This window comes from Arachis stenosperma, chromosome 4 (genome assembly GCF_014773155.1).
Source record: "Arachis stenosperma cultivar V10309 chromosome 4, arast.V10309.gnm1.PFL2, whole genome shotgun sequence".
In the NCBI taxonomy this organism is placed as follows: Eukaryota; Viridiplantae; Streptophyta; class Magnoliopsida; order Fabales; family Fabaceae; genus Arachis; species Arachis stenosperma.
Genome location: NC_080380.1, coordinates 23,340,343 through 23,412,431, shown reverse-complemented (window position 1 = coordinate 23,412,431; position 72,089 = coordinate 23,340,343). Strand labels below are relative to the sequence as shown.

Genomic DNA, 72,089 nt, shown 5'->3' with positions numbered 1-72,089 from the left:
CCAGCCCCCAAAACGTGATCAATGGCCTCCTAAGATGAAGAATAAAACAAAACTGAGACCAAAGATGAAACGTGGTCAAAAGACAACTAATACACTAGTAAAAAGTCTTATTTATACTAGACTAGCTACTAGGGTTTACAGAGGTAAGTAATTGATGCATAAATTCACTTCCGGGGCCCACTTGGTGTGTGTTTGGGCTGAGCTTGATCTATCTACGAGCTGAGGCTTCCTTTGGAGTTGAACACCGAGTTATAACGTGTTTCTGGCGTTCAACTCCGGGTCGTGACGTGTTTCTGGCGTTTGACTCCAGACAGCAGCATGTACTTGGCGTTGAGCGCCACTTTACGTCGTCAATTCCCAAATAAAGTATAAACTATTATATATTTCTGGAAAGCTCTGGATGTCTACTTTCCAACGCCGTTGAGAGCGCACCATTTGGAGTTCTGTAGCTCCAGAAAATCCATTTTGAGTGCAGAGAGGTCAGATTCCAACAGCATCAGCAGTCCTTTTGTCAGCCTTTTTCAGAGTTTTGCTCAAATCCCTCAATTTCAGCCAGAAATTACCTGAAATCATAGAAAAACACACAAACTCATAGTAAAGTCCAGAAATATGAATTTAACATAAAAACTAATGAAAACATCCCTAAAAGTAGCTTGACTTACTAAAAACTACCTAAAAACAATGCCAAAAAGCGTATAAATTATCCGCTCATCACTTGGCAATCCACACCTTTCTGTAGGATGGTTTGAAGTGATAGCTTGCTTGGACCGCACCTTGCAAAACCGAAATACTTACAGAGGGGTTGGACTAAATCAACGGCAAGATGACCCTGCAGATCAGACTGCTGTCTAACTGATGATAGTCTTGAGACATGGTGGATGCTAGACAACTGTGCACTCCACCTACCCTTCGAACCTCCCTGAACACAACAACACAGTATTGCTTTAACCATGTCGTACACCTACTTAATATATCAACAGAAATACTGAACAACGCAAGTAAATTTAAAACTTACCAGTATCCGAGGTTCTGTCAAAGAGCCACACGGAGGCTCCATTGACACCCATTCTCAGCTTGACGGCACTGCACATGGTGCTTTAACCGGTCCGATTCGATTACTCGATACTCGACACTCCTCCGAATACTATAGTTCTTCATACCCTGAAGCACTGCCTCTCGGCTTCTAAACTTGTGGCCGATCCAAAACTCTACATCGCCCTCTAGGTTGTAATCCTCTTCACCCGTGTCAGGAAATAGAGTCCTCTCATGCATGGCATCTAGATCCAGACTGTGATAGTGAGATGGCACTGCCAATAGTGCTGGAATTGGGTGAGGTGGAGGCAGAACATGGCACGCCACAGTCTGAATAGGTGTCTCCAAAACACAATCATCCTCATCCCCACTATCGGACAAGTCACTGTCTGCACTGTCCGCCACGTAATCCTCGTCCGGCTCCTCCACGACCTCCTCTGCCTCATCCACTGGAATGGCGACATGAATGGGCGATGGTGCGAGGGGTCGGTCGTCCTGTACATAGTCGAGTGTACGAAACTCCCACCACCACTGTGTCCCACCTCTGCGGAAAGCTCCATTACCTGCTTCACCATGATCCTCCCATGGATGTCGAACATCAGTCGCACATGCTCATCCCCTAGAAGTTGGAATAGTCAAAATCGGAAGACTCTGTTACTCATGGGTGCCAGCAACCTATACGCCACCCTTCCAATTTTTCTCGTTTGTGTACCACCGAACTTGCTCAATATCAAACTCTTCAAATCCAACAACGTCTCCACACGCTGGGTGCGAAACAATATCGGATCCTCACACTCAAATGTGATCCTGTTGTCGCCATTTCTCATACGACAATTGGGATAAACAAGTACAACTATGTATGGACTATTACTGGCCATTAATACCTTGTCTTTGTGAGAAATATGAGACACAAAAAGGATGAGAAAAGTTTGTGAAGAATACCAAGGGTTACACATCTTTTTATAGCTACTGGGATTGTCTTCTATATATCTCGTTTACAGTGTAAACGAGATAGACACATTTCAGCTGACATGTCATATCCCGTTTACACTGTAAACGAAATATGACTAGAGAATGTAAAGCAGTAAATTTTTTTTAAAATTATTTATTTCAGTAATTATTACTTTTATTTTATTTATTTAAATAAAAAATCCTGGTAAATAGGTTGTTCCTTAGTAAAAGGTCTTTGATTTTAAATTTCTCATCTAAAGAATAATAGTTTTTTGTTTTTAACTAAGATGAATACTTAAATATAATTAGATAAAAAAAATTTTGCTTATATATATTTTTGAGAAACTCTTGAGTGCCAATAATTTTTAGTTTTTTTTATCATTTGACTAGTACAAATATTAAATTATATTTGATGGTAATCAGTGGCTAAGAGAAGGGAGATTGAATCTTAACCCCTCTTTTCTGAGTATTAATTGCTGCTTTTTCAAAGAAATTTTAGGAGATATTTCTGCTTTTGTCTAATAACAAGTCAAGAGACGTTTTCTTTTTGTTTTGTAACTGGTTAGGAGATATTTTTTATTTTTGTCTCCTTCGCAATAGAAACAAAATAGGAGTAGAAGAGAAAGAGAAAATCACACCCAGAAGTATCCTGGTTCAGCTGCTAAGTGCAATGCAACCTATATCCAGTCTCCATTACAACTGTGACGGAATTTCACTATAATCATCAGATTACATACACCAATTCTTCCCTAAGAACTAACCATTCCTATCTGGGACAAATCCAGATTCTATCCCCAAATCTGAACTTGACTTGGACACCTATCAAGCTTTCAACTGTAAAGTGCTAACCCAACTTGCAAGGAAATTCTCACAGGATCATGAAATACAACAAACAGATGTACAAAGGAACTCTTAGACATCTATGGCTTTTTCTTTAGTTTTGCTCTGTTTGCCTTTTTCCTCTCACTGGCTTTTTCTTACAAACCTCACTCTGTTTGTCTTTTACCATGAGACTCAGATAAACAAAACTAAAGAAAAGAATACAAAATAAAACCCATTGAAGGAGAAGAACTCTATTAGCTTAAGGTAGCTATGAGAACTCTGTGCTTACTCTTCTTGTCTCAACCCTTGGCCGTTCACCCTTATTATAGAAGGGAAGCTTCCAAGGTTGAAATCGGTTCAACCAAGCCACCAACATCTTCTCCAACAAATAGCCGGTTCGGACAGAGAGAACAGAGAGGAAAAAACGAAACAAAACCAACATGCAAGTACCTCTCTCAACCCTTCTCATCAAGTTCCTTCACTCTGAGCCTTTGATCTTGACTTTGGCTCCAAGAAAGAACACTGACCCTTGATGAACCTCTGATCCTTGACAGCTCCTTCTTTTCCATATTTGCTTCTTCCTCTTCGTAGCTCCAGTAGCTACATTCTCTCTTAGATGAACAAAAATGGAAATGAGCTTTAGCCACAAAGATCTTTCTCTCTGACCGAGACAGATCCTTTCTACTCTTGGCATGAAGATCTTGAAGCTTCTTCTTGAAATCCTGCCTTCAATAACAAAGATCTTAGCCACACCATGCTTCGGATCTTCATTTTGTAAAGGCCATCATTAGGATAGCCTTTTTCTTCTTTATAGCTTCACTGTTTTCTCTGTACTTCTCTTTTCTTTGATAACTTGTTCACTCTTCTTTCCTGAGTGAAGTGACAAACCAAAATAACAAAGAAAGAGAAAAGAGAAAAGAAACAAAGCATTTAATGTAAAATTAAATGAAATTGAAATGTGAACTTCGATTACCTATGTGAGCATTTAATCAAATTGAAATTTGTGTTTCAATAACTAATGCATACATTCAATTTAATTAAAATTTGAATTCCACTATCTCATGAAAGAGGGTAACCGAAGAGTGCATCAACAAATTGGACCCATTTTGTTTTATTATTACCGTATGGCTTCCACTTTCTTCATCATTTTGATTTACTAAAATGGCATGAAGTTTGGGCTTATCTCCAATTTAAGCCTCAGCAACTTAAGTGATGTAATTTTGCATAAAGCCAATTGTTTCATTTATCAAGTTGGACTTATATTTCTTTTTTGACCCAAAATTAATTCTGCACACTAACAAACATATTAGCCAAACAATTGGAAGCCAATATTGAAATAATAATTTTTTAATTAATATTTAATCATGTTTGATCATCACAATGATTCAAATTTTTTAAACTCATCAATATTCAATAAATAAATTTTACTAATTTATATGTACAAATTTTAAAAAATGTAAGTACAAACTGTATTAATATTTATGTATATAAATTCTAGTAAATATAAGTACAAATTATATGTTTTTTATGTGTAAAATTTTTATACATATAGGTACAAATTATTACTGATTAAAACTAATAGTATTTGTTACTTATATATATAACATTACTCAATTTTTTTTGGCTTTCGTTATATTAATGTTGGATTTGGAAAATTTCTATGATATTCACGGAAGCAGTTCTCCCAATTCTTTTTTCTTTTGTCGCTTTTGTACTTGTATCTATATAAACTCGAACTTGATCCTAATTATAGAATTACTTCCTAGTAAAAATTATTTGAACACCAGTAATAATAGCTGCAATATAAAAAGTAAAAAAAATGCAGTATGTCTGATTCTGTGCAGACAAGCTAATCAAATGCATTCATGTTCTTGTTCAATCATAGCCACCTACTTCAATATAGTTCATAATTAAAGAAGTTCAATTGTGAACCATAAGTCATAAACTGTTTAACTAGTAAATTTCACTAAGTTCTTAATTCTTTGTATTTAGCATCCATATAAACTTTATTAGCTATCTATTATTTTTTCCATAAATGTCATTATCTATATTAATAAAAACCCCTAATCTTTTATTCAATCAGCCGCAACTCTAATAGCTGCTATTGTGTGGAACAGCTGCTGCTGCATACTGAGTGTCCATAACCTCAATCACCCTGTTGGCAATGGCACTTGCATAGACTGAAGAACCTTCAATTATCTGTCTTAGTGAAAACAATTCAACACTTGAATATACAAACCAGTGGTGATAATTGATAATTGTATTCATGCAGGAAAGTTTTGTAATTTAAGAGAGTAAACTACTATTTCTATGCATAAAATATTTAATATTGATAAAACTAACTTTGTATTCATGAATGATAAGTAAACTAATATTTCTAGCTATGATAGTTCAGAATGTTAACAAATCTACTCATGAATGAAATTAATGTTTTGTTACTTTCGTCACACAACATCATCTTTCCTGGATACAAAGCTAGTTTCGTTCATTCATGGGTAGAAACAGCAAGTTACTCAAATTCAGAGTTAATTTTTGTTGTCATATGAAATACCAACCTTGCTATTGAACAAGAAACTGCAATATTCTCCAACATGGCCACCAGCAACATGGTGAAGATCCAACTGAAGTTCATCCAGGACCTGTTATGTATAGGATGGAATAGTTATAGGAATTGAATGTTCTAGAATATGTGAGGTGTCAAAAGTTAGTATATTAGTGTAGTTCTTTGATTTAGCTTAATTTTTTCCATAATAGAACCTTGGGGACAAAAAGCATGCAATTGATCTTCTTCCTCTGAACCATCTTGATTATAACTTCATCATCAATTATTCGGACATCAACCTCGCTGTCTTTCGATTTCCTCTGAAGCCATGAGGTTCTTATGGACCCATCACCATAAGGTTTTAGGTTACAGCTCTCTGAAGCATCATTTTCATCTTTGTGTCTCTTGAACCTCTCCCTCCCAATCCTTTTCTTCTCCACCAGTGACTTGAGCTCATTGACTGTTCTAATCAGTTCTCTTATGTAATCAATTGCATCTCCCACCACAGATGCTCTATCTACCTATCAATGTTATTTTCATAACACAACAGATAGGAATCCAAAAGTGTAATCAAAAGTTAAACCAAACACAACTTGATTTAGCCACAAAAGATATATAGCATTTAATTTCAATGCAATGACTCCATGAACCATGATACTGCTGGAAAATTTTTGTATTTTGTATATTTGGTTCTATTTGTTAGACATCTAGTTTCTATGCAATGACACTATAAACCAACAGAATTTTTTAAGAAAAATGCCAAATTATAATGAGTATCATGATAACTACATACCATGATTTTGTTTGACCTTTATATTCTGAAAATGTAGGCCTATGTTCACACATTCAAATTTTAGTTTGAGTGGTATTAAACAGTTTCTATATTGTATTAGATTGGGTCCTAATTAAGGCAAAATGAAAAATCACTCTGTATCCATTACATTTCATTCAATATAAATCAGAGAATTTCAATTGGTTATAGATTGAACATTGCCTATAGCTAGAAGTAAGTCGCAATCACTATCATTTCTTCTTTTTTCTTTCTCTCAAACTTTATTGGCTTAAGTATATAGAAATTAATCTCAGATATATATGATTAACAAAATCACTAGATGCTGCATTAGTATTAGTAACATAGGTACCTTAGTGGGGCTTGGGATCAAACTTCTCAAGATTTGGTATTTGTCATTCAATTGCTCTCTTCTTTGTTTATCAATTGGCATGGTACCTTGTCCTCTCCTCCCTCTGCCACCAACAGAACAAGCTCTGGCTCTGTTGAACTCCATCACTCCAATGTCAACCTGGCTTCCATCTCCATCTTGATAACAAGCTCCATTTCCCTCCATTTCATCCCCTCCACCAAAGAGGAATCCGCTCCTCGAATCAGTCAGCCTAGTGTAGCCATGCGGGAGAGACGGAAACAACTCTCCAACTCCAAAGGCTGGATTCAAATGAAGTGAAGTGTCATAGTCTGATCCCACAGGAAGGTCACCAAGGAACCCCATGGAATGTTGAAAGTTTGGTGTATTATTCTGAATTGGGTTTGTGATGCAAGGGATTTGATTCGGATTCAAATGAAGCTGAAGAAGATCTGATGAATGGTAACTTTGACTACAATTTTGTGCCTCACATAGCTGAAATTGTTGGTGATCATGTGCTTGCTGATTTTCATTGTGGTTAGAAAATCCAAGATCAAGCAATTCATGAATGGCAGAGTCCCAATTGGATTTCTCATAGTGAAATGCATCATCATGATCAATCACAATCTCTTGCACCAAGGGGTTAGTAGTACCCTTGTTGCTGTAGGAATTGCCGATGTTCAAACTCAGATTCTGTGTGTTTTCTATGTCCATAGATATGGAAGATGTTCCGTTCTCAAAGGTTGAGACACCTTCTGTTGTTTGTGGTGGTGGATTGTGGTTTTGGTGATAGAACTCATCCAAAGAGAGATTGAGATTCTCTTCATTGCTGTTTTCGGTGTTTCCTTCATCTGCAGCTGCAACCATGTTTGTTGGTGATGGTGATGGGTCTGAACCTTCCGCCATTGTCTTGGTATCAAGGAAACTATTCTCCTCATGCTTTTTTTGCATGGCTCCAGAAGAACTCATAATATTTGTCTTCTGCATAATATGACACAAGTTAACTAAAACTCAAATGAAAAAACACATACCATGTGAGTGAACAACAAAATATTCTCAGAGGAAAATAATCAAACACATAATGAGCATATAGTAAATATTCACTGAATCATGTGTATAAGATTTATGCCTTGTTTATCTGAAGGTGGTTATGCAGTTCTAGCACAAACTTGTAGAATGTTTTGTCCTCCAATTAAGAACAAACAAAGCCAAGAAACTAGTAAGGTGTTATGTTTTGCTTCTTGTTTTTTTACCTCCTTCAGTGATCTTCTTAAACTAAAATAGCAAAATATATCTAATAAAATGTTATTTAATCTTGTGGTGATTCATTTACTACCAATTCAGTTAGATTATTCCCTTTGACCATAGAATTATTAACATGTTAACTATATTGGACAAAAAAATACATGACCAGAATCATACTTCAGAAAGAAGTTACTTGTGGTCCCCACTGGAGTTCATTTCCTGTTTCGTTTCCAAACCCATTTTCTGAAGGGAAATGTATCTCTCTTCTTTCATTTTTTTTTTTTTGGGAAAACTCTCTTCTTTCAGTTTGAGGTGTCAAGCATTATTACAGTTAGGGTTTAGTTAACATGTCTCTAATGGTACAAATTAAGATTGTTATTATTAGTAGTAGTAAAAAAGTTTAAATTTTTTATTTTAATAAATGCACAATATTTGTATTAGAAACTAAATTTTGCATATTTTTTTATAATAACATTTTTTATTAGTAATCTTAATTTATGTTTTTAGGGTACAAATTAACTTAATTCTCATGGTTATTATAGTTACTAACTTTAAAATACTCATTGAAAGCAATAAGGACTTACGTTATTGATTTACAATATTTGAGTTATTAAAAACTATAATACTTTATAGTCTATAGAGCTTAAAAACTATAAGGTATTAAGCATTATTATAGTTATTTGGCAAAAATCCAGAGTGCAATGAAATTGATTTAGGAGAAACAACAACTAGAACATAAATCATAGGAACTCTTTCTTTGAAAATTTTTTTAGAGTAAATTGGCTCTTTGAAAATTTTGATTTTAAACTAATTAGTTTTTGAAAAAAATATCAATTTAATTTTTTACGATAATAAAAGTTAAAATTTTTCATTATGAATAAAAAGCGTGTGTAATTTAGCTCTATTGATTTTGTATGTATTTTTATTTTGATATAAAAATCACTAATCAGATTTATTGATAATTTTGCAAGTTGATTGTTGAAATTTTTTTAATATCAAATTGGAGGGTGTGATTTTTTTTGTTATAAATTTTTTTTAAAATTCCACAAATGAGAGGGTCCAATTTTCGTTCCTACCAAATCGAAAAGTCTGATTTTTGTTTCCAAAAAAAATTAGAGAATCTGATTTCTACATTTTTAAATCCGACACTTCTACGTTTGAGAGTAACATTCTTACAATCCATGTTCATGAAAAACACCACTCCCACCTCAATATAAAAAATAATTAATGGAAGTGGATATATTATATCTTTCTATCAATTCATGACGTAAAACTTAACAATGATTCTTATATGTACAGTTAACTATTGTGACGTGTCTATTTATAAAAGATTATTACAAAATTTTACCAGTTTTAATAGTGTTCTGGTGCACGAAATTGCAATCACACTTTTGCAATCCCGCACAACTAACCAGCAAGTGCACTGGGTCGTCCAAGTAATACCTTACGTGAGTAAGGGTCGATCCCACGGAGATTGTCGGCTTGAAGCAAGCTATGGTTATCTTGTAAATCTTAGTCAGGATATCAATAATTATCAGGGTTGATTGTGAAAAGTAAAAGAACATGAAATAAGTACTTGTTTTGCAGTAATGGGGAACAGGTTGAGGTTTTGGAGATGCTCCATCTTCTGAATCTCTGCTTTCCTACTGTCTTCTTCTTCAAACACACAAGACTCCTTCCATGGCAAGCTGTATGCAAGGGTTTCACCGTTGTCAGTGGCTACCTCCCATCCTCTCAGTGGAAATGTTCAACGCACCCTGTCACGGCACGGCTATCCATCTGTCGGTTCTCAATCAGGCCGGAATAGAATCCAATGATTCTTTTGCGTCTGTCACTAACGCCCCGCCCTCAGGAGTTTGAAGCTCGTCACAGTCATTCAATAATTGAATCCTACTCAGAATACCACAGACAAGGTTTAGACCTTCCGGATTCTCTTGAATGCCGCCATCAGTTCTAGCTTATACCACGAATATTCTGATTAAGGAATCCAAGAGATATCTACTCAATCTAAGGTAGAACGGAGGTGGTTGTCAGGCACACGTTCATAGTTGAGAATGATAATGAGTGTCACAGATCATCACATTCATCAGGTTTAAGAACAAGTGATATCTTAGAATGGAATCAAGCATGATTGAATGAAAAACAGTAGTAATTGCATTAATCCATCAAGACACAGCAGAGCTCCTCACCCCAACCATGGGGTTTAGAGACTCATGCCGTAGAATGTATACAAAGAAACGTGTAAAGTGTCATGAGGTACAGATACAATGTCAAAAGATCCTATTAATAGTGAACTAGTAACCTAGGGTATACAGAAATGAGTAAATGACGTAAAAATCCACTTCTGGGTCCACTTAGTGTGTGCTTGGGCTGAGCATTGAAGCTTTCATGTGTAGAGACCTTTTCTGGAGTTAAACGCCAGCTTTCATGCCAGTTTGGGCGTTTAACTCCAATTTTTATGCCAGTTCCAGCGTTAAACGCTGGAAATTCTGAGGCTGATTTGCAACGCCGGTTTGGGCCATCAAATCTCGGGCAAAGTATAGACTATTATATATTGCTGGAAAGCCCAGGATGTCTACTTTCCAACGCCGTTGAGAGCGCGCCAATTGGGCTTCTGTAGCTCCAGAAAATCCACTTCGAGTGCAGGGAGGTCAGAATCCAACAGCATCTGCAGTTCTTTTCAGCCTCTAAATCAGATTTTTGCTCAGGACCCTCAATTTCAGCCAGAAAATACCTGAAATCACAGAAAAACACACAAACTCATAGTAAAGTTCAGAAAAGTGAATTTTAACTAAAAACTAATAAAAATATACTAAAAACTAACTAAATCATACTAAAAACATACTAAAAACAATGCCAAAAAGCGTATAAATTATCCGCTCATCACAACACCAAACTTAAATTGTTGCTTGTCCCCAAGCAACTGAAAATCAAAATAGAATAAAAAGAAGAGAATATACTATAGACTCCAAAATATCAAAGAAACTTAATTCCAATTAGATGAGCGGGACTAGTAGCTTTTTGCTTCCGAACAGTTTTGGCATCTCACTTTATCCTTTGAAGTTCAGAATGATTGGCATCTTTAGGAACTCAGAACTCAGATAGTGTTATTGATTCTCCTAGTTAAGTATAATGATTCTTGAACATAGCTAGTGTATGAGTCTTGGCTGTGGCCCAAAGCACTCTGTCTTCCAGTATTACCACCGGATACATACATGCCACAGACACTTACTTGGGTGAACCTTTTCAGATTGTGACTCAGCTTTGCTAGAGTCCCCAATTAGAGGTGTCCAGGGTTCTTAAGCACACTCTTTTTGCCTTGGTTCACAACTTTATTTCTTTTTTTTTCTTTCTTTTTCTTTTTCTTCCCTTTTTTTTTGAATTTTTTTTTTGTATTCACTGCTTTTTCTTGCTTCAAGAATCAATCTGATGATTTTTTAGATCCTCAATAACAGTTCTCTTTTTCCTCATTCTTTCAAGAGCCAACAATTTTAACATTCTTAAAACAACAAATTCAAAAGACATATGTACTGTTCAAGCATTCATTCAGAAAACAAAAAGTATTGTCACCACATCAAACTAATTCAACTAGTTTCAAGGATAAATTCGAAATCCTGTACTTCTTGTTCTTTTGTGATTAAAGCATTTTTCATTTAAGAGAGGTGATGGATTCATAGGACATTCATAGCTTTAAGGCATGAAATTTAAATTTTATTAATTATGAATTAAGAACAAGACTCAAAAATAGATATAAGATGAGACTAAAAATAGAAAACAAAAATTTAAATAGGCTCCTAATGATAGAAGTTTTCACAGAGTTAGGACTCAACAACCTTGATTTTGAGAAGTGGATGCTCCCTCAAATTGAGGGGAAAACTTTTGGCGTTTCAGTTCTTGAAGTTCACGCCCCTGCTTCTCTTGTTCCTGCCATCGACTTCTTGGTGATTGGATGTTCAATGGGTATGAATTCATCTACTCCCATTTTTACCCCAGCCTCTTTACAGAGCAAGGAGATCAAGCTTGGGTAAGCCAATTTGGCTTTAGTGGAATTCTTATTTGCAATTGTGTAGATCTCACAAGCAATCACATGATGCACCTCCACTTCTTTTCCAAGCATAATGCAATGAATCATCACTGCTCTCTTGATAGTGACCTCAGAACGGTTGCTAGTGGGCAGTATGAAACGCCCAATAAAGTCTAGCCAACCTCTTGCAATTGGTTTGAGGTCTCCCCTCTTGAGTTGGTTTGGGACACCCTTTGAATTGGTTATCCACTTAGTTCCAGGGAGGCATATGTCCTCTAGAACTTGATCCAACCCTTTATCTGCTCTCACCATTCTCCTATTAAAGGATTCAGGATCATCTTGCAGTTGAGGCAATTTGAAGATTTCTCTTATTTTGTCCAGATGGAAGTACATAACTTTCCCTCTGACCATGGTTCTGTAAGTATGGTAAGCGGTTCCAGTCATTCTCTGCTTATCTGTTAGCCACAGATTTGAGTAGAATTCCTGAACCATATTCCTTCCAACCTTTATCTCAGGATTGGTTAGAACTTCCCATCCTCTGTTTCGGATTTGCTCTTGGATCCCCGGATATTCATCTTCTTTCAGATCAAATTTTACTTCCGGGATCACTGACCTCAGACCCATTATTTTGTGATAATGGTCTTCATGTTCTTTGGTTAAGAACTTCTCTTGATTCTAAAGATTCTTTGGATTATTCTCTTTCTTTCCTCTTAAATTGGTTTGTTTTCCCTTAGGAGCCATGATCTTGATGAATCTTGGCTTTAGTGATCACGGAAAAGCACACCAAACTTAGAGGTTTGCTTGTCCTCAAGCAAAAGAAAGGAAGGAGAAGAGAGAGGAGAAGAGCAAATTCGAATGGTGTGGGGGAATGGTGAGGCCGAACGTGGTTTTATAATGGGGGGGGGGGGGAAGGAGATTTCGAAAGAAATTGGAAGGAGATTTGAGAAGATATGGAGAGAATTTGAGAGAAGGGTGAGTTTTTGAATAAGATTTGGGATTGATTTGAGAGAGATTTGAAGAATGATTTTAATTTTTGAGGATTTGAAAGTGAATGATGAAAGGTTGAGATGGGTTTATGTAGAAAAGTATGGGTAAGAAAAGGAAAGTTTGAAAAAGATTTGATTGGAGAGCAAAATCTTGATCCCCCACCTTTCTGGCGTTAAACGCCCAGAATGGCATCCATTCTGGCGTTTAACGCCCAATTATTGCCCATTGTGGGCGTTTAACGCCCAGCCAGGTGCCCTGGCTGGCGTTAAACGCCAGAATCCCCTTTGTCACTGGGCGTTTTGCTAAACGCCCAGGATGCTGCACACCTGGCGTTTAACGCCCAAAATGGCACCTTTACTGGCGTTAAACGCCCAGAATGGTACCCATTCTGGCGTTTAACGCCCAAAATTCCCCTTACTGGCATTTTTTCGTCAGTAAGCTCTTTTTCTCTGCTTTTTGCGCTGAATCCTTCTGTAACTCTGTGAATTCCTTCATTTTTGATACTTGCCTTTGTAAAAACAAAACATATAACCTGCTAATGACTGGGTTGCCTCCCAGCAAGCGCTTCTTTACTGTCTTTAGTTGGACCTTTACTGAGAATCACTCAAGTCTCAGTTTTGAGCATTCCTGCTCAAAATTGCCTTCAAGATAATGCTTGATTCTTTGTCCATTAACAATGAACTTTTTGTCAGAATCAATATCCTGAAGCTCAACATATCCATATGGTGACACTCCTGTAATCACATACGGACCCCTCCACCCGGATTTAAGTTTTCCTGGAAATAATCTGAGCCTAGAATTGAAGAGCAAAACTTTTTGTCCTGGCTCAAAGACTCTGGTTGACAACTTCTTGTCATGCCACTTCTTTGCCTTTTCCTTATAAATTTTTGCATTTTCAAAGGCATTGAGTCTGAACTCCTCTAGCTCATTTAGCTGGAGCAATCTTTTTTCACCAGCTAACTGAGCATCCATGTTTAGGAATCTGGTTGCCCAGTAGGCTTTATGTTCCAGTTCCACGGGCAGATGACAGGCCTTCCCATACACTAGTTGGTATGGAGAGGTTCCTATAGGAGTCTTGAATGCTGTTCTGTATGCCCACAGAGCATCATCCAAACTCTTTGCCCAATCCTTTCTTCGGGCTATCACAGTCCGTTCTAGGATTCTTTTTAGTTCTCTGTTAGAGACTTCAGCTTGCCCATTTGTCTGTGGATGATACGGAGTTGCCACTTTGTGGCTAATTCCATATCTGACCATAGCAGAGTATAGCTGTCTATTGCAGAAATGAGTGCCCCCGTCACTGATTAGTACTCTGGGAACACCAAACCTGCTGAAGATGTGTTTCTGGAGGAATTTCAGCACGGTCTTTGTATCATTAGTGGGTGTAGCAATTGCTTCTACCCACTTAGATACATAGTCCACTGCCACCAGAATGTAAGTGTTTGAGTATGATGGTGGAAATGGACCCATGAAGTCAATTCCCCATACATCAAATAATTATATCTCTAATATCCCTTGTTGAGGCATGGCATATCCGTGAGGCAAGTTACCAGCTCTTTGGCAACTGTCACAGTTACGTACAAACTCTCGGGAATCTTTATAGAGAGTAGGCCAGTAGAAGCCACATTGGAGGACTTTAGTGGCTGTTCGCTCACTTCCAAAATGTCCTCCATACTGTGATCCATGGCAATGCCATAGGATCCTTTGTGCTTCTTCTCTGGGTACACATCTGCGGATCATTCCGTCTGCACATCTCTTAAAGAGATATGGCTCATCCCATAGGTAGTACTTGGCATCTGAAATTAATTTCTTTCTTTGCACTCTGCTGTACTCCTGGGGTATGAACCTCACAGCTTTATAATTTGCAATATCTGCAAACCATGGAGCTTCCTGGATGGCAAAGAGTTGCTCATCTGGGAAAGTCTCAGAAATCTCAGTAGAAGGGAGGGACGCCCCAGCTACTGGTTCTATTCGGGACAGATGATCAGCTACTTGGTTCTCTGTCCCTTTTCTGTCTCTTATTTCTATATCAAACTCTTGCAGAAGCAACACCCATCTTATAAGCCTGGGTTTTGAATCCTGCTTTGTGAGTAAGTATTTAAGAGCAGCATGGTCAGTGTACACAATCACTTTGGATCCCACTAGATAAGATCTAAACTTGTCAATGGCATAAACCACTGCAAGTAATTCTTTTTCTGTGGTTGTGTAATTCTTCTGTGCATCATTTAGAACACGGCTAGCATAATAAATGACGTGCAGAAGCTTGTTATGCCTCTGTCCCAACACTGCACCAATGGCATGGTCACTGGCATCACACATTAATTCAAATGGCAATGCCCAATCTGGTGCAGAGATGACTGGTGCTGTGACCAGCTTAGCTTTCAGGGTCTCAAACGCATGCTGACACTGTGTGTCAAACACAAATGGCGTGTCAGCAGCTAGCAGGTTACTCAAAGGTTTTGCAATTTTCGAAAAATCCTTTATGAACCTTCTGTAGAATCCTGCATGCCCCAGAAAGCTTTTGATTGCCTTAACATTGGCAGGTGGTGGTAATTTTTCAATTACCTCTACCTTTGCCTTATCCACCTCTATTCCCCTGCTTGAAATTTTGTGCCCAAGGACAATTCCTTCAGTCACCATAAAGTGACATTTCTCCCAGTTTAAAACCAGGTTAGTCTCTTGGCACCTTTTCAGGACAAGTGCTAGGTGATTAAGACAGGAGCTGAATGAGTCTCCATATACTGAGAAGTCATCCATGAAGACTTCCAGGAATTTCTCCACCATATCAGAGAAGATGGATAGCATGCATCTCTGAAAGGTTGCAGGAGCATTACACAGACCAAAAGGCATCCTTCTGTAGGCAAACACGCCAGAAGGGCAAGTAAATGCTGTTTTCTCTTGGTCCTGAGGATCTACTGCAATTTGGTTGTAACCTGAATAGCCATCCAAAAAGCAGTAATAATCATGACCAGCTAGTCTTTCTAGCATTTGGTCTATGAATGGTAAAGGAAAATGATCCTTTCTGGTGGCTGTATTGAGCCTTCTGTAGTCAATACACATGCGCCACCCTGTGACTGTTCTTGTAGGAACCAGTTCATTTTTTTCATTATGAACCACTGTCATACCTCCCTTTTTGGGGACAACTTGGACAGGGCTCACCTAGAGGCTATCAGAAATAGGATAAATAATCCCAGCCTCTAGTAATTTAGTGACCTCTTTCTGCACCACCTCCTTCATGGCTGGATTTAGCCTCCTCTGTGGTTGGACCACTGGTTTGGCATTATCCTCCAACAGGATCTTGTGCATGCATCTAGCTGGGCTAATGCCCTTAAGATCACTTATGGACCACCCAAGAGCTGTCTTGTGTGTCCTTAGCACTTGAATCAGTGCTTCCTCTTCCTGTGGATTCAATGCAAAGCTTATAATCACTGGAAAAGTGTCACCCTCTCCCAGAAATGCATACTTCAGGGATGGTGGTAGTGGTTTGAGTTCAGGTTTGGGAGGCTTATCCTCCTCCTGAGGAATTTTCAAAAATTCCTTTGTTTCCTGTGGTTCTTCTTGATCAGGTTGAACATCCTTGAAGATGTCTTCAAGCTCTGATTCTAGGCTTTCAGTCATATTGATCTCTTCTACCAGAGAGTCAATAATGTCAGCGCCCATGCAGTCATTTGGTGTGTCTGGATGCTGCATAACTTTTACAGCATTCAACTTGAACTCATCCTCATTGACTCTCAGGGTTACTTTTCCTTTTTGTACATCAATGAGAGTTCGTCCAGTTGCTAGGAAAGGTCTTCCTAGAATGAGAGTTGCATTTTTGTGCTCTTCCATTTCCAGCACCACAAAGTCAGTTGGAAAGGCAAATGGCCCAACCTTGACAATCATATCCTCTATTATGCCTGATGGATGTTTAATGGAGCCATCAGCAAGTTGGAGGCATATCCGGGTTGGTTTGACTTCTCCAGTCAACCCAAGCTTTCTGATAGTGGATGCAGGTATTAGATTGATGCTTGCTCCAAGATCACATAGGGCTGTCTTGGTGCAAGCGCCTTCTAATGTGCATGGTATCATAAAGCTTCCTGGATCTTGGAGCTTTTCTGGTAGGCTTTTCAGAATGACTGCACTGCATTCTTCAGTGAGAAATACTTTTTCAGTTTCTCTCCAATCCTTCTTATGACTTAAGATCTCTTTCATGAACTTAGCATAAGAAGGTATTTGCTCAAATGCCTCTGCAAACGGAATCTTTATTTCAAGAGTCCTTAGATAATCTGCAAAGCGGGCAAATTGCTTATCCTGCTCCGCTTGGCGGAGTTTCTGAGGATAAGGCATCTTGGCTTTATATTCTTCAACCTTAGTTGCTGCAGGCTTGTTCCTTACAGAAGTGGTTGAAGAATCCTTTTTAGAGGGATTACTGTCAGCACTCTCAGGTGTCTGATCCTCCCTTGGCGTCTGAACGCCAGGATTGGGTGGAAAATGGGCGTTAAACGCCAACTTTTCCCCCTTTTCCGGCGTTTGAACGCCAGAACTGGGCATGGAATGGGCGTTTAACGCCAGCTTTCCCTCCCTTTGTGGCGTTTGAACGCCACTAGCATTCCTCTCTGGGCTCTTACTGTCCTCAGAGGGATTTTGAATAGTGGTTTGGTTATCCTCTGTCAATTGTTCCTTATTTGACTTTTTGCTCTTTTGAGTGGTGTTGTTTAATGTCTTCCCACTCCTCAGTTGAACTGCTTGACACTCTCCTGTTATCTGATTAGATATCTGCTGTTTTGCTTGATTCAACTGCAGTTCTATGTTCTTGTTAGCAACTTTAGTTTCATGGAGCATCTCTTTAAATTCTGCTAACTGTTCTGTCATCCGGAGCAATTGTTGATTAAACTCAATCATCTGTTCTTGAGGATTAGGATCAGTGACTACTGCCATGACTTTCTCTTTTGGAGAGAACTCATTGCTAGAGTATAAGTATTGGTTTCTAGCAACAGTGTCTATAAGCTCTTGAGCCTCTTCAATTGTCTTCCTCATGTGTATAGATCCACCAGCTGAGTGGTCTAAAGACATCTGAGCTTTTTCTGTAAGCCCATAATAGAAGATGTCTAACTGTACCCACTCTGAAAACATTTCAGAGGGGTATTTTCTTAGCATACCTCTATACCTCTCCCAGGCATTATAAAGGGATTCATTATCCTCTTGTTTAAAGCCTTGGATGTCCAGCCTTAGCTGTGTCATCCTCTTTGGAGGGTAAAAATGATTCAGGAATTTGTCTGATAACTGTTTTCATGTCTTTATGCTTGCTGTAGGTTGGTTATTCAACCACCTTTTAGCTTGATCTTTTACAGCAAACGGAAACAGTAATAGTCTGTAGACATCCTGATCCACCTCTTTATCATGTACTGTGTCAGCAATTTGTAAGAACTGTGCCAGAAACTCAGTAGGTTCTTCCTGTGGAAGACCAGAATACTGGCAATTTTGCTGCACTATGATAATGAGTTGAGGATTTAGCTCAAAGCTGCTTGCTTTAATGGGAGGTGTACAGATGCTACTCCCATATGCAGCTGTAATGGGGTTGGCATATGACCCCAGAGTCCTTCTGGACTGATCAATCCCACTTAGGTCCATAATGGATAAAGGAAAATGATATGGATTGCAAATAGATAATTTTTTTTTTGAATTATCCGAGAAAGATAAAATAGAATAAAACAAAAGAAAAATAAAATAAAAATTCGAAAATTAAAAGAGAATAAGATCAAAGCAAATTGAAAACTGAATCAATTAGTTAATTGAGAAGATTTTGAGATTAGCAATTAGAAAGATATGATTGAGAAAAATTTTATGAAAAAGATTTGATTTTTGAAATGAAGAAAGAGAAAAACAACAAAATGACACCAAACTTAAAATTTTTAGAAAATCAAACACAATTTTTCGAAAATTTTAACGGTAAAACACAAAGATGACACCAAACTTAGAAATTTTTTACGGATCAAAAAGGGACTAAAGACATGCAAATTCGAAAATTAGAAGAAAAACAAAAGCATGCAATTGACACCAAACTTAAAATATGAAACTAGACTCAACTAAAAGACTCTAAACCAACAAAAATAAAACAGCCCTAATCTAAGCAATAAGATAAACCGTCAGTTGTCCAAACTCGAACAATCCCCGGCAACGGCGCCAAAAACTTGGTGCACGAAATTGCAATCACACTTTTGCAATCCCGCACAACTAACCAGCAAGTGCACTGGGTCGTCCAAGTAATACCTTACGTGAGTAAGGGTCGATCCCACGGAGATTGTCGGCTTGAAGCAAGCTATGGTTATCTTGTAAATCTTAGTCAGGATATCAATAATTATCAGGGTTGATTGTGAAAAGTAAAAGAACATGAAATAAGTACTTGTTTTGCAGTAATGGGGAACAGGTTGAGGTTTTGGAGATGCTCCATCTTCTGAATCTCTGCTTTCCTACTGTCTTCTTCTTCAAACACACAAGACTCCTTCCATGGCAAGCTGTATGCAAGGGTTTCACCGTTGTCAGTGGCTACCTCCCATCCTCTCAGTGGAAATGTTCAACGCACCCTGTCACGGCACGGCTATCCATCTGTCGGTTCTCAATCAGGCCGGAATAGAATCCAATGATTCTTTTGCGTCTGTCACTAACGCCCTGCCCTCAGGAGTTTGAAGCTCGTCACAGTCATTCAATAATTGAATCCTACTCAGAATACCACAGACAAGGTTTAGACCTTCCGGATTCTCTTGAATGCCGCCATCAGTTCTAGCTTATACCACGAATATTCTGATTAAGGAATCCAAGAGATATCTACTCAATCTAAGGTAGAACGGAGGTGGTTGTCAGGCACACGTTCATAGTTGAGAATGATAATGAGTGTCACAGATCATCACATTCATCAGGTTTAAGAACAAGTGATATCTTAGAATGGAATCAAGCATGATTGAATGAAAAACAGTAGTAATTGCATTAATCCATCAAGACATAGCAGAGCTCCTCACCCCAACCATGGGGTTTAGAGACTCATGCCGTAGAACGTATACAAAGAAACGTGTAAAGTGTCATGAGGTACAGATACAATGTCAAAAGATCCTATTAATAGTGAACTAGTAACCTAGGGTATACAGAAATGAGTAAATGACGTAAAAATCCACTTCTGGGTCCACTTAGTGTGTGCTTGGGCTGAGCATTGAAGCTTTCATGTGTAGAGACCTTTTCTGGAGTTAAACGCCAGCTTTCATGCCAGTTTGGGCGTTTAACTCCAATTTTTATGCCAGTTCCAGCGTTAAACGCTGGAAATTATGAGGCTGATTTGCAACGCCGGTTTGGGCCATCAAATCTCGGGCAAAGTATAGACTATTATACATTGCTGGAAAGCCCAGGATGTCTACTTTCCAACGCCGTTGAGAGCGCGCCAATTGGGATTCTGTAGCTCCAGAAAATCCACTTCGAGTGCAGGGAGGTCAGAATCCAACAGCATCTGCAGTCCTTTTCAGCCTCTAAATCAGATTTTTGCTCAGGACCCTCAATTTCAGCCAGAAAATACCTGAAATCACAGAAAAACACAAAAACTCATAGTAAAGTCTAGAAAAGTGAATTTTAACTAAAAACTAATAAAAATATACTAAAAACTAACTAAATCATACTAAAAACATACTAAAAACAATGCCAAAAAGCGTATAAATTATCCGCTCATCATGTTCCGTCTACGAGGGCCGAGGTTGATAATCTTCCAGCCGAGCACTTGGGTATGTGGCCGGATTATGCGTCGTCCGGGTATAAGAGTGTGAACTCAGCCTCGACTCTCTGAAACACGGCGGCGGGAGCACCTGCACAAAGCACTCCGACGCTCAAGTAAGTGTGTGAGTTATAAGCAAATAAAGTATAATATTCAGAAGTGAGTTTCTTAACCTGCCCTCTATGGGTCATGGGGGTTAGATTTATAGACGTTTCTGTTTTAATAGTGGGCTTCATGAGCCCCGATCTTTCTGGTTAGTGCCGTTATGAGTATCTTTTTTGATGTGTGGAGGCGTGATTGAGTAGTGTATCCGGTTTTTAGGATAGAGGTTTGGAAGATAAAGTTTGTTGGTTGTTTTGTTTGTTTTTCGCCCTTTCATGTCGGTCCATAACTGAACTTATCTGCGTGGTACACGTTATAGCCCCCCAGGTCGTCTAGCGCTCTGTATAGGTCAGTAGGCGAGCTTTTTTTCGTTGTTGAATGAAAATTTAAAAAAGTTTTAGTTGTTTCTCGTGTCGCCTTTATTGCGCTTTTGTTATCGTTTGGGTTTCCCACGTTGTTAGTGGGTGGGAATTAACTTACCCACTTCGATAGTGGGCTTGCAATAATAGTCATTTGTTTGTTTTGGAAATTACGCTTCGTTGCTTCCTCTTCTCTTATTTTTTGCTATGTCTTCGAAAGGTAAGCGTTTCTTGACTCTTCTTTGACTGTTTGTTTTTTTGTGTACTCTTTCATGGCGGGAGAGAAACTAAAAGAAAAATTGAAGGCTATTGAGGTTAAGGAAGATGACCCGTATTACTGGGTCCAAGATGATGTAAAGACTCGTTCTTCTTCTTTCATCAGTGTCGAATCCCTTTCTGATTTGAGGGGAGTAGATTTCGTTAGGAGCGGTTCTGGTGTTGTTGTTGAATTTCAGCCCTGTTCCAGCAGTGATAGGGTTTGTGAGAGGAGGGGTGATTGGGAGTACTTCTACATGTATACTCCATGCATGGTTGAGCTTGGTGTAAAATTTCCCTTCTCCTCCTTTGAGTGTGACGTCCTCACTCAGCTTAACTGTGCTCCGTCACAGTTGCACCCAAATTCCTGGGCGTTTCTTCGCGCCTTTCAGTGTCTGATGGAATACCTCTCATTTCCTTGTTCATTGTCTCTGTTCTTTTCACTCTTTCAGGCAAAGGGGGTTCGTAAGGGTTTGTGGGTCTATCTCAGTAGCTTCCCGGGTCGGTCCTTATTCCTTCTTTATAAGTATTCTTTTAAGAACTTCAAGTCTCTTTTTGTCAAAGTCCGCTCGTCTGAATCTGAATATCCTTTTTACTTGGATGATGAGCTTAGTGAGAAGTTTCCTCTCTTCTGGTGTTCTGAACCGATCCAAATTCTCGAAGCTTCCGAACGTAGTGAGGAAGAGGAGTTTGTGATGAATTTTCTTGTCGAGAGTGTCGCCGCTGGGGAATGCTTGTCCATTCCTGATATTTTGCATTTGTATGATTCGGGTGATAATGGGGGTTTAAGGGCGTATATAGGTAATGTTTTTGATGTTTTATTGTTAGGTGCTGGATACTTGCCGGGCACTTCTAATGTTTGATGATTTCCTGCAGGTGGCCGAGTTCCTTTACTTGATCCGAACAAGTTGCAGTCTTTTTTGAATAAGAAAAAAGAGAAAGGGACTGGTGGTGCTGTTGATCGCAAAGACGTTGGTGATCAAGCTTTTTCGTCTGTTGCTCATCCCGCGTCTTCCTTCAAGAGAAAGAGGGACGATACTTCTTTAGAGGTCATTTCAGAAGGCAACCAGGAGGCTGTAGGTGGCGGTGGCCATGCCTTTGATCGGCAAAGGAAACTCCATGGTTTCATTGCTGGCTCCAGTTCACATTCCCTTTGGAGCGACCAGTTTAATTTTGCAGAGCTTTCTGAGAGGGCCTCACAGTATCCTGGGGACATGCTTATGACTCGCCGAGTTGGCGTGGAGGCGCTTGGTAGATTTGTTCAGGTACTGCTATTTTGTTTTTGTGTTTTTTGAGTCTTTTGTAGCTTTGTCTTAATAGTCTGAATGTCTTTAGGTTGTTGCTTCTCGGCTACTTTGTGTTGGTCGGACTATCGAGCATGTGGGAGCTGATCAGCAAGAAGCTGTGGACAAGGTTTCTACCTTAGAGAAGTCATATGGAGCTCGTATTGCTGATTTGGAGAAGTCTGTGAAGGAGAAGGAAGATATTGCCACCAAAGCTGTGGCTAAGGCGAAAGAAACTGAAGATGAGGTTGGTCATCTGAGAGATCAAATTCGCTTATTGCAAACCGAGGTTAAGGAGCATGATGCGGCAAAAGGTCAGCTTACTTCTCGTGTCCATGAGCTGGAGGAAGCTGGGATGGAGATGTTTTCGTATGGCTTTGATCGTGCTGTGAGCCAGATTGCTTTGCTAGCCCCAGAATTTGATTGTGAAAAGCTTGACATGACCAAGGTAGTTGTAGGTGGAAAGTTAGTTGTGGATGGCACTGTGGAGGAGCATGATAAGAATGCTCCTTCTTAGTTTGTTTTGCCCTGTGTAATTTGGGCATGTATTTATGACTTTATTTACTGTTTTGGTTTGACTGCCCGAACTTAGAATACATCTGTTTTTTGAACTTTGTATGTTTTGGCCGACGTTGGGCCATGTTGACAATATTTTGTTTGTGATTCGTTTGTAGCAAGTGTTTTGCTTTGTTGTTTTGCTTTGGCATTGTTAGACTCCATTCGAAAAGAACTTATCACGTTTATTTGGATTCAGAGAGCGTCCGGCCTCATTAAAACCCTCCTTTTCGGGAAAAAAGCTCTAAGGGGGAAAAAGAGTACATTCATTCGCAAATTTGAACAAATTATGATATATACATTTTGAGTGAAGAGATATTCCAGTTTCCTGGTATGGTATTGCCTTGTAACGTTTGAAGTTGATATGCCCCTTTGCCGAGCACTTTTGTTACACGGAAAGGGCCTTCCCAATTCGCGGCGAGCTTGCCATGTGCTGGAGGTCGCCTGGCCTCCTCTATTCGTCTGAGCACTAGGTCGCCTTCCATGAATGTCCTTGGTACTACTCTCTTATTGTGCTTCCTTTCTGCTATTCTTTTTTGGGCTCTTTGTCTGATGGCGGCAATTTCTCTATCTTCTTCGGCGAGGTCAAGTTCGGCATTTCTGGCATTTAGGTTTTGTTGTTCGTCGTATAGTTCGGCTCTTAACATCGGCACTCCGACCTCAATGGGGATCAATGCTTCTGAGCTGTAGACTAGCTTGAAGGGTGTTTCGCCCGTAGTGTTATGCACTGTGGTGTTGTAACTCCATAGCACTTCCGGGATGAGCTCGGCCCATTCTCCCTTTGTATTGTCAAGCTTCCTTTTTATTGCCTGTAACACAACTCGGTTAGCAGCTTCGGCTTGCCCATTAGTTTGTAGGTGTTCGACCGAGCTAAAACGATGTTGAATATTAAAATTTTTTAGGAATAAACCGAGCTTATTGTCTGTGAACTGTCTACCATTGTCTGATATTATCTCTTTTGGTATTCCAAAGCGGCATATTATATTTTTCCAAATAAAGGATCGTACCTTTTCGGCTGTTATCTTTGCTAAGGGTTGTGCTTCTATCCATTTCAAAAATTAGTCTATGGATACCAAAAGGAATTTTACCTGTCCTGGTGCTGTTGGAAATGGGCCGAGGATATCAAGTCCCCATCTGTGGAACGGCCAGCTTACCTCCATGCTATGTAGTACCTCGGCTGGCTTTGTTGAGACGGCTTCATGTTTTTGGCATTTGTCGCATGCCTTGACCTTTGCTATGCAGTCTCTCTTTATGGTCGGCCAGTAATATCCTGTCGGATTATTTTTGCAGCGAGAGCTCGTCCTCCTATGTGATTTCCGCATACTCCTTCATGGACTTCGTCCATTACTTCTCTGGCCTGATTTTTGTCTAAGCATCTTAGCAGTGGTTGTGAGAAACCACGTCTGTATAGCTCCCCTGATATCTTCGTGTAAAAGCTTGCCTTACGCTTGAACTGTTGAGGGTTGAGCTCGTCACTGGGTATGGTACCTGTGTATATGTATTCAAGAAAAGGTTTCCTCCAATCATGGAGGTGGTTAATATTTTCTATACATAACATTTCAATGCTCGGTTTTGTGAGTGTGTGTTGTGATAATGTTGATGTTTGTGTATCCGCCCTGGTGGCGGCAAGTTTAGATAATATGTCTGCTCTGACATTTTGTTCTCTATGCACATGTAATATAGTGAAAGAACTAAAATTTGAAATTAGATCCTTTGCTATGAGCCAGTATTGTTCTAGCAAGGGATCTTTTACCTGGAACTCTCCTCGGATTTGTTGTATCACCAGGAGGGAATCGCAATGTGCAGTTAAGTTCTGTACTTTGTGGCTTAAGGCGAGCTTGAGTCCCGCTATGAGGGCTTCATACTCGGCCTGATTGTTGCTTGCCGAGAAATGGAATTGGAGGGCTTGCTCGGCTACTACCTCGTTCCCCTCCTTCAAGATTATGCCGGCACCGCTTCCTTCTCGGCTTGACGCCCCATCCACGTGCAACTCCCATGTTTCATTGTGCTCGTCTGGCGTTATTTCTGTGATGAAATCGGCGAGGACTTGTGCCTTGAGGGCCGACCTAGGCTGGAACTGAATATCGAACTCTGAGAGCTCAATTGACCATTTGGTTAATCGTCCTGCCAATTCTGGTTTTGTTAATATTTGCCTCAATGGGTGATTTGTCCTTACTATTATTGTGTGGCTTTGAAAATAGTGTCTCAGTCTTCTCGCCGTGACCACAAGTGCTAAGGCGAGCTGCTCTATCTTCGGGTACCTTTGTTCCGTTGGTTGCATGACTCTGTTGACGAAGTATACTGGCTGTTGAGTCCTTCCTATCTCAATAACAAGGGCCGAGCTTATGGAATGATCGGAAATGGATAAGTATAAATATAGAGGTTTGCCGACTTCAGGTCTTTGCAGTACGGGAGGTGATGATAAGATGGTTTTGAGTTCGGCGAACGCCTTCTCGCATTCTGGTGTCCACTGGAATTGCTTATTTTTTAAGATCGTCTGAAAGAATAGGTGTGACCGACTTGATACTGCTGGTAAGAATCGAGAGAGGGCGGCTATTCTTCCTGCCAGTTGCTGTACTTCCTTTATCGTCTTGGGGCTTGTCATGTTGAGTATAGCTTTGCATTTCTCAGGGTTTGCTTCGATTCCTCGAGAAGTCAACATAAATCCGAGGAATTTGCCTCCTTGTATTCCAAAGGCGCATTTCTCCGGGTTGAGCCTCATATTGTATGATCGGATCTGTTCGAATATTTCTTTGAGGTCGTCACAGTGTGACCGTTCTGAGGTGGTCTTGGCTACCATGTCGTCGACGTAAATTTCGATGTTCCGACCTATTTGATGTCGGAATACCTTGTCCATCAATCGTTGGTAAGTTGCACCTGCATTCTTTAGGCCAAATGGCATAACTCTATAGCAGAAATTACCATGTTCAGTTATAAATGCAGTCTTGCTTCGATCTTCTGAATGCATAAGGATCTGGTTGTAGCCAGAGTATGCATCCATGAAGCTCAAGCTTTTGAAACCTGATGCGTTGTCTACGAGTTTATCGATGCATGGTAAAGGATAGGCATCTTTAGGGCATGCCTTGTTCAATCTGAAAAGTCGATGCACATGCGCCACTTACCTGAATTTTTCCTTACCATTACTACGTTTGAGAGCCATGTGGTGAAGCGCATTTCTTTGATGAAGTTGGCTTTGAGGAGTTTCTCTGTCTCTTCTAAGGCTGCCCTTGACTTTTCCGCCCCAAGGTTTCTCTTCTTCTGAGCTATAGGTCGGCTTGTCCTGTTGGTGGCCAATTTATGGCAGATTACGTCTGGGCTTATACCGGACATGTCCGCTGGGGTCCAGGCGAATAGGTCGGCGTTTGTTTGCAATAGTTTTATCAGTTCCGACCTTGGCTGTCCTTGTAATGCTTGGCCGATGTATGTTACCTGTTCCGGTATATGGGTCAGTTGGATCTTCTGGAGCTCGTCTGCTGGTTGGGGTCTTTCTTGGGTGTCTCCTCGAGGATCAAGCTCGGCCAAGGGTAGTACTTCCGTGCCATGTATTGAATGGACTTCACGTTGTTTCAGGCCTGTGTCCGATCTTTTTAGGCTCGCATTATAACACTGCCGAGCTTGTTGGCGATCTGAATGTATTATTGCTATCTTGCCGCCCTGTGCCTGAAATTTGACACATAGATGGTAAGTAGATATGACTGCTCTGAACATGTTCAGAGCAGGTCTTCCGAGAATAATGTTATAAGGACTAGGGCAGTCAACTATTAGGTATTGTATGTCCAAGGTTCTTGACAACGGGTCATTTCCCATTATGGTCCTTAGCCATATATAGCCCTTGATCGGCACTCTTTCTCCAGAGAATCCTACTAATTCTCCAGATGAGGGTTGCATTAGTTTTTCAGATAGATTCATTTTTGAAAAAGTAGAGTAAAACAGAACATCTGCACTACTACCTGGGTCCAAAAGGACTTTTCTTACCAGAAGGTCGCCTGTTTGAATGGAGATTACTACCGGGTCATCTGCGTGTGGGCAGGCCGAGCATATATCAATTTGGTTAAAAGTGATTTCTAGGTCCTGAATATCTTTATTGTTTGGCGGTGTTGTTCCTTCGATTGCTAACATCGCACGGTAACTCCGCTTCCGAGCTGAATTTGTTTCACTGCCTCCTGCGAATCCTCCAGATATGCAGTTTATAACCCCCTTAGGCGGGTTGTTGTTCAACCATTTGTTGGTTTCTTTGCTGGCCGAGGATTGGTGATGTTCTTCTTTGTTGCTTTCCCTGTGTTTTCGCCCCTCAATGTACTTGTCCAAGAGGCCCTGCCGCGCTAATCTTTCCAAGAGATCTTTGGCTATCACGCACTCATCGGTTGTATGACCATATTTCTGGTAGAAGGCACAGTGCTTGCTTTTGTCTACGAATCGCTGATCTTGGTAACTTCCCGCTCTGGTTGGTGGCTTTATAATTTTGGCATTAAGTATTTCTTTGATTATCTTTTCTCTCTTCGTATTGAATCTGGTATAGTTATCGAATTTTGGGGTGAGCTTGAATGGTTTGCCGAGGTCTCTAGTGTTCGTTGATCTTGAGGGCCTGTCGTCCTCTTTTCTTGGTCTCCTTTCGGTTTTGTCGGCCTCTGGAGTTCTTCGATCTCCATTTGTCTTGCTGCCCTTTCCCGGAATTCGTCCAGTATTTTTGGCTTGGTAACCGCGATTATTTCTCTGAATTTTCCGGGCCTAAGTCTGACTTTGAGGGCATGTAGGTGGACGGCAGGGTTTAAGTCAGGTATTTCCATAGTGGCATCTGTGAACCTGGTCATGTAATCTTTTAAGCTTTCTTGTGGGCCCTAGCGGATGGTGCTGAGATAGTCTGATCCATGTACATAGATCCGAGCTGCTGCAAAGTAGTCGATGAAAGACCTAGCCAGATCTTCGAAGGAAGCGATTGATCCTGCAGACAATTTTGAAAACCAAAGTAGGGCAGCCTCGTTTAGATAAGTAGGGAAAGCTCTGCAAAGCACAGGATCGTTATTAGGTCCGTTAAAAAACATCATAGATTGAAATTTCTTAATGTGAGCCCGGGGGTCACCAATCCCCTTATACGGCTCAAGAGAGGAAGGAAGTGTAAAATGCTTTGGCATTTGGAAATTCGTGATTTCCTCAGAAAACGGGTTGTCCAAAGTCAGTTTCTCCTTGGGGGGGTTGACACCTATGAGTTCGGCTCCGCCTTGGGTTGAACCTTTGGAATTGCCTTCCTCTTGTTTGCTGCTTTGGGTGGATAGCTCAGCTAGTCTCTTGACTTCTGCTTGCAGTTCGGCCATCTGGGCCATAAGTTCGGCCTGACTGGGTATTTGAATTCCGTTGTCGGCCATGTCACATGCTTGATGAACCCTGCGTAGAAGAAGAAAATAAAAAAAGGAAAGTGGTAATAGAGTGGGGTTAGCTCTTCGGGCCCCACGGTGGGCGCCAAATGTTCCGTCTACGAGGGCCGAGGTTGATAATCTTCCAGCCGAGCACTTGGGTATGTGGCTGGATTATGCGTCGTCCGGGTATAAGAGTGTGAACTCAGCCTCGACTCTCTGAAACACGGCGGCGGGAGCACCTGCACAAAGCACTCCGACGCTCAAGTAAGTGTGTGAGTTATAAGCAAATAAAGTATAATATTCAGAAGTAAGTTTCTTAACCTGCCCTCTATGGGTCATGGGGTTAGATTTATAGACGATTCTGTTTTAATAGTGGGCTTCATGAGCCCCGATCTTTTTGGTTAGTGCCGTTATGAGTATCTTTTTTGATGTGTGGAGGCGTGATTGAGTAGTGTATCCGGTTTTTAGGATAGTGGTTTGGAAGATAAAGTTTGTTGGTTGTTTTGTTTGTTTCCGCCCTTTCATGTCGGTCCATAACTGAACTTATCTGCGTGGTACACGTCAAATAGGATTCGTGATAAATAGAAAACTGTTGATAAATATTATATAAAAATTTAAAATAATAAATATTTAACCATTTAAAACTATATCATTTTTATGTTCACACATGAGACACGCATTATTTATTGATTAATTATCCATTTTATTTTGTATTATCCATTAGCAAAAAATATATATCTACCATTTACTATCATAAAAAATTTATAATATTTTTTAATAACTAATTAATCTTAAATTAAAATTTTCGAAAATCTAACTGTTATTTCACTCAATTTTTTATTAGTACAAAAGGTTAGAAGACTTCGGAATTTTTTTTATCCCACTCAATAACAAGGTAGGAATTGAGAATAGAAGAAAAGATCCCAAACTAAACTCAGATGCAAAATATTTAATCACCGGAAAATTAAGATAATAAAATTAGTATTTTAATTTTGTACACATAATTATAACTATAAGTCTATAATTATATTATGATCACCATTTACTTTTATCTATCTTCTCTTTCTCATCCTATTAAAAAAAAAAAGGGGAAGAGGAGTTCATGAACTGCCTTTGACCTATGTGGTCCCCACCCATGCAAGGGATTCCCTTTCACGCGAAATGCAGGATTAAACTAACTAAACTAACCAATAAATGGAGTATCTTATATTTGCCTAACAATTTCATATTTATTTCATGTTTTCTTCTTCTTTTTTTTTTACTTTTTTTAATTGAGAAGAAAAAAATTAATAAATATTCCATAAAATTTAAACCTAATATTTTTAACATGAAATTATTTAATTTATTCAAAAATAAAATTTGCTTATGTTTTATGAGAAAAAGAAGTCAAAATAAAAGAATTTTATAAACTAAATTATTACACACAAATTGAAAAAAAAAACATTATTACGAAAAATGTTTAATGAACACCAAATATCAGTCAATATAGGTTAGCTTATATTCTATAGTTTTTTAATATATATTTTTAATAAAATAATTAAAGATTTTATAGTAAAATAATCAAATTTTTTTATGATAACATAATCAAATATTTATGAATAATATCTAAAATGGTCTTAATGTGAACTAAAATAGCTACTCATTTTCATAAATACTCAAATTAGCCTCTCAAATTAAGTTTTGAGTATCTCCATTTATTCGTAATTCAACTTCATTATTACAATGCTTACTTAGACTTTTAAGTGCCAACATAACAATCCAAAAGATAAAATGACGTAAGCACCACATGAATATCATCAAAATAATATTTTGAATTAATTGACTGAACTGAATTTAGTCTCTACCTCAATATAAAAACCCAAGTCCAAAATGAAAAAATCACATTCATCTTGATCAGTATGTAACCAAAAATGAAGCACATATTACATAACAAAGATGTAAGCAAAACATTTGAAGGCCAAATATGTAGCAAATCATGGTGATAAATGTGAAATCAGCAATATATAAAGATCTGTAGTATCATTTCCTACAATTTGATAAAACTACAACCAACAATAAAACAGTAAGATGCCAGAACTAAATGAAGTCATCCAATAACATGTGACAAGTAACACTTCTACCAAATACCATTGTGATACACACATAACCGCCAAATATAATTGAAAGTATCCACACAAATTAACAATGAACATGTTTAAAACAAATTACTAACCATCAAGACTTCCTAAAGGAAGAACACCATGTCCACTAGCACCAGAATAATTGTTATAGCAGGAAAGAGAGAAATTACACCAAATGTAAATAGTAGTGTAGAGAATGGTTAGTTAGCTTGTGACTTAATAAAACTGTTAAAGCAATTAAGAATCTAATAGATTTTTCATATTAGGCAAAGCTGTTAGTTATTCATATTATTAATGTATAAATAGGAGTGCAAGTCTTGTATCTAAAACACAATCAATAATATTGCTACTTGATGTATTTTTATTTATTTTCTCTCAATTTCTCCTCTTCATTTACTGTTCTTCATATTCTTTAGATTCTTTTTCAAATCTTCACATGGTATCATGAGCCAAGGTTCTTTCAATATGACCATGGTAGTAATACTCACTTTTTCTTCTGATTCCAATTATTTTCTTTCAGTTATCATAGATTTGTTGCATGAAAACAACTATAGTACATGGCGCAAAACTATACTCATCACTGTACAGAGCCAACCTTTAGAAGATTATTTTTCAAAAAAAAAATTTCATCTCAATTTGCTAAAAAAGGTGGAAAACCATCAACTATAAAATCAACTATATGAATTTTTTGACCTCTATGTACCAAGAAACATACCTACTGTACTCAATTCTACTTCTATTTCTAGCAATGTTAATAAAACAGCACTCACTTAAAAAAAAATAGATGTTGATATAATTGTTCTATGGCATAAGAGACTGAGACATCCAACTCTAAAAATTGTTCAAACTATTCTCAATAAATGCAATATTCCTTCATTAATTCTAGTTCTTTATTACCTATATATACGTGAGTTTTGTTCAATGGCAAAAATGTATCAATTGCTATTTAATCTTTCTACATCTATTCATACTAAATTTTTGCAATTAATGTATGTAGACATATGGGGACCATCACCAGTAAATTCAAGAAGCGATTCCACTAGGGAACCAACTAGGAGGATAGCCAACTAGTTTAAAAACAAGAGGTCTGTTATAAAAAAGAAAAAACAACGTTCCACTACCTTAATTTTTCGAATTTTAAAATTAGAAATATAAAGGATTGGCTTGAGTTGGCTTAAGTTATAGTTGGCTCCCTAGACTTTTCCTTCAAGAAATAGTTTTCATTTTTATATTAGTTTTGTTGAAGCAAATATACTAGTATCTTTCTTTTGGTCAACAAATCAGAAGCTTTTAAAGTCTTTAAACAATACAAATTGAGGATGGAGAAGTAAATAGAACACTCCATTTTAGCTCTACAATCTGAACATGGTGGGGAATTTACTTCTCAAGTTTTTACTGCATTTTTAGCATTAGAAGGTATTATTCATAGAATATCATGCCCTTATTCATCAACAATAAGGCAATGTTGAGAAAAAGCACAGACATATTACTAAAGTTGGGCTTTCTCTCTTAGCCACGGCCTCATTTCCAATGATGTTTTGGGATGAAGCCTTCATAGCAGCTGTACACCTTATTAGTAGGTTACCAACTGCTGTTTAAGACTTTAAAACACCTTTTGAGGTGCTTTTCCATAGAAAACTGATTATGTATTTCTCAAAGTGTTTGGGTGTGCATGTTACCCTTTATTAAGACCATACAATAGACATAAATTTGATTATAAATCTCATTTATGTCTCTTTTTGGGTTATGATAGTAACTATGATGCTTTGATAAAATGTGACACATGGAACTTGGTTGAACCACCTCCTGGAGTTGCAGTTATTGGTAGCAAATGGATTTTTGCTATAAAAAAGGATCCACAAGGCAAAATTATCAAATACAAAGCAAGACTTATAGGGAAAGGATTCCAGCAAAGAGAAAGGGTGGACTTTGATCAAACATTCAATCCAGTTATTAAACCTCAAAGAATAAGAATTATTCTATTAATTGCAGTCACACATGATTGGAAACTAAGGTAGTTTGATTTTGAGGGGAGATATAAAGACTAGTAGTATAGAGAATGGTTAATTAGCTTGTGATTTAGTCAATAAAACTGTTAAGGCAGTTAGGAATCAACAGAATTTTCATATTAGGCAAAGCTGTTAGTTACTCATTATTAACGTATAAATAGAAGTCAAAGTCTTGTATCTGAAACACAATCAATAATATTACTACTTGATGTATTCTTATTCATTCTCTCTCAACTTCTCTTCATTTACTGTTTTCTATATTCTTTAGATTCTTTTTTCAAATCTTCACAAGCCTATTAACCAATTTGAAATACCATTTGATTATATTCATATAGTGTCTACGTCATTTTATTTTTAGAATGCCATGTTGATACTTAATAATCCAAGTCAATATTAAAGTAATGGAAGTTGAGTTAACCCCAAAGGGATAATTGGAGATTCACAAAACTCACTTTAAGGGACTTATTTTGATATTTATAAAAGTAAAGGACTATTTTAATTTACGCTCGAAAATTTGGAGACAATTTAAATTAGGGATGACAAAAATATCTGCGTAATGGATAATAAGAGATTTTAGCAGAAATCCACAAAATAGATTCACTTATATATAAAAGCTATGTTATATTGTTTTGTTAGAAACTATTTTTATTTCATGTTTTTTAAATATGTATGTTGGAGATTGTATATATACGTGAATTATATTACATTGTGTTTTAATATAATAAACTTGTTTGAATTGTATTAAGTTATGGTCGTGTTAATTTTTTTATTTTTAAAAATATATCTATAGGTATTTATAAATATCTATTTTTTCTGTGAAGAGAATTAAATAGAATATGTCACAGAAATAAGACAAAGACATAACATTTTCCTAAATAAGAATGAAAAAATGAAGGAGAAAATTAAAATACCAATTTCATGAATTTTTGTTGCCATTTTTGGTTTAGACATTACTCCATTTAAAATATGTAAGGCTATTTGTAAATAAACATAGGACAACAAAAAAGAAGTACAAAAATACAAAATTATATCAGATAAATAAAATATAGACATAAACATTATATCTTAAAAGAAGTAAATACTAAATTAGTATCCGAAAGATTCTGATGCTGACAAAATAGTACCTGACATTTGTTATTGACAAAATAATCCTAATGCTGACATGGCCACCACGTTTTGATGACATAGCAAAAATCCTTCCCCACCCTAATCTTTCCCCTCCAACGCACTTCCCCTTCCCCCTCCCCTCTTCCCCTTCCAGAATGCACTCTCCCCCCTCCCCAACCCTAATCCTTCCCTCCCCCTCCCTAACCCTAATTCCTCCCTCCTCAATTCAAAATCCCCCCTTCTGAACTCTAATCTCTTTCCCTTGCCCCTTTGAACCCTAATCTCCTTCCCAATATACTGTCTCACACTCTCAACTCACTCTCCCCCAAAATGGCAATGGAGCTCAACCTTTTTAGTCTTACAGTGTCATCGACACCGCACTGTCGCCATCTTGTCGTCGGGTCTTCTGCGTCCGCCAGTGTCGTCTGTCTCCTTTGTCAACATTGCGTTGTCTGTCCGCCTTTACTGCTGTCGACTTCACTGCCTATATCTACTTGCTGCTCGCCCCCAGTCGCTGTCCTGCCTCCTCTGTTTGTGTTTGATCCTGACTCTGTCGTGTTGTGTCTCCTCTGTCTCTGTTGTTCTTCTTATGGCCTTGTCTAAATCTGCTTCTTACTTTGATAGTGTTTGTATTAAGCTTTATTTTATTTTATTTTGATCATTGTATATGAATTTGTTTGTTTTTTCTGAGTTTTATTGCTATTAATTTTTAAATGATAAATTAACCTAAAAATTTGGGACAATTCATAATTTGGGGCAATTTTGTTGATGTTGAGGTTGTTGTTGCTGTGAGTGGTGGTGTTGAGGAAGGGAGAGGAAAGTGTGCGTTAGAAAAGGGGGAGTGGTGGAGATTGTTGTTGCTGTTGATATTGAGGTTGTTGTTGCTGCGAGTGGTGGGGTTGAGGGAGAGAGGAGTAGTGTGTGTTGGAGAGGGAGAGTGGTGGAGGTTGTTGTTGCTGTTGATGTTAAGGTTGCTGTTGATGCGAATGGTGGTGTTGAGGAAAAAAGGGAGAGTGTACATTGGGGAGACGGTTGTGATGGGGCTGCGATGGGAAGGAGGAGTGTGTGTTGGGGATGGGGGCTGCGACGGGGAGGGAGAGGGAAGGGGAGGGAGTGTGTGTTGGGGAGGGGCTTTGGGGGTGGTTTGCCAAGTCACCAAAATACAGTGGCCACGTCAGCATTGTTCTTGCCAGAGATTTGATCCGGCGAGCTCGGGGTCACACTTGTAAAATTTTAAAATTTTTTAGAGACTATTTTGTCAATAACAAAAGTAAGATACCATTTTGTCAGCATCAAAATATTTCGAGTACCGATTTGGTATTTACCTCTATCTTAAAATACTAAATTGATGTATCTTATGTTCTTCTTAATAAAAATATAAATATACTAATTTTTCTATCTTTGATTTTTATATAGGTAAACTACTAAAAATGCACTAGAATAATTTTATTGCTGACAAAAATGTATCCCGATTTTATTATTGACAAAAATATTTTTAAATAATTTAAAAATCAACAAAAATACTCGTAAAGAATATTATTTTTTTTGTAAGTGGCAAATGACTTTTGTATTTAACAAACTGCTTATGCATTTAATCCAAAATTTTATAGGAATATTTATATAACTATTTTAAAAATATACAAAAAAAGAGATAAAAATTTGATATCTATGTTTTTTTTTTTAAATTATTATTGGTTGTTGATAAAAAAATCACAAAAAATGTATATTTAGTGAAAAGTTACCAAATTTTGAGAATAAAAATATCTCATTTTTCTAATCATGCTTGCGAAAAAATAGCTTCAAAATTCAATCTCTAAAACATTATTTGAGAATACATATTTAATGTTGGGCCTTTTTGTTACGTTTTAAAATTATTTGAGGACATTTTTGTCGATAACAAAATTTGAGTATATTTTTGTTAGCAATAAAATTATTCAAGTACATTTTTAGTGGTTACTTTTTTATATTTTATTCTAAGTGTCTTAATTATTCTTGATACTATCTTAGATAATGTCCTTTTGATTCACGTTACCTTGTCTTTGTCCTAAAACTTACTAGAATTAGAAGTCTAGACTCTAGAAGTCACCTAATTGGGTGTCTTAGAGTGATTCCAATGGCCAAATTTTTTAGGTCTTTTTACTATGCTTGTTAGAGAGAAAAGAGAATCATACATTGGAGTAGAACTCAAAGTGAGGCTCTTTTCATCGATGACGAGAAAAGATGGTTGTGATTGAGAAACACTGACACGTATAACGAAAGTATTCATTAGTAATATCAGAAAGACAACGTCTAACTATGCATGTCCTAGGAGAAAATGAAATGAATCCAACAAACTCAATTAGATAGAAATCAAGAATTTCTCGCCATGACCAGGACAGAATCGTAGCAAAGTGGCGGTAAAAAAATATGGTGATGATTTCCAACAACGATAGCAGTTTGCATTGTGGCAACGCACATATCAAAGTCAGTCGATACAGTGATGACGAGGTATGGAAGCTGCGTCTTCTTTACGTGGGAGAGGTAATGTTGCGGTGTCGATTTGTTAAAAGTTTCAGTCATGAAAATAAAGTGAAGATGTAGCCAGCAGATATGGGAAAAAAGGGTGATCAAATTTGGGTTGGAATAGGATATGGATTTTGTGTTTATTTGAATTGTTTTTGACACCAAACACTAAAAAAAAAAGTGAGGTTCTTTTCTTATTTTGAAGAAAAGAATTTTTCTAAAGAAGAACTTTTCACTTTCAATAAAATTTTAACATGCGATAATTAATAAAAAAAAATAAAAATATATGATGTATATATTAAGTAGTGGTACGTTGCTCTTTATATATATATATATGACCATTGTATATATATTATATATAATATATATATATATTAATAAAAATATATAATCGTTATTATATTATTATTATTATCAATAAATTAATATTTTATTATTTTATATATGTTATTTACGTATATATTTATTTTCACAATTTTTTAAGTTTTTTTAATTTTTCTTTTAAATTTATAAAACTAAAGTTCTACTGATATTATTTTTTGTTCAAAAAAATAGATCCAAATTAATTCAATTTTTTTAATTATTTGCAAAAACTTTTTTAAAATTTAAATACCGAACAATCTCAAATTTTAAACACTCAAATTTTAAATCAAAATTTTACAATATAGTTGATCAATGCATGATTGAATATTTCAATTGATCCTATAGTTTGTATCGACGAAAAAAACAAAACATTTGGAAATTGAATTTACAACTATTGTGTAGAATTAAGTACTGATATAAAAAGGGGGTAGTTGCATATAAAAAATAATGGTATAAGATCAATAAAGTAGTTGTATAATTTGCTGGCTGCTACGATCAAGCTAGTCAAAACATAAAGAGTGATTCGAATGCTGATGATATAAAGGAGTTGGCCAATAAACTTTATTCCACAAATTATGGTCAAAAATTCACTTTTGAGAGACATGAGAATATACTTCGTTTGGAATAAAAATTGAGAAGCCAACTACTAATACAAACTGGAGGCTCAAAGAGAACCAAGGTCAATGCAATTGGAGCATATTCATCATCATCAAATCCAAAAACACCATTGGCTAAGAAAATCGATGTGGATTCTTCTATTTGCCTACAAAGATAAAAAAAAGAGCAAGAAAAAGGAAAAGAAAAAAGCACAAATGTTAGAAAAAATGAACTAATGGATAGGAAAAAGGAAAGAGGAGAGGAGAGCGAATATAGAGAAAAGATTATAACAATCAAAGAAAAGGAGTTACAAATTCAAATGATGTACAATGCCTGCTACAAATAGCGGAGGATCGTGGCTTTCTTAGCATGTTGGATAGCATTGACTACATGCATTGGCAATGAAAAAATTGTCCAAAGACGTAAAAATGTATGTACATAAGTGGTTATCGTGGGGTTGTAACCATAATACTTGAAGTTATAGCATCTTCAAACCTTTGGATATGGCATGCATTTTTTGGAGTTTCTGGTTCAAATAACGATTCAACATGTTAGATCATGCATCAACGTTCGATAATTTTTTAAATGACCGTGAGGTAAATTACATTATCAACGGTGATAATTATACTATAAAATACTATTAGTAGAGGTATTTTCTTAAATGGGTCACATTTGTTAAATCAATATCAAAGTTACAAGAAAAAAATGCAAGTTATCTGCACAATACCAAGACAAACAAAGAAAAGACGTGGAGCGAGTATCGGAGTGTTGCGAGCACGCTTTGCAATTATATGTGCTCCAATGTGCTTTTGGAAAAAGAAGAAGCTTGCAAACATAATGAGAGTTTATATTATTTGCATATATGATTATTGAGGATGAAAGAGACACTTATACAGAAAATTTTGCTCAAGGCCTAGAATATGACGATGTCGAAATGGCTTATCACAACCTCAATTGGAAAAGAAAGATTTTGTACTATACTATCAATTTCTTCAAAGAAATGCCCAACTTCGAAATTGGCAGTAGCATCGATAATTGAAAGAGGATTTGATCGAACATATATGACAATTTCACCATGCTTGTCGTCAACTATGGAATTTAACTATGTATTTTTTTTATATTAAGTAATTTTGTAAATTAGTTTGTTACCAAGATTATTTCTTTATCAATAATAGGCTTACCATTGTAATTATTTTTTAGTGAGTGTACATAAAGAATACATAGTATATAAGGTGTAATAACTAAACAAATATTTTTTAAGGAGATTTCTCATTCTCTTCAACAATGAGAATAACTTATTTTTTTCCCTCTCTCAATCGCTTCTGGTTCATTAAACCATGAACATCACAGCTTGAACCGTTTAAGGCATGAGATTTTCTTCATGGTGCAGTGAGCGTAGAGAGCAACCAAGCTGTGAATCAAATTAAAAAAAGTTGAGAATTGAGATCCAATCCAATTTTGCCATTTTTTTCTATCCATAATTTTTCTTTCGACATTTTCTTTCTGCCATTCTTACCTCTACCTTCAAACTAATCCAATAGAGTTTGATGAGAGGCTATTTCACAAGATTCTTTCTTGGTGAATATAGTTGTTCCGATCAACGAGTTAGAAGGAAGAAGATCTGAATCCTTACATAAATATCAACACAGTTTGTACTTACATAAATATCAATACAGTTTGTACTTACATTTTTTAAAATTTGTACATATAGCTTAGTAAAATTTATTTATTGAATATTGATGAGTTTAAAAAATTTGAATCATTGTGATGATCAAACATTATTAAATATTAATTAAAAAATTGTTATTTCAATATTTACTTCCAATTGTTTGGCTAATATATTTGTTAGTGTGCAGAATTAATTTTGGACCAAAAAAGAAATATAAGTCCAACTTGATAAATGAAACAATTGGCTTTATACAAAATTACATCACTCAAGTTGATGAGACTTGAATTGGAGATAAGCCCAAACTTCAGGCCCATTTTAATAAATCAAAATGATGAAGAAAGTGGTCCAAGGAAGCCATACGGTGATAATAAAACAAAATGGGTCCAATTTATTGATGCACTCTTCGATTACCCTCTTTCATGAGATAGTGAAATTCAAATTTTAATTAAATTGAATGCATGCATTGGTTACTGAAACACAAATTTCAATTTGATTAAATGCTCACATAGGTAATCGAAGTCCACATTTCAATTTCATTTAATTTTACATTAAATGCTTTGTTTCTTTTCTCTCTTCTCTCTCTTCTCTCTCTTTGTTATTTCGGTTTATCACTTCACTCAGAAAAAAAGAGTGAACAAGTTATCAAAGAAAAGAGAAGTACAGAGAAAACAGTGAAGCTATAAAGAAGAAAAAGACTAGCTTGATGATGGCCTTTACAAAAGGAAGATTCGAAGCATGGTATGGCTAAGATCTTTACTATTGAAGGCAGGATTTCAAGAAGAAGCTTCAAGATCTTCATGCCAAGAGTAGAAAGGATCCGTCTCAGTCAGAGAGAAAGATCTTTGTGGCTAAAGCTCATTTCCATTTTTGTTCATCCAAGAGAGAAGGTAGCTACTGGAGCTACGAAGAGGAAGAAGCAAATATGGAAAAGAAGGAGCTGTCAAGGATCAGAGGTTCATCAAGGGTCAGTGTTCTTTCTTGGAGCCAAAGTCAATATCAAAGGCTTAGAGTGAAGGAACTTGAAGAGAAGGGTTGAGAGAGGTACTTGCATGTTGGTTTTGTTTCGTTTTTTCCTCTCTGTTCTCTCTGTTCGAACCGGCTGTTTGTTGGAGAAGATGTTGGTGGCTTGGTTGAACCGATTTCAACCTTGGAAGTTTCCCTTCTATAATAAGGGTGAACTGCCAAGGGTTGAGACAAAGAGAGTAAGCACAGAGTTCTCATAGCTACCTTAAGTTAATAGAGTTCTTCTCCTTCAATGGGTTTTATTTTATATTCTTTTCTTTAGTTTTGTCTATCTGAGTCTCATGGTAAAAGGCAAACAGAGTGAGGTTTGTAAGAAAAAGCCAATGAGAGGAAAAAGGCAGACAGAGTAAAATTAAAGAAAAAGTCATAGATGTCTAAGAGTTCCTTTGTACATCTGTTTGTTGTATTTCATGATCCTCTGAGAATTTCCTTGCAAGTTGGGTTAGCACTTTGCAGTTGAAAGTTTGGTAGGTGTCCAAGTCAAGTTCAGATTTGGGGATAGAATCTGGATTTGTCCCAGATAGGAATGGGTAGTTCTTAGGGAAGAATTGGTGTATGTAATCTGATGATTATAGTGAAATTCCGTCACAGTTGTAATGGAGACTGGATGTAAGTTGCATTGCATTTAGCAGCTGAACCAGGATACTTCTGGGTGTGATTCTCTCTTTCTCTTCTACTCCTATGCTGTTTCTGTTGTGAAGGAGACAAAAATAAAAAATATCTCCTAACCAGTTACAAAACAAAAAGAAAATGTCTCTTGACTTGTTATTAGACAAAAGCAGAAATATCTCCTAAAATTTCTTTGAAAAAGCAGCAATTAATACTCAGAAAAGAGGGGCTAAGATTCAACCCCCTTTCCTTTAGCCACTGATTACCATCAAATATAATTTAATATTTGTACTAGTCAAATGATAAAAAAATACTAAAAATTATTGGCACTCAAGAGTTTCTCAAAAAAATATATAAGCAAAATTTTTTTTATCTAATTATATTTAAGTATTCATCTTAGTTACAAACAAAAAACTATTATTCTTTAGATGAGAATTTTAAAATCAAAGACCTTTTACTAAGGAACAACCTATTTACCAGAATTTTTTTATTTAAATAAATAAAATAAAAGTAATAATTATCGAAATAAATAATTTTAAAAAATTTACCGCTTTGCATTCCCTAGCCATATCTCGTTTACAGTGTAAACGAGATATGACACGTCAGCTGAAATGTGTCTATCTCGTTTACACTGTAAACGATATATATAGAAGACAATCCCAGTAGCTATAAAAAGATGTGTAACCCTTGGTATTCTTCACAAATTTTTTTCCATCCTTTTTTTGTCTCATATTTCTCACAAAGACAAGGCATTAATGGCCAGTAATAGTCCATACATAGTTGTGCTTGTTTATCCCAATTGTCGTATGAGAAATGGCGACAACGGGATCAAATTTGAGTGTGAGGATCCGATATTATTTTGCACCCAGCGTGTGGAGACGTTGTCGGATTTGAAGAGTTTGATATTGAGCAAGTTCGGTGGTACACAAACGAGAAAAATTGGAAGGGTGGCGTATAGGTTGCTGGCACCCATGGGTAATAGAGTCTTCCAGTTTCGACTATTCCGACTTCTAGGGGACGAGCATGTGCGACTGATGTTCGACATCCATGGGAGGATCATGGTGGAGCAGGTAATGGAGCTTTCTGCAGAGGTGGGACACAGTGGTTGCGGGAGTTTCGTACACTCGACGTATGTACAGGACGATCGACCCCTCGCACCACCGCCCATTCATGTCGCCATTCCAGTGGATGAGGCAAAGGAGGGCGAGCAGGAGCCGGACGAGGATTACATGACGGACAGTGCAGACAGCGACTTGTTCGATAGTGGGGATGAGGATGATTATGTTTTGGAGACACCTGTTCAGACTGTGGCGCGCCATGTTCTGCCTCCACCTCACCCAATTCCAGCACTATTGGCAGTGCCATCTCACTATCACACTCCGGATCTGGATGCCATGCATGAGAGGACTCCATTTTCTAACATGGGTGAAGAGGATTACAACCTAGAGGGCGGTGTAGAGTTTCCGATCGGCCACAAGTTTAGAAGCGGAGAGGCAGTGCTTCAGGGTATGAAGAACTACAGTATTCGGAGGAGTGCCGAGTATCGAGTAATCGAATCAGACCGGTTAAAGCACCATGTGCAGTGCCGTCAAGCTAAGAATGGGTGTCAATAGAGCCTCCGTGTGGCTCTTCGACAAAACCTCGGATACTGGTAAGCTTTAAATTTACTTGCGTTGTTCAGTATTTCTGTTGATATATTAAGTAGGTGTACAACATGGTTAAAGCAATACTGTGTTGTTGTGTTCAGGGAGGTTCTGAGGGTTGGTAGAGTGCATAATTGTCTAGCATCCACCATATCTCAAGACCATCGTTAGTTAGACAGCAGTCTGATCTGCAGGGTCATCTTGCTGTTGATTCAGTTCAACCCCTCTGTAAGCATTTCGGTTTTGCAAGGTGCGGTCCAAACAAGCTATCACTTTAAACCATCCTACAGAAAGGTGTGAATTGCTAAGCAGAAGGCAATTGCACAGATATACAGAGATTGAAAAGAGTCGTACAATAAGGTTCCAAAGCTACTTCAGGCAGTCAGGCACTGCAGAGCTCTTTTCCTGGTACCATTTGTGACCTACGCGTCAAAACATTCTACGATGAACACCTCCTACTACGCGAATACAGTATGTTCGATAAGGTATTTTGGGCTTTCCCTTCATGTGTGGAGGCCTTCAAGTATTGCAAGCCCTTTGTCTCTGTAGACGGTACGCATCTGTATGGTAGGTACGGTGGAGTATTACTTATTGCGGTGGTGCAAGATGGAAATAGCAACATCCTGCCTATTACTTTTGCCATTGTGGAGTCTGAGAGCACCGAGTCATGGTCGTTCTTCCTAACTAATCTGAGACGCCACGTCACCCCACAAGACGGCCTGCTGGTTATCTCCGATGATAGTGGATGACATCCCCTAAGAGCCTTCCATGCGTACTGCATTAAACACATGGCTACGAATTTCATGATTCGGTTCAAGTTAGCCGAGGGCAAGAGATACCTCATTAATGCTGCATGGTGATAGTGACCTCACCCCACGGGAGATGAAACGTGTGCGTCTCCGACCGCCATCGCTCAATGAGTGCTGAAATAAGAGAATTGTCAAAAGTGAAGTCCTTGAGGGGGCACCGTGTCGCCGAATCCGACCTCATGTAGATACGGGACAATGGCGTCCGGTGGAGGAAGGGTATGGCTGACTCGCCGGGACAGTAGAAGGCGAGGACTCTGTGGAATAAGAAAAGTATTTTTACTTATATAGAGGTAATAAAAAATTTCTATAGTATACTTAAGAACATAGAACTACTTCTACTTAAAAATATAATTCCATGTTTCTAGTCTATACATAGCAAATCCTAATTAAATCATAACAATTTTACACAAGCAAATATTGTTTCTAAATTCATCCTACAGACCAATCCCTAAGGCATTTTACTCAATGCTTGTCACTACGGGTCTAGCCTAACAATGTCCACATACTTAGATTAACCAAACAATACCAACTAACCTCGAAGTCGGCCGCTCCAACGTAATGCGACGTCTCGTTCAGTCTGTTGATGTCTCCGTCGTTCTCCGCCTGGCGTGCTATCACCGTATCAGACTCAAATATGGTAGGAAAGGGTTGAAAGAGGGGAGAAAGAGTTTGACTAAGTCAAATTAGGACCCAGAGAGATGCTGTAAACAGTTATATTTATAGGCGCGGTACGACTTTATCTCGTTTACAACGTAAACGAGATAAGGATCTATCTCGTTTACAGTGTAAACGAGATAACAATGGTACATCTAACATGCCTTAGGCTGATGTATTTAAATCGGCAATTATTTTTTAAAATATTTATTTTAGTAATTATTAGATTTATTTTATTTATTTAAATAAAAATACCCTATTCACCATCATGACTATCCTACACTTATATAACTATTAAAAGTAAAGGTTTAATTACTCTGTTGGTCCCTATAGTTTCACGAAATTTTCAATTAGGTCCCTATACTTTTTTTTCTTTTCAATTGAGTCTCTATATGTTAATTTTTTTTCAATTAAATCCCTACCGTGACAAAAACGTCTAAAATAACAAAATATTTTCTTAAAAAAATGAATATTCTCTTTTTGAAGATAACAGGACACTCTTATATTTTAAAAATTCTAAAAAAACCATTCTCACTTGACCCCCACACTCCCATCCATAGCCCAGTGACCCCCCACACTCCCATATCCTTATCCCTAACCTCTCATCGAGCTCTCTCCGGATCTGCCGCACGGTGCCTCTCGCCGTGCCTCCTCCTCTCGACATCCCTGTCATGCCTCGTCCCTTGTATTCTACTCATCCCTTGTATTTCGCTGCACCTCTGTCCCTCTCTCCCTCGCCGTGTCTCGCCTCCGTGCCTCCGTGCTTCCATGCTTCCCTCGCCTTGCCGCGCCGTGCCTCTGTCCCTCCCTCACCACGCCGCCCCTCCATCCCTTGCGCCTGGTTTTGCTGCCTCGCGCCTACTCCCGTGGCTTCCATTTCAGACAGAGCCCAGGACTAGGTTGGATGCAGGGACTTGGGGGGTTGGCCTTAGGTATTGCATTTCGGCTGCAGTGGCTTGTCCGGATTGACTTCTTGTTGCAGTTAAAGGGAATTCTGGATTCTGATTTAATACCATTGAAGTTGAGGTATATACTGCTGAACTCATGCTTATGTGGATTGATCCTTTATTTTTAGTTATATTTTCATCATCATATGATAAAATGGTTCTTATTTTAGTATATACTGATTCACTATATACATGCGATTGTTTCTCTTATCATGCTGCAGCTGTAGAATTGCTTGGGCTAAATGTTTACAACATTGTCCTCAGTGAACTGTACTTGACATGTGGTTCTTATTTTGTAAGTATATTGTATTTTCGTTTGGCAATATTGTATTTCCGTTTGGTAATTGTTCATGACACTGAGGTCTGCCTTTTGTCTAGTTGATGACTTATGTCATGTTATTGTTTCCATATTGCAATGATCTCAACGAAGGAAAGCATATAAGCTTGGAAACCTTCAGTATATGTATTCAAACATTGCATTATTTGCATTTATATTCAGAATGCACAAACATATTTATCCATTGAAACTTGGTAAGAACTTTTTAAAATATGAATTTATCTAATATAAGCTATTCATATGAATTAGCATTGAAATATCCAAGTTTTACTGTAATGATGGCAACTAATATTTTTGGTAGCTTGAGTTTCTGATGCATGCTCTTGTGTGTTTCCAGTCGTATCTAAGGGCATCACAACAACTTCATACAATGAACCAGGTGGTTGTTGGGGCTACAATTGGTTCCATTATATCTCTTATGTGGTATTGGTTATGAAACGCTTTTATTCAGGATGCATATCAATCCTCTTTGTTTGTTAGAATCATTGGTTTATCGGGTTCTATAGGAATTTGCATTTATTTTCTTGTATTTGTGTTGACTTCTCGTGTTTTTATTAAAAATCTTAGTATGTTTTTTTATGTTAAAATTTATCATATTTTCTAGGAAAATATTTCATTGTGGCAAAGACGGTGTGAAGATGCATTGTATTCTCTGCTTACTTTTGGTGCTCGACGGCCTGTGTGTCACTTGGCATCAGTTGCAATGGCAAAAATCATATTCAAGGGAGATGAAATATCAGTTTATGCTAGAGCAAGCAAGGATTTTTTTTATGGAAAAAGGAGTGAACCTCAGAAAATTGCTGGTCGATGACGGTTGATACTGTTTGACATAGTTTAATCTAGGGGTGGCAAAACGGGTCGAGCCCGTCGGGCCGATCCGCTAAACCCGCTAAAAAAGGCGGGTCGGGCTAGGATTTGGAGCCCGCCAAATTTAAAAAATCCGCCAAATTGGCGGGTTTTGGCAGGGCGGGGCGGGCCGATCCGCCGGGCCGAAGACTTTTTATTTTTCTTTTTTTTTAATTAAATAAAAGAGTGATTACTATTATAAAATTAATAATTATAGAATTTTTAAACACTTTTTTTCATTTTTTGTTTTTATTCTTCTTTTAGTTATTAACTTTATTTATTTTATTTTACAATTTCGTATATATGCTCAAATTATGTGACTTATTTTTTAAAATAAAGATAATTTTATTGACAAATATTATTTTGAACAATTTTATTAAAGTTAAAAATTAAAAAAAAAAGTAAAAAATTATATTATAATTTGACTATTTTTTATTTGTATTTGATTTTTTAATTATTATTTTTTGGTTAATTTTTATAAATTTTATTTTTCACAAAAAAAAAGTCAAGCGGGCTAGCCCGCCAACCCGCCAATCCACCATAAAGGGGCGGGCTAGCATTTTGAACCCATTTTAGTTGGCAGGGCGGGCCGGTCCGCCCCGTTTATGAGGCGGGTTTAGGCGGGGCGGGGCGGGTTGGAGCGGGCCGGCCCGCTTTGCCACCCCTAGTTTAATCCAAGAATGTGCAGAAAAAATTTTGGACTGTTGCCTTATATGTCTTGTCTTTTATCGATACTTGAAAAAATATGTATTTCTTGTTCTTGCTTGAACATAGAAAAAATTCATGCTTTTAATATACTTGCTTTTGGGTTTTTGTCGGATAAATTGGTTCTCTTGTTTGAGGAACTATATAAAAATCAAATTTTGTAAATAATTTTAGTTATTACTCTATCAACGGTTCTTATTACTATATGCCATATGCAAATTCTTTCATTATGTTAGTCATAATCAATACTTGAGTGATGGAAACTGAATTTTATATATATTTATTACTATTATGTCTGTTTTATTTTATCCAATATTTTTTTTATATTCTTAAGATAAGATATTTTGAAAGTCAAAAAAATAAAGAGAATGTATTTTTGGTACAATTTGTATATAAATAAGAAAAAGAATGATAGCGACAAAATAAAAAGGAGTATAAGAGTATATTTTATGTCGTAGAATCATTAAATAGGGATTATAGGAATATCTTTCATTGAATATTTATAATTTCATCAAATTTTCAATTAGGTCTCTATATTTTTTTCTTTTCAATTAGGTCTCTAAAAATATACAAGTAATTTCACAATTCACTAACATTTTTTTTTACGTTTAACGTTAACAAGGACTAAATTGAAAAAAAAATAATGTATAGGGACCCAATTGAAAAGAAAGAAAGTATATGGATCTAATTGAAAATTTGGTGAAACTATAGGAACCTGCAGAGTAATTAAACCAAAAGTAAATTAATAATCAACCGGTGGAAAATCAAAATTCTATAAGTATTAAGTAGTATAAATTTAGCTCTAATTTAGAAAAATAGCTTAATTAAGCTATTTTTTAAAAAATAATTTAAACAATAAATGACTATATTAAAAATAGTTTATAAATAAGTTATTTTGTGTTTGAATTTTTAGTTTTAAAAGTGCTTATTTTATAAAAATATGATAAAAAGTAGTAGTATTATGAAAAAGTAATTTTTTTAACTTCTCTATAAGCTCTTAAATAGCTTTTTAAAAAGTTGCAATTTGATTTTGAAAATTGCACCGGACATTAATACTACTAATTTTCATAAATCAAAAACTTAAAAAAAATTACTTTTAAAACTTTCCAAACATCTTATTATATTATACTAATATCTTAATCTTTACCACTAAAAAAAATTATCTTGTAATTACAATATTGATTTTCAAATTTCAAATACTATTATATTTTTATTTACGTAAAATATATTCGTATAAAAATAATAACTAAAATATTAATTTATATCACAATTTAATTTTTGTTTAAGTGTATTGAAAATTTTCTTTAAAATTTATGATTTTTATTGTGATTGTTCCTCATTTCACTATTCAAACTAGAGCTACGGATAACGTTGTTTTCTACTCTGTTCTCTTCTCTTCCCTCCAATCACATGGCTTCTCCCCTTCTTCACCAGCCAACGCAGTTCTTTTTCTCCAACACCCAGGTTCTTTTCTTTCTCTTTTTGTGACTCTGTATGTTGTGTTCTCCTTTCTGAACTTGGTTTTTCCATGCTTAACAGTTAAAAGGACCTAGCCATGGATTCTTGTGGCGACCCCCTTGTTCTTCATTTGGCGCCTCTCATTCTGAAAACAAAGCTCAGCCCATTAGAGCTTCGGTTGATGCACCCACATTTCCATTGTTTCAGACTCCAAAACAGCATGACTCAGCCTCTGAGGTATTTCATTTTACTTGGATAATCCTTAGGATTTGATAGCTTTAACATCCTTAATTGCTTAGTGTGGTAAGTGATTGATCCAACTGTTAGAAGCACAATCTGGGTCTATGATGTGCTGATTATTGCAATCCTTTACTTGGTCCAAGTTTTGATTATAACAAAAAAGGAGGATTGTGTTAGGTAGTTGGTAGCTCACTTTTGGCACGGTCCAATATGATTGGTTCCTTTTAGTGGAACGATGCTTGATGTTCGTTGTTAAGCTAGCAGCATGCTAAGGCTTGGTTTGGTAAAGCCTCTTGAAGAGGAGTTTGTACTTTTGAAAACTACAAGCACCTTATTTTTTGTCTTATAAATAAAAAAGATTATGTACTTCTGCCTGCAGCCGTTAAAAGTTAGGAGTGCTTTTGAAAGTATTTAAGGAGTAGTTTGGTAAAGTTGGCTTATCAAAATTAAAAAGCCTAATATACTCTCATATATTAATAACTATCTAAATTTACTTTAATATTTATGTCTATTGTGTTCTTTTTAAATTTTAAAAGTTATTTTATCAAATACAATTGTTACTACTTATTGAAAGCCATTTTTAGTTTGATTTACTAAACACAAATGCTACAACTTTTAGAAAGCCATCTTTCAAATGCTAGATTTGATAAAGTACTTTCAAAAGATAAAAACTTTGCCAAACCAAGCCTAAATTAGCTTATAAATGTGAGACTTCGAATGGAGGGTTTACAGTTTCCATGCTTTGATCTGCTTTGATATTCATAGAAGTATAACAAATAGTGTAGATATTTTATGATTTTAAACAGCAAACAAATAGAGTAGACCTTGGTTTTGATTTTGAGAACCTTCTTTATTGAAGAATTTGCCTTTGGATGAATTCTTAAAAGGGTCTTCAGGTTTGATGGGATATTCTGTTGTAAGTTAATTAATTAATGTATTGGTTTGTTCTTGTAGTTGGAGCCTGCAGATCCTGATTTCTACAAGATCGGTTATGTCCGAAGCATGAGAGCTTACGGAGTTGAGTTTAAGGAAGGGCCGGATGGATTTGGTGTGTATGCTTCCAAAGATGTGGAACCTCTCCGGCGAGCAAGGGTTATAATGGAAATTCCTCTTGAATTGATGTTAACCATAAGCAAGAAACTCCCATGGATGTTTTTCCCAGATATAATTCCTATAGGTCATCCAATATTTGATATTATCAACTCTACAGATCCAGAGGTAATTATTTTCTCTAAATTCATTATTTCATAATAAGTTATAAGTTGTATATATTTTACAAATTTGTCACCCGTTGTTGTTACAACATTTATGCCACCTTAGAAACTTAAAAGGAATTGTTTTCTGGTTATCATGCTTATTGTAATTGCATAAAATCTTTGTGGCAGACAGATTGGGACTTAAGGTTAGCTTGCCTCCTCCTATATGCATTTGATTGCGAAGACAACTTTTGGCAGTTGTATGGTGACTTCTTACCAAGTGCAGATGAGTGTACCAGCTTACTTCTAGCTTCAGAGGTGTGTAAAGTGTAAACAAAACAGATTTTGAATCACTAAACTTGTATGAGATGGTTGAGGCTATGACATGCTGAGTTATAGACTCTTGACCTCAAATCGATATCATTGATGTAATAGATATTCCAATTTTCCCTTGTTGGGGTGTTTCATTTTTTCTCTTTTAACAATATCTTAACTTGCATTTTCTTCCCTTAAGATCTTTATTTGGCCCATACAAAAATTTGGTTGTCCCTCAGGGATGACTTGTTTAATTTTTGGTTGAGCCACAAAATACATATAAGCTCTAATGAATTGGTCATTGTTTTAAGAATTTTCTGTATAATAAACTACTATAACCTTGTGTATGATCACTAATAGCTATGCCTAAAACTTACCATAGTTTTTTACAAACAACTTTACTTCTCTCCCACAGGATGAACTTTCAGAGCTTCAAGATCCTGATCTTGCTTCTACTATGAGAAACCAGCAATATCGAGCCCAAGAATTCTGGGAAATGAACTGGGTAAATATCAAGTTGTGTTTCTTGATTTTGTTAGTTTTCCATTACACATGAAAGTTGTTACTGTGTTCTGAACATATTTGGTGTCAACATTGTTCAGCACAATTCTGCACCCCTTAAAATAAAGCGTCTTGCTCGTGATCCTCGAAGGTTCTTGTGGGCAGTGGGTATTGCACAGTCACGATGTATTAACATGCAGACGAGAATTGGTGCATTAACTCAAGATGCAAATATGCTTATTCCTTATGCTGGTATGAGCATATCTCTTTAGTTAGTCTGAGTAAATATGTTGCCTATTTTGCACTCTTAATATAATCAAGCAAATCTTCCATGTTTTCATAATTTTTTCAGAAATCTATTTTCCAAGTTAATATTTAAACCTATTGAACAATTTTTAAAACCTGATTATGCATGCAATGTATATTTTCTGCACTGCAGGAAGAAGCGCCAAACTCTGAACATAAATGGTAAAGTTTGAGTTGGAGTGGGGGAATATAGCGGGAAAACAACAGCACCGAGCTTGTTTTTTAAACTTTAGGTGTATAGATTTTCTAACTTTTAAATCTTTGTCTTTTCAGATATGCTGAACCATTCCTTTGAGCCGAATTGCTTTCTGCATTGGCGTTTTAAGGACAGGATGCTTGAAGTTCTTATAAATGCTGGCGAGCAAATTAAAAGGGGAGATGAGGTAAACTATGTGACACTTCTATAAACTGTGCTTTTATTGACTCCTTGCTTATTATATTGAACATATCATAGTGCTGATTTTTTAATCGTGGCCTTGCTTTTGCAAGATAGCAAAAGGGTAAAACGTGTGCATAAGTCTTGGAGAAATATAGCTTGATAGATTGCATGCATGCCAAATGAATCTATACTCCTTTTTCTGTGAAGTATATAAAAGCATAGACAAGAGTGATATGTGTTGCACTCTTCCAATTTTATGGTCTAAGCGCAATTAGATTGCTCGAGCTGGAGTCTTATTGTTCATATGTTTGCACTATTTGGTTAATTTTTTTTTTTATTAGATTGGTTTACATGCTTGAAAGTTGGGAATCTGAAAGTTTCCTTGCCTTCCTATTTTATTGTTTGTCTTATTTCATCTTTACATTGGAGATCCTGATTGTGGCGTTGAAACCAAAAAAATTTATTACAGATGACAATTAATTACATGAGCGGACAGAAGAATGAGATCCTAATGCAAAGATATGGATTTTCATCACCGGTGGTAATTTTTTTCCTTGAAATATTTGACCAAATTAATGTTCTACATTTGTTAGTAAAAATTCCATGTAATAAAAAGGGTGAAAAATTACACACAGAAGGCCTATATTGCATCCCTAATGGTATTAACTAACTGAAGTAAAAATCTGTGATCTGAAAACTTGTAAGAAAAATTCTTATAAACTTAAAACTTGTGTTTGGCATTTAGATCCATTGAATTGTGCAAGTGTAGTCCTTATAGTAACTTACATTTGCAGAATCCTTGGGATGTGATCAAATTCTCAGGCAATGCAAAGATTCATCTGGATTCCTTTTTGTCCGTCTTCAATATATCTGGTCTTCCCGAAGAATATTACCATAACAGTATGAGCAATATGAATTTCCTTTCTATATTGTGCTTTTTTTTAGCTTTCCTCTAGTCACACTGGTGCTAATGAAGACGCCACTTGAAATTAATAGCAGAATGTCTAGCAATCGATGGCGATACTTTTGTTGATGGAGCTGTTGTAGCTGCAGCACGAACATTGCCAACTTGGTCGGACAAGGATGTGCCTTCAATCCCTAGTGCAGAAAGAATGGCAGTAAAGGAGTTGCAACAAGAATGTCGACAGATGCTTGCTCAATACGCTACAACCTCTAAGCAAGACGAGAAATTGCTTGGTAAGTTAGATGTTCATATCCTGACATTAGAAACAAAAATAATTTACCACTAGGTGGAGTCGGCTACATAATAGTTTACAATTATGTTGGCTTGAAAATATTTTTTTGGGACATTCTGGTTGACCAAAAAGAAATAATAGATAGCTAGATCAGTTGGTCTTCTATACGCTACCAGCAAGATTCAAGTTACTTCCGCAGCATTTTAGCCCCTAATTGTAAAAAAAAAAATGACAAATCGACCCCTTTAACTTTTGTAAACCTGCATTTTGGCCAAAAATAAGTGTGTTTATACCCTCTTTAACTTTGTTCTCCTGAACTTTTCCAGATATACAACTTTGATACTCTAAAATTTTGTTATTTTTGTTGATAATTGATGGAAAAATTACCAATTAGGTCAATATACATTTTTGGGAAAGCTCTAGGAGCCAATTTGCACATGGTGCAAAAGGTCTAGGATAATATTTTGGTCCTATCATCTAGGATGGACTCAACCTTTTGAAATTGTGGTCTAACTTGAACAATGTTTGTCTTTCATTGGAATTTGCTTTGATTATAAAAGCTAATGCTTCACTTTCCTGTGATCACCACAGATTCCTTGCCGAACGCTCCGAGGACGCTCGAAGCTGCAATTAAGTATGCCTAATTTCCATGAGCTAGCAGTTTCATAAGCTTTTTAAATTTTATTTTGGAAAATCTTAAACCATTAAGCTTCTATTAATAGTTCATTGCGAATCCTACGCATGCAGGTATAGATTGCACCGGAAATTGTTCATTGAGAAGGTTATCCAAGCATTGGAGATCTATCAAGATAAGATACTTTTCTGATCCCAATATACTAACTGTATACTAGCACTAGCCATAAAAATTTTGTAGCAGAGTTGTGTAAGCCTGCATCATCATAAAATGTTGTTGTTACCCTTGATTGCAGGGTCAGTTCAGTTGTATCTATTCTAGATTTCTAGTCATTTGCGCCCCGACACAAAAACCATTTTCTGTTTCTTGATCAAGCTTTAAGGACATCAGAAAAGAAGATTAAGAAATTGTTTCTTGTATAATTTTTAGATTTAATTTTATACTATTTATAATTTGTTTGGGCCTGTAATTGTAAACAGTTTTGCATTATGTAAGAGACCAGAGAGAAATATAGGAAGAAAAGTGTGTATTATTGTCTCAACTACAAGGGAAGGAAACCCAGATAATAAGACAACAAATTCTAAAAGGGAAGGAACATAGAGCACTATAGCAGCTCTGCTCTGCCAAAATCAATCATATATTCTTAAAAGCACAGAGAAATTTATTTAAGTAAATTAAAAGTCGAAAAATGTTAATCAAACACCATTTATATATTCAAGAGTATCGTTAATTCCCAATCTTTCTACCTTCTCTTCAAGATATATAACAAGATATGCATGAGAAAAATATATATGCATAGAAAAATATGTTCTTATATGATTAAAATAAACCTTCCGCCAACTACAAGTCTAGCATGAATGTGTATGAAGAATGAAGGGCACTTTTTCTTACCGTCATCACTAAGATCCATTTTTTAAGAATTCATCTTAAAGACCTATTTTTATTTCTCAGTCTTTCTGTCTGAGTATGGGGGAGATATTTGACTTGTGTAGTACTTTGAAATATTATTTTAAAAAATATTTAGTTTTTCGTCACAAAATTTAAAAATATTAATCTTTACTCCTTAATTTTTCATGTACTCATTCTTATAACAAAAGTGTAATTGAGGAGTAATGCATAAAAATGTAACTCATTTTACAATTATTTAAAATGGAAATAGAGTTTTTTTTTATTTAAATTATAGATGCTTTTTTTCTCCTTTTTTCTATCTTTATGAGTATGAATATGAATGACACAATGAGATATTAAATTTGTGTATTTTTATATAGAAATGTACTTGAAATATTATATTAAAAAATAAATAAGTTTTTTCAAACAAAATCTGAAAGTATTAATCTTTAATCGTAGTACTCATATTTATAGACAAAAGTTTGTCTCTATTAATCTACTATTATGCAAATATTCTTCTTCAATTTTGCTGTGGCTATGAAATTGAGGTAAGAAAAATTTTTAATTTTACTGAGTTCAAAATTGATTTTTTCTTAATTTTGTTGGTATATCATGTTAAATTGAAGAATAATGTACAGAAACATAATTCTTTTTATAATTATTTAAAATTAGAAAATAGAATATTTTTTATTTAAATAAATTTTTTTTCTTTTTTTTATCTTTGAGTGTGAGTGAGATGTCAGATATATATTTTTATATAATAGATCATTTGAAATATTATATTAAAAAATAACTAACTTTTTCTCACAAAATCTTTACTTGTTAATTTTTTATGTACTCATCTTTTTAGACAAAAATTTATTTTTATTAAGCTACAATTATACAAATTTCTTTCTCAATTTTGTTGTGGTTGTGAGATTGAGGTAAGAAAAGATGTTTCTAATCTTGTAACTAGTGATTGCAAAATTAAATTTTTTGGTGATTTAAATTTGAAAAATAGAATATTTTTATTTAAACAAATTTTTTTTAAATATTTCTGTATGAGTGTGTGTGAGATATCAGATTTGTTATTTTTATACAATAGAACACTTAGAATATTATATTAAAAATAACTAGCCTTTTTACACAAAATTTATTACACTTAAATAATTTTCTCATGTTCTTATTTTCATAGACAATTTATTTCTATTAAGTTACTATCATGCAAACAATCGGATTTAGATTATTTTTGGTTGAACCTCAAAATCTCGCTAAAATTATTTTTTATATGGAAAAAATAATAGTATTGCACAACAGGTAAGGAGCAGAGATTCCTAGCAGGTTTGAACATGTGTGGCGTCACCAGAGCAACATGCAGGAGAGTTGCTCTCTCAGAAATTTTTAGCAGCTTTAAACATGTGTAGCGTCACCAGAACAACACGCGCCCCTGATATTGTACATTTTTAGAAATTCTTGACAGCTTTGGCCACATGACACACCGAGAGCAATACGTGTTGATTGCTTTTTCAGCCTACTTACATGCAGGAGACAAGTATAACCCAAAAACAGGAGATGGATGAATACCTGACCCCTTTAAATTTGGCTTAACGAAGTTGCTTTCCTTCCATACATTTACCAAAATTCTCAAGGAAAAAAATAAGGGAGAGAACGAAAGAAAGAAAAAATAGGGAGAGAGGCAGAAATATTGTAAAAATTAGTTTATAGTGATTTCTTTCAATTCCATAGTAATTTTGTGGATGATTTATCTTTGCTTAAGTGTCACCATCACGGTCATTGATTAAGTAAAGTTTTCTAAACTTCATTAATCGCTTCATTAAATGTTTTCACATTGCATTATATTCTATGTTATTTACATTATACCACATAACATATATGTATTCCAAGTGCAATATACAAATAGTTAAATTTTGCCAAATATTTCAAAATTAAGAAGTTTTATTCCTAATTCTTCTACTCCATGTGTCTGTATGTTTTGGTGACTCACCGACAGGGTTAAGCTGATCCGAAACCGAAAACGCTGCCTACTACTTCTTCTTTTAGCGGTGATCTACTGTAAAACTCTCTCGAAACACCCTTGTAAGGCCCACTGCTTCTTCTTCTATATAATGCATTTTTTATTTTTTGGTGACTCACCGGCAGGGATAAGTTCATCCGAAAAACCTCGAATATCCTACCCACTAGTTCTTCTTGTAGCTCATGCGTTGCTTTTTTTTGTGACTCACTGGCAGGGTTAAGTTTTTTTGAATCCCTCGAAGACCGTAACTTGTCCATTCTCCGGCCAGGAACCGGCGACCGGAATCTGAAACCCTATCCAAAAAATCCTTGTAAGGCCTACTGCTTCTTCTTCTAGCTCAGGCGTTTGTATTTTTTCAAATTTCACTAACAATCTTACGTTATTTGTTCTGTTACTCACTTTCTGTAATTACTGTTCATGGAAGAAGATTGTTTCAATTTCGAATGCAGTAGTTGATCATAGTTGTTCATGGTGGTGTTAAATGTTAATTAGATTGATGGCCAGTGATGCATGCTCCTCAAACACGAGACGAAGTAGAGGTGGAGACGACGGACAACAGGAACTCAAAGCTAGATATGCAACCTCATGTTCGCTGCAACCTGGGGATGTAAAAGATGGTGTGGCCCCAAAATGCTTCTGTGGAAAATATGCCATCTGTTACATGTCGAAAACAAACATCCACTCGAATAGGCTATTTTTTGGATGCCCATTGTTAAAGGTAAGCATGCAATTCTTCATGTATGCGTACTAATTTTATGCTAAAATTGGGTCAAATTTTGAATTTTTGAAATGGAGGTTTAGACTCTAGATTTTGGTGATTTTTCTGGCTCAAGTTGTCGTGGATGTGATTTTGAATTATTAGGAATGGCATGACAATTGGATATGAAAATGATTTGATTTCATAAGCGGTTTGCTGTTGAATTGGGTTGATTTTGTATATGATTTGATATTGGAGCTGGTTAATTTTGAAGAATGATTGAGAATTGAAAAAAAAAATTTGATTTATTAGAAATAGATCTACCTAAATTAATAAATTGATTTTGACATGGAACTTGAACTGATATAAAAAATGTTTTAAAAATTAGAAAGGATTTTCTAGATTTTGAGTTTAGGGATTAATTACAGTGATATATGTGGAGTAAATTGAATTGGAGTGTTTTGTACCACCATACATTCATTGTGTTCTATTCGATTTAGGTGACACAACTACATTGCAAATTCTTTGTCTGGGTTGATGACCACATTGTAAGGGTCAGAGCAGTGGAGCCAATAAAGGGATTGGGTGACGGCAAGCCGAATGATGTTGAAGAGCATTCGGGACTGGATAACTTGATTGCTCATGTAGAGGAAAGAATAGTAAACCTAGAGAAGTTGCTGAACAAGAAGACTAGAGAAGCAGAGTTGAAGAAGAAGAAGAATAGAAAAGCAACTGCAAGAGAGAATGAGGCTTCATCAATAAAATCTAATGATTAGATCAAAACCAGAACCACAAGCACCTCTAATAGGTTTAGAAACTTAAGAATAATTTTCTTCTTTGTTCTGTTTGTCAAAGACAATAGCATGACATCGTTATTAAATTACTGCAGGGCTACAAAAGATCAATGATGATTGTTTGTTTGGAGATAATTCTAGGTAATTACGTTATCTATGATAGTTTGTGAATTTTTCTTTTAGAATGTAAACACAAAATTGATTGAAAATTTTAAAAGAAAAATTGGTGATGCCGTTTCGTGACATAAACTTTCTTTGATATGGGTAAGATGGTTGGAATTTGATTATGTATGTAGTGACGTGTTCTTGTTTTACCTATAGATACATATATGTCTTATGGTATATATTTTTGTGAGTTGTGAATTAGTTATCCAAGTTCCTTAGTAATTTCAATAGCATATAAAGGCTAATATGTTGTAGTAACTCGTCCAAAAACTAGAAAATAACAACATTTTATTTTTATTGACATGAATGCTTAACATTGCAATCATGTAATAATCAATGTTTGGCAATTCTGTAAGAGTAGCAAGGAGAAAGGAATGACAAAATAGACAGATTATTTGGTGACTCCCATGACAAATCATCCAGCCACCATAATAGATAATTGACACCCGAATGGGGTCTTCATTACTCTAGTATATCACCAAACATGTCAGCGATTTGTTTTTCTTCTTATATAGTAACTTCAATGAGTATATGGCTTATTGCAGGTCTTACCATGTAAGGGTTAGGTTGGGTCATCGTCCAACACAGTAGTGGTATCTACAATTGTTGTCATGACACCTGTGGCCATCATGTAAATTTGTCTTCTAACTTATTTCAAGTAGTTTCTTAAATGCCCGTTTATATGTCGTCATTTTTGGTGGAATCGTGTTACATAGTAAGTTATAAGTCGAATTTTGTATGCATATTAAGATAAATTATGTCGACCGTATCGATTCATCATGATCCCCATTGAGTTCTTGTTAGGAATTAAGGTGTAAGATAGTAGAGGAGTTGGTATTCGATATTTTTTTTCCCAGTGTAAGTTATTTTATTTAAGGGAATATTTAGTCTTTCTGACATGCTTAGGATTAAGCTCGGTCAACTAACCTGGAAAAACATTTAATTTTTGGTAGTTCAAGTCTCTCTAAAAGTAAATGGGCTAGCAAGCAAATTGGGCCAGCTACAAAAAAAATTAATGTACATGAGTAGAAAATTCAGCAAGTGGCTTAATGTAGCAAGTGGTTTGAAACCGGTTAAGCCCAACTTTTTCTGGAATTTTAATATGCATATCTTTCATATACCTCCAACAAGGTACTCATCATTGGCTTAAAGCACTGAGACTTAAAGTCAGCTATTAATTCATTGTGTCTATACTTTTTTAAGGCCCTATCCAGGTTATGCATGAAGTCAATGAGGGTATTCTTGCGATTAACATAAAATCTTATGAGAGAGTTTATACCTTCACACTGTGATGTCGTTCTTAAGTACCTGAAAAAACTTATTCAGTAGGAAACAATGGGACCATATCGCACGAGTTTCGTACGTCTTTTCTATCCAGGTACTCCCAACAAGGTTGTGCTTATCCAAATGGCTGCCCATTTCCGATCAAAATCTCTGCGGTCGTTGTTGTCGTATATAAGACCCTTAAAATCCCGTAGGAAATTAAGATTCTTTATATTTTCACATGCATTTCTCTGAAGATGCCATCCGCATAACCGATGGGTCGCATCAGGAAGAACATTCTTGATTGCATCTCGCATGGCAAAGTCTCTATCAGTTATTACTGCTTTAGGACTTTTTTCACCCGTCGATTCAACAAATGTTTTCAACAACCACTTATACGTGTCTGTGGTTTCGTCGGATAGTAGGCCGGAGCCAAAGATAATAGTCTGCCCATGATGATTGCATCCAGAGAAAATGACCAAAGGTTTGTTGTATTTATTCTTCTTGTACATTGAATCAAAGGCAACAATATCTCCAAAGCAGTGATAGTCGACAATTGATTGCCCATCTGCCCAAAAAATATGCTCGAGCCCTTTGTCACTAGTGAAAGTATACTTTCCAAAGAACAGTGGATCGTTGTTTAACTTGCCAATCAAATAATTTATTGCCGCATTGGCATTCCCATTTTTTACTTTTGATCTACGATAACGATCAATGTGGTTGTACAAATCTTTGTGTGTGAAGTCAGCATGACGATATCCACCCTTTTGGAACGCAATATATCCCATAATATAGCACGTCTTGACACCAAAATTATGAAGATTTTTCACTTGGACTTCATCAGTAACAGTGAGACGACAATTAGCCGGAATGAGATACACAAATTGAGGGCGGGGGAAGGGGGGAGGTGGTCAGATCGTGGTTGTGAGATTCCACAAAACATGATACCTTTCATCTTCCACAGTCGTAGTCATGCTTTACCCTAAGCCGAGCTGGACACTTGGTTCGCGTGAGTGACCTTGCCTCCCTTGATCTATCATCCAGATCAAGATACCTCATATTCCTCCAGCCCTCCTTATTGCAAATAAGTTGCCTGTAAATGATTCTACCTTCGTTATCCCTAATGATGTCGTCCTTCCTCATTACAAATCCATGCCAACAAGCATAAGCGTTATAAAATTAGAAAGTCTCATCCTCTGTTCTAAACTCCAGGTTCCAAATATCCTCCACCATTAAATCTGCTATTCTTTTTATACCACAATCTTATTCACTCTTGTTAGTAGAATCCAGCGAATCCACATTGTCATCTTCAGCATCATCTTCTGCATTCGATTGATAATCGAAATCACCACCCAAATCATTATCAGAATCATTCTTAACATCATCCTCGTTTGTAGACATAATTTTACCCCTGCCAAAATCCAAGTTGGTGACAAAAAATGTGAATAAATAGAACCAATGGCAGCAACTACAGGAAGCTAACCTAAGTTGCATGTAAAATTACCGGAACCAAACCCATTTAAACTAACCCAATTGTTTACGACTCTAGCATAAGGTTTTAATTTTAATGCCCCAAACCTAGCCACAACATAGAACTGGATAATGTGACTTAATTTTCAAATTTCAGAATAGCAACCCAACACCCTAAATAGAGAACTGTTGAAAAGGCATATACTATCATCAAAATTAAACTAATCTAGATTAACAAAAAAATTTAATCGGACATAACTTGATGACAATCAAAGGTTGAGCTTGAACGAGTAAAAATAAACTACTGGAGGGGGTGATCTTACCTAATCCGCTGCACCTAATTTGAAGGCAGCTGAAAAATGGGGATGGTAAACCAGCTTCTACCAGTCACAATTTCGTTAACAGTAGAAGTTCAACTACAAATTTCTCTGCTGAAGTCACATCAGGTTAGCATTCGGCCTCTCCTCAGTTAACGGTGATGCCTAGCCGACAGAACCAGAATATCAGTTCTGGCTCCAGTAACTCAAAACATATATAATTCTTGCTAAATGGACATTGGATTGATTAATGTATGGTATAACGTACAACGAAGGGCCGAAGGCCACAAAAACAAAATAGGGTTAGGTACTATGAATGCTTGTTGTCATTTGAGTGTGTCGAATGGCACCCTGCGAACTGATTAATGCGCTAGTTTGGATATGCACAACCCGCCCCTGATCCTGCAAAAGTCATTAGAGTGGATGACCATTGCATCACTCTTCGTGGAGTGCAAATCCATGATTGAAGCGGGTTACATGCGGGATGGATAGAAGTTTGGCACAATCGCCGCAATAGTCGGTGCGAGAACAGCATCCCCTTTCAGTTGCCGACTTTAGACCATCTGCTGATTACTGGACTTGGTACTTGGATGCCTTCGGGATATGGCTGAGATTGTCGGAGGGAGTTCTTCAACACCTACTTCCGCAATAACCACAACACCCACCTCAGCAACAATTACAGCTTTATCCAGTCTTTCAACTGTTTTCTTATTACCAGCATTATCCACCCTACCAACAACAACAACAACTAGAACCATCATAATATTATGTAGTGTTTCAGCTATTTTTTTTATTATCAACCAGAACCATCACAACAACCAGAACCATCATAGCACAGCCACCACGAGCCACAACATGAATTGTTTCAACCACATCGGACATTAGTTGATAGTACCTCTCATCAAAGGCATACTACTTTTGACCACACCTTAGATCATATGTCCATTTATTTTCGAAGGGGTGGTAGCATCCCTTCACACTTCTTAATCGACAGAGCTCGTGTCAATGTACTACCAGACAAGCCGAGTGGTCTTGATTTGAACATGGCACAAGAGGAGGATGTTGACGAGTATGACTTTGGTGCGTATGCTTCAGGAGAGACAGGTGGGTCGGGTGCGACAGAGAGAGAGGCAGGTGTTGGTAAGTCTACTCCATTAAAATTTAGTAAGTTGATGAATGAGAAGATGAAATGAATGACCAAAAAAAGTAAGAAGGTGTTGAATAATTTTTGTATAAATTTATTATATCGAATTCTTGTATTAATAATAAAAGTACTTTTTATTAAAAATTTGTGTTTAGTCATATTTAATTATAAACTTAACGAAAATTTTCAATTACATTAATTCATGAAGTTATAAAATAAGTTCAAATACATTAATTCATAACATTAACATGAAAATTCAAATACATTAATTCATAATATTAACTAAAAAATGTAAATACATTAATTTTAATACAGTGAACAATAAATACTTATGAATCACCACTGTTGTCATCAATCCTATTCGGTTCAATACACTAAGGATATCTATTCTATATATGACTGTCTTCTGCATAGATGATATATATGAGGATTACGCATTTTTCTATGAGTCTATTTCATTCAAGTAGCGGATTAATTTGGAATGATATTTTGACATTCGCCTCTGATTTATTACTTTTTACAATTTTAAAAAATACTAAAAAAATGTAATATTTGAGTATCTGACTTCTATTAAAAAATGAGATAATACTCAATTTGGTTTTTCAACTTGCACACAAAACTCATTTAGTCCCTGAAATTTTAATTAGCTCTATTTAGTCTCTAAACTTTTTGAATGTGACTCATGTTAGTTCTTGAGATAATTTTTAATACACGAGCGTTAATAGAACACTGATGTAGACGGTCGTATGCCATGTTGGACCTGTAAAACGATGTCGTTTTTATTTTGGCGCTCAAATAGTCTAAAAAATAATATCGTAAGTGATATTTATTAAAATTTTTCCTCCTAAAATAAGTGATCCGACATTATTTTTGGGTTATTTAAGCACAAAAATCAAAATAATATCATTTTATTAAATTCTAGCATGATATTTAGTTATTCATGTCAACTCTTTTTTTATCGACCAAAAAATTAATATAAATCACATTTGTAAAGTTTAAAAACTAAAAAAAAAAATTAAAACTTTAAAAATTAAATTAAGAATCACATTTAAATTCAAGACTTTTAAAATTAGTCCGAGAGAATTCACCATTTTCATATGGAAAAGTATAGGAAACCAAGATAAACCAGCCAACTTTTTAAACAATTTTATTTAATAATTTATTTAAATTTTTTTAAAATTCAAAATTTGAATAATTAAAAGCTAATTAACCTAATCCTAATAAAAAAAAGTGTAAAAACGCTCCCCCCTTCTCTCCCGCTCCTACTCCTGTAGTTACCCACAAAAATCATTCTCCTTCTCCCATTTTCATAGTGACGCTGTCTACACTCCTCTCCAGTTGGTGCAGCCGCCCCGACACTGAACACCGCGCCGTTAGGCGACATCCCACAGCCACTTCTTCACCTCCGCGAAGGAAATCAGAAGAAGTTCTATTGTCCCCTCTCTTTCGATTCATCGTCGCACCGCCGCTTCGTCATCCAGGATCACTGCCCCTCCTCATCACCATTCCCTCTCATCTCGTCGGTTTTCTTTCTTGTCCAAAGTGCCGATTCCTCGCTGCTCCAGTGCGCCACCAGTCTCGCCTCCATGACTACCGCATCGTTGTCTTCTTGGTGCGCCAAATTTCGTGCCGATAGGTAGTTTACTGCAAGAATCATCACCAAATTTTCTTGGTCCACTACAAGAATCATTGCCCCGTTGTTGCTGATTGAAGGTTTCTGTCTAGCTATTTACTGCTACTTCATAATTTTGCAAGTTATTTTTCTTGTCTTCTATAAGCAGGTTTTTTTGATTTCATAACTATTGCTAGTGCTTACTGGTTTCCATATTTTTATTTGTTGAATTTGGTATGAATTATTCCAGAAATTTAAAAAGGAAGACAAGCAACTTTTAGGAAGGAACAGAAGCATATATGCGAAGATCTAATTCTTTGCAAAGAGTAAGTTCATGTTTGGTCACTATAGTCATCAACTCTCATTCTCCCAATATACTTAGATACACTCTTAAATAATGGACCAATCAACTTGCTATGCATAACATATATAGATAATAGGCTTATGTTCATTGTCATGGGTTAGGTGAAAATTGATTAATTGATGGAATATAATTAGACTAGGGTGAAATCTGCCATTGTAAATTAAAGATGAGTGTGAAAAGTTGAATAATTGATATTTATTTATATATTTTTTGGATGTTCTTTTTTAATACATTTTTTATGTTTTTTAGGAATGGCATTATGTGTTTTTATTTTGATTTGGTTGTTCTCTTTGCAGAGTAAATTGAAAAAATAGATTTATAAGAGCAAAGGACAACCCACAATTCATGAGGGATACATATTTTCTATGCTCGTTAGCAAGTAATTTAGATAATTGGCCAGAGATAAACTTCAGAAAAAGAAGATGGATGGCTGTGATAGAAGTAAAAGAAACCTGTCCTTGGATGAAGGAGTCTTTAAATATATTGATTTAAAGACAAATTCAGTTGTAGATTGTAAAAATTGTAAGCATCACTTGCTTTTGGAACCTGCAAAGGTGTGGAAGAGCAAGAAATTAGAAAGGGGATATGAGATTTTTGGAACTGAATGAGTCAAAATTAATTATCAACTTAAAAAATTACAATTAGATGTTTCTTTTGTTAAATAAATAGATGTTTTTTTTTTAATGTTAAGTGAATGATTTTTTTTATTAATTTTGGTCATGTTGAATTCCTGTATTAACAGTATTGCAAATTGTATAGATAAGTTGAATGAATATTATGATTCCTTTCATTATATCTTAGCATGATAATAAATTTATAGTTACTTATATAGGATAATTTTTTTTTATTCACATGACTTTTCTTAAAGTAGCATCTATTTAGTATGAAAAATGAACATCTTTATACTTGATAAAAGTAATATCCACTTATATCTTTGTAAAAATAATTAGGTATCTAACATAAATTATTTTATTGTAGAGATGATTCATTTGATAGTGATTATAAGTATCACAAAAGAAGGAAAAAAATTTGAATTTATCCTGTTGCTTGATTAAAAAAATGTAAGGAAGGAAAAAAAAAAAAGAAAAGGAACAACAATATCTTATTTTCAAACTTAAAGATATATTATACCAAACATTAGTACCTTAAATAGACAGAGTAATTTGCAACCTCCACACAAATAATATTTTAATTTTGCATTTCTTGTTTGAACATCTTAAATTTTTTAGTCGGGTCTAGACAGTCATTCTTTTGAGTTATGAAATTATCATCCAAATCAAAAAAATAAAAGCCAAGAGATTGACTAAAATCATAACAAAAAAAAAAGTGATTTCTTCATGCTATACTAATTGGCTTCTAGTATCTAAATAAAAGGATTTTCTTTATTCTTCATCTTTCCTCTTGAACTCAATGAAAAATGCAATCACTTCCATTGGTTTGGCTTTAAAACTGAAAAGTATGCATCTAATCTACAATTGTTCAAACACATGCACAGAGATACAATAATTAAAACTCAAAGCCAACATGCACAAACTCCAAAAAAAAATCAGAAAAGAGACAGATGAGGAGATTCTTAGAAGTAAAAGGATCAGATTCTTCGGTTTCAACAAGCTTCCATAGTTTTTCTTGAAAATTCCTTACTCTGTCCTTAGTTTTTAGAAGCTTTCTCCATCTATATGCAGTCCATAGACTAATAAAGTCACCATATACAACAATATAGGAAGCCCATACATAAGGGTAGATTTTTGCATGTTCTTTGATTTTGTGATACTATTTCTGCAATGAATATATCAAGTTCACAATAAAAGAGCCACTTGCTACTTGATCATCATTCATCAGTATTCTGGATCGGTGAAGCGAAACTTGTTGCTTGTAGCTGATTTACCATGCTCCCTGCTTGTAATATCCGGTTATGGATAGGATGATAGTTGCATAACCAATGATCCTCTTACAATGGAGTCCTGTAAAATAGCATCAAAACATAAACACACAGCATGCAGAATCAAATAAATTCCATCTATTCACGATAAAATGCAACGTCCAATTTAATTTGAAAAGAACCATCCATCTATTAATTAAAATGAACATCCGTTTTAGTTGATAAGAAACATTTAACAAATTAGGAAAAATTTCACCCTTGCACCATGTTTAAATAACTACACTCAAACCCAACTTCAATTCAAGCAAATTTAAACTAATCTTTTTCCTAACTCCCAAACCACATAAAAAAGAAACCAGGAGAATATGTCAATGTAGAATTCAACAATTCAGGCAGAACCAGTAACATGCAGCAGTCGGTTCAAATCATATAATCAACACAAACTTCTACAACGATTTAAGAGAGACATCCAAAAAAGCAACATCCGTTTACCTTTAAGAACTTGAAAAATTAATTTTGGGAAACATCCATGTACAGGAACAAATAAAGCATCAATCTAAGCTAAAAAGTAACATCCGAGATCATTTGTAGACCATTTCTTCACGATAAAATGATAAAATGCAACATCCAATTTACTGTAAAAAGAACTATCCGCCTATTAATTAAAATGAACATCCTCTTTACATTCAAACCCAATTTCAATTCGAAAAAATTAAACCTACTTATAACTACCCTAACCGTCTACTAACCTGTTGGAGACCAATGTGGTGAATGACGAGCCGCAGCGCACAACGGAAAAGGAAGAGACGTCTCGGTGCGTCATGGAGGCAGTGGCAGACTTAATGCGGCACGGTGGAAGGTTGAGGGTGGCGGCGCGACGACGCGAGTTTGGGAAGGTCACGAGTTCGCGGTAGCTACGTTGACCAGAGTCCGAACCAGTGGAGGAAGCCATGAGACTCGCTGTTGACGACGACAGCGTCCTCGCGTGCAGTGGCGACATCGTCGAGTTGGGAGAGGGAAACGGCGCTGAGCAGTGTTGTTGAAGATGACGGAGTGGCGTGAAAAGGAGGTCAGCAACTCTTCGCCGTTTGAGGGAGGTTTATTGACGGGATAGAGAGGGAAAGGAGATGAACGGTGGTGGTAAAAGAAGGAAAGGTGAAATAGTGAAATGTAATTCTAAATTAGGGTTGGGGTAATGGAGAGATGATTTTTTTTGTTGTAGTGGGCTTTGGATACAGCCCAATAAAAATTGGCAGAAATTGGCTGAATACTTTCTTGGTTTCCTAGCAAAATTCTTTATAAAATGGTTAATGCTATGTATACACTAAAATCAGCCAACGAAATCAGCCACCAGATATTAGTATAAAATACATGTTAGAATATAAATACATATTAAAAATAAATTAAACTACACATATATTTATATACAAATATATTAGTGATTAATTTTAGTATACAAATAACATTTTTGTTATAAAAATAAAGGACTATTTTAATTTAGTTCGAAAATTCAGAGACAATTTTTTAATTAGAAATAACAAAAATATCTGCAAAAGTAATGAAAAATAAGAAATTTTAGAGGCAAATTCAAACAGAACGGGAATTCGCCCCATAAATAAATGAAGACGGAGTAGAGGTATCCGCCCATGGAGACCTGCCCATGAGGACCCACCAAAATTTTGCGCAAAACGAAATTACTAAAATACATTCGCTTATATATAAAAGCTATGTTATATTATTTTATTAGAAACTATTTTTATTTCATGTTATTTTAATATGTATGTTGAAAATTGTATATATACGTGAATTATATTACATTTATGTTTTAATATAATAAATTTGTTTGAATTGTATGAAGTTATATTATGATTGTGTTAATTTTTTTTATTTTTAAAAGTATATCTATAAATAGCTATGAATATTTATTCTTTATGTGAAGAGAATTAAATAGAACATATGATAGAAATAGAACAGAGATGATAACATTTTTTTAAATAGGAATGGAAGATGAAAAAAAAAATACTCGTTCCATGAATATTTATTGTCATTTTAAAAAAATATAGGATAACAAAAAAAGTACAAAAATACAAAATTATATCATATAGATAAAATATAGATATAAATATTATATCTTAAAATATTAAATTGATTTATTTTATATTCTTCTTTGTAAAAATATAAATATACTAATTTTTCTATCTTTGAATATAGATAAACTACTAAAAATGTATCTGAAATAATTTTATCGCTAATAAAAATGTATCCAAATTTTGTTTCTGACAAAAATATTTTTAAATGATTTAAAAAGCAACAAAAATATCAATAAAAAATATTATTTTTTAAGTCACAAACAACTTTTTTATTTGATAAATTCTATGCATTTAATCCAAAATTTTATAAGAATATTTATATAACTATTTAAAAAATATAGAAAAAAAGGGATAAAAATTTTATCTTTATATTTTCATTTTTTAAAAGTATTATTGATTGTTGACAAAAAAATTACAAAAAAATATATACTTAAAGAAAAATTACCAAATTTTGAAGATAAAAATATTTCATTTTTCTAATCATACTTGCAAAAAATTGCATTAAAATTCAATCTTTAAAACATTGTTTAAAAATACATATTTAATGTTGGGTATTTTTATCGCATTTTAAAATTATTCAATGATATTTTTGTCGATAACAAAATTTGAGTATATTTTAATTTGTAATAACTCGAGTATATTTTTTGTGATTTACCTTTTTTTATTTTATTCTAAGTGTCTTAATTATTCTTGATACTAAATGCATCCTAGACGATGTTCTTTTGATCCACATTACCGTGTACTTGCACTAAAACTTACTAGAATTAGAAGGCTAGACTCTAGAAGTCACTTAATTGGGCGTCTTTAGAGCAATTTCAACTGCCAAAATTTTGAGGTCCTTTTACTGTGTTTGTTAGAGAGAAAAGAGAATCATGTATTGGAGTGGAACTCAAAGTGAGGCTCTTCTCATCAGCAACGAGGGAAGATGGTTGTGGTTGAGAAATATTGGAGCGGACAACAAGAGTACTCATCGGCAACATCAGAAAAATGGCATCCAACTATACATGCCAAGTGTAGGAGAAAATGAAGCAAACCCAACAAACCCGATCAGAGAGAAGTCAAGACTTTCTTGTCACGGCCAAAACAGAATCATAGCAAGTGACACTGAAAAAATATGGTGATGATTCCCAACGACGGCCGCAATTCGCATGATGGCAACGCACAGAGTCAGTCGACACAATGATGACGAGGTACAGGAGCTGCGTCTTCTTCGCATGGGAGAAGCGATGTTGCGGTGTCGATTTGTTTGGAAGCTTCAACCATGAAAATGGAGTGAAAATGCAGCCAGCGAATGGAAGGAAGAAGGGATATCAAATTCGAGTCGGGTTAAAGTATGAATTTTTGTGTTCTGGTCTGAGATGTTTTTGACAACAGACACTAACAAAAAAAAATGTAAAGCTCTTCTTTTATTTTGAGAAAGAGAATTCATCTAAAGAAAAAATTTTTACTTTCAATAAAATTTTAAGGGTAAAAAACCATATTAAGCCAAATGAGTCAAAAAATAACGTAAATACGCCAAAGCAAAAATCGTTTCAGCAATAAGCCAGAAGCTATTTTTATATAATTCGAACCAGCTTGGTTCGAACTCCATTTCTACATAATTCGAACCAGCTTGGTTCGAATTATATACAAACACATACACACATAATTCGAACCAGCTTGGTTTGAATTACACACAAACACACGCACACACTAATTCGAACCAGCTTGGTTCGAATTACACACAGTAATTCATGGTATAATTCGAATTATGCTGTTAAAAAATTAATAATTTATTAAAAAAATTTATTAAAAAATTAATAATTAAAAAATTAAAAAATATATATTTTTATTTCATACGTTAAAAAAAAGTTAACAAAATATTTAATTACGAGACTTCTTTAAAATATTAATGAGCTATCAATTTGAATTCCATACAATACTTTTCTGTCCATTTTTAATAGTTCATGAATATTTTTTAATAAATTTTTTTAAATTATACTACAAAAAATATTTTATCCTATGCAAAACAATTTAAAAAAAATGGCTTGAAAATGTTAGGAGTACTATAAAAATTTGTAATGTTATAATAACTTAGGTAAATACATGCATGTACTCAAATTTTAAATAAAATACTCTACATAGTCAATAATAATTTAAAAATGAAAGAAAATATTTTATTCCATACAAAATAATTAAAAAATATATTTTATTCTATACAAAATAATTTTAAAAAATGGCTTAAAAGATGTTATGAGTACTATAAAAGTTTGTAATATTCTAGTGATTTAGGTAAATACATGATAAAAATATTTTTTCTTTAATTTCTAAATTATTAGTGACTATGTGGAGTATTTCTTTAATGTCCTAAGTCATTAGGACATTACAAATTTTTATAGTACTTCTAACAGCTTTTAAGCCATTTTTTAAATTATTTTGCATAAAATAAAATATTTTTTTGTGGTATAATTTAAATAAATTTATTAAAAAATATTTATGAACTATCAAGAATGGGCAGAAGAGTATTGTATAGAATTCGAATTGGTCACCATATAATTTGAATCAGAGTAATTCGAACTTCCCTATGAGTAATTCGAATCATGTAATATCTCACCATATAATTTAAATAATTTTATTAAAAAATTATCATGAATATTTTTTAATAAATTTATTTAAATTATACCACAAAAAAATATTTTATTTTATGCAAAATAATTTAAAAAATGGCTTAAAAGCTGTTAGAAGTACTATAAAAATTTGTAATGTCCTAATGACTTAGGACATTAAAGAAATACTCCACATAGTCACTAATAATTTAGAAATTAAAGAAAAAATATTTTTATCATGTATTTACCTAAATCACTAGAATATTACAAACTTTTATAGTACTCATAACATCTTTTAAGCCATTTTTTAAAATTATTTTGTATAGAATAAAATATATTTTTTAATTATTTTGTATGGAATAAAATATTTTCTTTCATTTTTAAATTATTATTGACTATGTAGAGTATTTTATTTAAAATTTGAGTACATGCATGTATTTACCTAAGTTATTATAACATTACAAATTTTTATAGTACTCCTAACATTTTCAAGCCATTTTTTTTAAATTGTTTTGCATAGGATAAAATATTTTTTGTAGTATAATTTAAAAAAATTTATTAAAAAATATTCATGAACTATTAAAAATGGACAGAAAAGTATTGTATGGAATTCAAATTGATAGCTCATTAATATTTTAAAGAAGTCTCGTAATTAAATATTTTGTTAACTTTTTTTAACGTATGAAATAAAAATATATATTTTTTAATTTTTTAATTATTAATTTTTTAATAAATTTTTTAATAAATTTTTTTAATAAATTATTAATTTTTTAACAGCATAATTCGAATTATACCATGAATTACTGTGTGTAATTCGAACCAAGCTGGTTCGAATTAGTGTGTGCGTGTGTTTGTGTGTAATTCGAACCAAGCTGGTTCGAATTATGTGTAATTCGAACCAAGCTGGTTCGAATTATGTGTGTGTATGTGTTTGTATATAATTCGAACCAAGCTGGTTCGAATTATGTAGAAATGGAGTTCGAACCAAGCTGGTTCGAATTATATAAAAATAGCTTCTGGCTTATTGCTGAAACGATTTTTGCTTTGGCGTATTTACGTTATTTTTTGACTCATTTGGCTTAATATGGTTTTTTACCCAAATTTTAACATGCAATAATTAATAAGAAATAAAAATATACATTATGTATATATTAAGTAGTGGTTATATATATAATATATATATTAATAAAAATATATGATCGTTATTATACTACTGTTATCATTAATAAATTAATATTTTATTATTTTATATATATTATTCACATACACATTTATTTTCACAAATTTCTTTACTTTTTATTTTTTTTAAATTTACGAAATCAAAATTTTACTGATATTATTTTTTGTTTAAAAAAATAGATCTAAATTAATTCAATTTTTTTTAATTATTTACAAAATTTTTTCTTAAATTACAAATACACAACAATCTCAAATTTCAAACATTTAAATTCCAAATCAAAATTTCACACTATAGTTGATTAGTGTATGATTGAATATTTCAACTGACCCTATATATATTTAATACCAACGAAAAGAGTGAAAAATTTGGGAATCGAATTCACAGCTATTGTGTAAAATTTAGCACTGACTGCTACGATCAAGCTAGTCAGAAAACATAAATAGTGGTTCGAACGCTGATGATATAAAGGAGTTGACCAATAAACTTTATTTCACAAATTATGGTAAAAAATTCACTTTTAAGAGAAATTAAAATATACTTCGTGTAACGACCCAATTTCCAGTATGGCATGCTCATACCGAAACATCGAGTGTTACCAACTTGAAACTACACTCACACTGTTATTACTAATATAAAAGATGAAAAGTTAGCTACTCCCTCACAGTTATGTACATATATACAACTTAAAACATCTCTGGAATTTGACCCATATAGAAAGTCCCTAATCTGATGCTCAGACTAGCCTAGTCTTCTAATAACCTGATCTCTCAAAAAACAAAAGTGAGAGTTTAAGACAAAAAAAACATTAAACTAGAGAGCTGCCAAAAAAAGATGCTGATGTTGCTACCTAATCGTTGTTAGAAGTTAAGTCCACGATATCTAGATCCATCTCAGGATCCTCATCGTCCTCAGAAGTCAGATCCATAATCTCTATCTCCTTGATGTCCTCGTCGTCAGAAATAACGATAACTTCTAATATACTTTGGGGACTACCATCACTGCTGTTTTCTGCAAAAACTGTATCACTAGGAGAAATCTACTCAATTGCTGAGGGCTAACCAGAAGTTGTGGCGGAAGTTCTGA

The 72,089-nt window shown here is 35.4% G+C and overlaps 4 protein-coding genes across 5 annotated transcripts; 1 reads left to right on the top strand and 3 right to left on the bottom strand.

Moving 5' to 3' along the window:
• Window positions 1-4,678: 4,678 nt before the first annotated feature.
• On the bottom strand, window positions 4,679-7,858 carry LOC130977023 (transcription factor bHLH91-like). Its single transcript, XM_057902020.1, has 5 exons — window positions 7,616-7,858; window positions 6,490-7,467; window positions 5,563-5,868; window positions 5,361-5,444; window positions 4,679-5,004 (listed from the first exon to the last, which is right to left on the bottom strand). The coding sequence occupies exons 2-5, from the start codon at window positions 7,453-7,455 to the stop codon at window positions 4,897-4,899; spliced, it is 1,464 nt and encodes a 487-aa protein (XP_057758003.1). The 5' UTR covers window positions 7,456-7,467; window positions 7,616-7,858; the 3' UTR covers window positions 4,679-4,896.
• A 16,416-nt stretch (window positions 7,859-24,274) lies between these two features.
• On the bottom strand, window positions 24,275-28,337 carry LOC130974778 (uncharacterized). The gene is made up of 3 exons (XM_057899632.1): window positions 27,900-28,337; window positions 26,148-27,738; window positions 24,275-26,058 (listed from the first exon to the last, which is right to left on the bottom strand). Exons 1-3 carry the CDS (start codon window positions 28,335-28,337, stop codon window positions 24,275-24,277), a joined length of 3,813 nt encoding a protein of 1,270 aa, XP_057755615.1.
• A 19,279-nt stretch (window positions 28,338-47,616) lies between these two features.
• On the top strand, window positions 47,617-53,221 carry LOC130973367 (protein PLASTID TRANSCRIPTIONALLY ACTIVE 14-like). Of its 2 annotated transcripts, none has more exons than XM_057897852.1 (12): window positions 47,617-47,783; window positions 47,859-48,014; window positions 48,972-49,235; window positions 49,403-49,531; window positions 49,944-50,033; window positions 50,131-50,281; window positions 50,609-50,718; window positions 51,184-51,255; window positions 51,509-51,614; window positions 51,711-51,911; window positions 52,502-52,544; window positions 52,658-53,221. In XM_057897852.1, the coding sequence occupies exons 1-12, from the start codon at window positions 47,730-47,732 to the stop codon at window positions 52,734-52,736; spliced, it is 1,455 nt and encodes a 484-aa protein (XP_057753835.1). In that variant the 5' UTR covers window positions 47,617-47,729; the 3' UTR covers window positions 52,737-53,221. The 2 variants fall into 2 exon arrangements, with proteins under 2 accessions (XP_057753835.1, XP_057753836.1); XM_057897853.1 differs by having other exon boundaries at window positions 51,714-51,911; window positions 52,658-53,218.
• A 5,251-nt stretch (window positions 53,222-58,472) lies between these two features.
• LOC130974777 (protein FAR1-RELATED SEQUENCE 4-like) lies at window positions 58,473-59,153 on the bottom strand. The gene has a single exon (XM_057899630.1). It carries the CDS (start codon window positions 59,151-59,153, stop codon window positions 58,473-58,475), a length of 681 nt encoding a protein of 226 aa, XP_057755613.1.
• Between the last annotated feature and the right edge of the window lie 12,936 nt (window positions 59,154-72,089).

Bases quoted from the DNA above. Each gene is read 5' to 3' on its own strand.
- LOC130977023 (XM_057902020.1), bottom strand. From the start codon at position 7,455: ATGAGTTCTTCTGGAGCCATGCAAAAAAAGCATGAGGAGAATAGTTTC. The intron at 5,445-5,562 runs GTTCTATTATGG...TATACATAACAG, and splicing joins GCATGCTTTTTGTCCCCAAG to GTCCTGGATGAACTTCAGTT. The intron at 5,005-5,360 runs GTTGGTATTTCA...TCACTAAGACAG, and splicing joins GTTTCTTGTTCAATAGCAAG to ATAATTGAAGGTTCTTCAGT.
- LOC130974778 (XM_057899632.1), bottom strand. From the start codon at position 28,337: ATGGCCGAACTGCAAGCAGAAGTCAAGAGACTAGCTGAGCTATCCACC. The intron at 27,739-27,899 runs GTACATGGATCA...CGGAAAATTCAG, and splicing joins TTGCAGCAGCTCGGATCTAT to AGAAATAATCGCGGTTACCA. The intron at 26,059-26,147 runs GTAAGTGGCGCA...ATAAACTCGTAG, and splicing joins AATGGTAAGGAAAAATTCAG to ACAACGCATCAGGTTTCAAA.
- LOC130973367 (XM_057897852.1), top strand. From the start codon at position 47,730: ATGGCTTCTCCCCTTCTTCACCAGCCAACGCAGTTCTTTTTCTCCAAC. The intron at 48,015-48,971 runs GTATTTCATTTT...TTGTTCTTGTAG, and splicing joins AGCATGACTCAGCCTCTGAG to TTGGAGCCTGCAGATCCTGA. The intron at 51,256-51,508 runs GTAATTTTTTTC...TTACATTTGCAG, and splicing joins ATGGATTTTCATCACCGGTG to AATCCTTGGGATGTGATCAA.
- LOC130974777 (XM_057899630.1), bottom strand. From the start codon at position 59,153: ATGGGATATATTGCGTTCCAAAAGGGTGGATATCGTCATGCTGACTTC.